The sequence below is a fragment of the Carex rostrata genome, chromosome 3 (genome assembly GCF_964058835.1).
Source record: "Carex rostrata chromosome 3, lpCarRost1.2, whole genome shotgun sequence".
NCBI lineage: Eukaryota > Viridiplantae > Streptophyta > Magnoliopsida > Poales > Cyperaceae > Carex > Carex rostrata.
Genome location: NC_135920.1, coordinates 9,345,246 through 9,417,334, shown reverse-complemented (window position 1 = coordinate 9,417,334; position 72,089 = coordinate 9,345,246). Strand labels below are relative to the sequence as shown.

Below are 72,089 nucleotides of genomic sequence, written 5' to 3'. Positions count from 1 at the left end.
CGCTGCTTCCAATTCCCCATAGCACGCTCATAAATCGAGTTGTTCATATCCTCCTACTTTCTTGCGAGTAGAGTCTGTATTGAAACCAAGACCTATCCTAAGTTGCCAACATCGTATCAGACTTGGTAATGAGCTGTCCCATTCAATCTCAAACTTGACTCGCATACTGACATCGATCGGATGAAAACATGAAAGATTGTCTCCAATAAGCACTCAGAATAGCACACTCAGTTTCAACATGCATACTCCTTCTGAGCATATTGTCATGTGTTAGCACTCAGTGGTGAAGCCACCTTGAAGCAAGGGTAGGCAACTGCCTACCCTTGAATTTTGAGTACGTAGTTGTGATCCATAGTAAATTTGTAAATAGATAATAAAATAATGGTAATTGATAAAGTTGTGGGGTTTGATGATTGATAAAGTTGTAAATAGATAAATAATGACCGACATGTGTCTCACATATATTTTTCACTAAATTCCTGTCACTTTTGAAATACAACTTTTCACTTTTTATAAAATAATAAGTTTGTAATTAACAAATTTTACAATTCATTTACAATAAAGAACGATGTCAACTTGTGAAGTTTATCAATGCTAATCTATATCATAAATTCATAACCATCCTTATTCTATTTTTCAAAATCATTCTATAATTGCTAAGGTTTTGAATTTTGAAAATCATTCTATAATTAGAGTGGGTACAAAGACATTTCGATAAATTAGTTTGTTCGTACTATCAGAAACATGTCTTAGAAATTGTAAATGAAATTTTGCCTCATTTAAGTCTCAATTAGGTCCAAAACATATCTCCAAGCATCAAATTATTTTTGTTGCATAATTAACTTTTAATTATGTATTAGCCCTTAACTAGCACATTTTTAGTAGTTAATGTTTTATTTCTTTTCTTTAAATTTTGTCTACCGCTGATGAAAATTCTAACTTCACCACTGTTAGCACTCGTTTATGAAGTAAATAAATATTAAAACCTTGATCTTTAGAGGAGGAAAACTATGCCACAAGTCACTGACTGCAATATTAAAAACTTATCAACCACCGACTGCAATTTATGAAACTAAGCAGCTAAGTAAATTCCATCGGTACTCCCTACTCCCGTCGCGGATAATACTGTCACTAAAAGAAAATACCGATGGAATTTACTCATATTTCTGATTTGTATTTTCTTTCAGCTTTAGTTGGAACTTATTTGGAAATTTGCAAACTTGAAGGGAGATTTTAGTTGAAATGCATGTTCGCACTTATTAATTATATCTCAGTTACATGCAACTAATTAATTTTTTATATGTAAGAACATCCTTATCAGCATCAGAGCAACACCTGTTGTGTTTCTGTCCTGGCCACATAAAAACAAGCTACAGCCTACAAAAGAGATTTCTAAAAGACAAACCAAAGCATAGTCAATTCTGGCAATTCATAGTTGACTGTCACGTCAATATTTATCCACCTATTATTCAATTTAGACATCTCTAAATACTAATAATGTATAATTATCTATATATTATGAACAAATAACTAATTATTAATTAGGCAAGGATATTTAATAATAATATAAAATTCTAAATTTATGAAACTTTGTAACTGAACATTCTTGGTTATTATTATTCCTAGATAATTGTGATGAAAAAAGAATTTAAATATATTATCTAAAAGATTTGTCAAAATTATATTTTTTTTCCCAATGTTAACAAATATGATGATTTGTTTATTAACATATATTTTGTCTGATTAACAAATATGTACTATCTATAAATTTTGTTTAACAATACAATTTTATAACTTCATATTGTTATAAATTTTGCTATATTATTGACAAATTCGTTGATCTATGTAATAATTATAATCTTAGGACGTGTTCGGGAAGAGAGAAATAGAGGAATATATTGGAATAGAGACACTATTTATGTCGAACGGGAAAATAATTGATTGGAATTGGTGAAATGAGAGAAGTGGAATTGAGTATAAGTTTTTGTAGTTAGACCCTTGTCTTTTAAAACTATGTTCTCATCTAGCCAATTTTCTATTCCATGAAGATGGTGTAATTTGGCTCAATGATCTAATAGCAAATTTGGCTCTGTTAGATGTACCTCTTAAAAATAGGTCCTTTACTCGGTCAAATCGCAGACCGGTACCAACCTTTTCCAGAATCGACAGAATACTGGTATCAGTCCAGTGGGAGGCGCGTTTTCCGACAATTCTACTCACAGCCCTTGAAGCTACGGTTTCAGATCATGCGCCCATACTGTTGTCATGCAAGCAACCGCCAACACAACCTAGGCAGTACAGAATTGAACGATTCTGGTTCGAATATGATGAAGTGGTGCAAATAGTACAAGACGCATGGGAAAGGCAGAATGAGCAGGGACTTGATGCAGTACAAATTTTTGATAAGAGAATGTGGGAGATGCATAAGACACTTAGGTCATGGCATTGCTCAAAACATAGCCAAATGTCGATGCAATTGGAGAATGCAAAAAAGGTGATTGGTGGACTAGATCAGATTGAGGAAAAAAGAATACTAAGTCACACAGAATTTCAATTAAGATTGAAGTTGAGGCAGAGGGTGTTTTTTCTAGCTAAATTGAGTGAAATCAAATGGAGTCAAAGAGCGCGGTGTAGATGGCTCAAAGAGGGGGACAATAACACGCACTTTTTTCATGCATTTGCCTCATCAAGAAGACGGCATAACATGATTCTGTCACTGGAACATGAAGGCTCAAAAATTACCCAAACCTATAAAATAAAAGAAACCTTCTTTCAACACATGAAAACCCTTCTTGGAACCGAAATGACTGTGCAGAGCTACAACCCAACCCACCTCTACCCAACACCCCTCCCTCTAACAAGTTTACAATTTTCTTTCTCTTTACAGGAAATTGAAGCAGCAGTCACTCAAATGGCGAAAAACAAAGCAGCTGGTCCCGATGGCCTCCCTAATGAATTTGCTCAACGATATTGGAAAGTGATTAAAGATGCAACGACCACTATAATTCAAGAATTTCATGCAGAAACCATCAGCCTACAACAACTAAACCGAGCCAACATAATTCTGGTTCCTAAAAAAGATGCAGCCACCAAGGTTGGAGATTTTCGCCCTATCAGCACCATAAATTTTGTCCCCAAACTGATATCCAAAATTCTAGCAACTCGACTATCCCAATACCTTCCAAGCCTCATCTCCATTCACCAATCCGCTTTCATAAAAGGAAGACAAATATCAGAAAACTTCTTGGCAACCCGAGAAATCCTACACCATATCTCACATGTCAAATGCCCAGCGGTCTTCCTAAAACTTGACTTCACCAAAGCCTTTGACTCCATTAGCTGGGCTTTTTTGCTAAACACTCTGGCATCAAGAGGATTCCCTGGTAAGTTTTGCAGATGGATACAACACCTATTGCAATCCTCTTCATCTCGTCTGGTGATCAATGGTGAAAACACATCCTTTTTTCAGCATAAGCGCGGTCTTCGTCAAGGAGACCCACTCTCCCCGCTTCTATTTAATTTGGCTGTAGATGTGCTACAGAAGTTGATTGAAGCTGTCAATAGCATTCTCACACAACCTCTATCCCCAAGGCTAGTGAATCCAATCATGGCTCTCCAATACGCTGACGATACGGCCATAGTTGTTAGGGCTGACATAACCTCTATGATTACCCTAAAACTGGTGTTAAGGCTCTTCTCAAACATCTCAGGACTACAAATTAATTATGCCAAGAGTGTTTTCTTACCTCTAAATCTGACCCCTGAACAACAGATACATGTCGGGCAAATTTTTGGTTGTGCTCAGACCGACTTGCCGATAACTTATTTGGGGATGCCGTTGACCATCAATCGACCTAAGCGTTGTGATTACCTACCTCTAATTGAAAAGGTTGAAAGAAGACTAGAGGGCTGGCAAGGAAGACTTCTATCAAGAGGAGGTAGGCTACTGTTACAAAATTCAGTGCTGGCAGCAATACCAGTCTACATAATGACCTGTTTTGTGCTGCCAAAATGGGTGGTGAAGAGGATTGATTCAGTTAGAAGACGATTCCTATGGGCTAAACAGAAAACGCAGCAGAGAGGGGTTTCTCTGCTCAATTGGCAGCTGGTGTGTACTCCTACACGATTGGGAGGACTAGGAGCGGTCAATTTAGAATTGAGGAACATCTCTTTAATTTTGAGATGGTGGTGGAAACTTCAATCAGACCCGACTTGCTTATGGTCTATAGTGATCAAGGCAATAAGAGGGCTAAATCCGCAGGAAAATGGCACGAGAATTTGGATGGTTCAGGGGTCGTACTTTTGGCAAAATATTATCAAGCTGCAAGACCTTTACCACTGGAGTACTGAAGTGATAATTGGGAATGGCTTAACCATCTCCTTTTGGTATGACAAATGGGACCATGAGCCGTTAAGGAAATTGAAGGATGGCATGCAAAGGCCTGTACTCCAAACTGCCTCTTTAAGAGAGGCTTGGGAACTCCTACAAAGCATTGAGCCTAACCAGTTTGAAACCATCTTTCAAAACAACACAGTGCAGTTCCGAGGCAGAGAAGATGAATTTAGATGGCGCTGGACAAAGGAGGGAATCTATACAGCTTCTTCCTTCTACAGAGTAATGCAAACAGGAGGTGCAGTGGGATGGCGATTTCATTACACTTGGAAAACCAACACACCATATAAAGTCAAAGTATTCACAGCACTAATGTTGATGGATCGAGTACTCACCCATGAATCTATGGCTAGGAGAGGCATGCAATGTGAGCTTAGATGTGTAATGTGTGATTCTTGCAATCTAGAAACAGGATATCATCTTTTCTTTCAATGTAGATATGCAGGAGAGGTGTGGGAAAGAATAGCAACAAACACAGGTGCAAGGATTATGAGACTGGGAGACTCAGTACAACATACATGGGATATATCCTGGGATGAGATTAGGAGAAATGGTACAAGGACAAGAAAGAATTGGGCAACAATTTTCATGGGTGTTATATGGAATCTGTGGAAACAAAGAAATGAGATGATCTTTCGAGGGAAAAAACAGTCCACTTTTCGATTAGTGCAGATGATAGTGCAAGAAGTAGACCTGTGGATGGCATATTGCAAGGGCTCTGTAACTAGAGAAGGAATAGGTTAATCAAAATAGAGGGTAGCTTGGTTGTATTATATGAAGTTTTATAGTCTTTGAATAGGCTGAGCTGTAAACCTTGGTAGCCTCTACCAATATTTCAAAAAAAAGAAGATGGTGTAATTAATAAAGAAATTGACCTTTTCTAATAGATTAAAATAGTTCATTTACTAATACTTTTCTACTATTCCACTCTTCTAACAATTTCATCTTTAACATAATGCGAACAAAATAGTAAAGAATTTGAGTCTATTCCAAATTTTATTTTTTCTCTATTCCAATATATAATTTGCCAAACATACCCTAAGCCCTTGATTCTAGTCCCACTTTAACTATTCATGATTTACTTGAAATTGACGCTTAAAGTTCTCCTTTTCAATTATTGTCCCACTTTATTCTGTTCTTACTTTCAAAATATAAATTTGTTCATTTCATTTTTCTTATCACAAGCCCTTGGCCCCTGATTCTACGACTCTTTGTTCCCTGGATATCTGAGGTGCAATTTTAAAAATAGATGGTCCAGATTAATTTTAGCTGGACTTATTTCAATCCAGTGCAAATTGTGACGGTAGAGAAGTCTGCTTTGAAATTTGTGCCAAGTTAAAACAATGATCCGGATTTATCACTTCCACCTCAGTACGAGTCTGTATCCCCCAAGGTACCTGAGGTGCAATTTATAAAAATGGACGGTCCAGATTAATTCCATTCAGACTAAACTCAATCCGATAACTGTTGAGACTATAGGGGGTCTGGTTTGAGATTCGTGCCAAGTGACATGAATGGTCCAGATTCACCACTTGCACCTCAGGTACCTGGGGTGATGCGGATTCCCTCCGTACTTGGGGTGATACGGATTCTGATTCCATCCTCATGTATGAACACAAATATAGTATCAGTTGCTTACGATCATTTCAAAAAAAAAGAAAAAAAATATATATATAGTATGTACACGGGCCTGAATAAAAAGGTAAATTGTAATTCGGTTTTAATTTTATCAGACTCAATCTTCGCTGATTTTTTTTTTATGTTTTTTTTATTATATTGTTTTATTAATCTCAATTAATAAAATTTGTAAGTTAAAAATTTGACATTTTTTTGTTTAAAAAAATTATAGAAGCAAATAACTGTCCTACAGAATTTAATTTGTTTAGTAGACCGCATTATGTTTTAGAATAAAGATTTCTTTTCCCCAGTTTATTTCCTCATCCATCCCCCAATCATTAATTATATGAGGGTACCACAACTTCCAGCACAAAAAGACAAAAGAAAACGTGTATCAGTCATTAATAATGTGGAGAACCGCTAATTAACTGGGGGACCACTTATACTTCAAAAACTTTACAACTGCTGCGCGTAAATATGTATAAACTTATACACGCAAGTATTAACACCTAATATAGTAAGTATTCATATGTAAGATATCAAGTATTTCTTATCACATCCTCATTTTTTACACATTTTTAAAGATGTTTTTTTTTCTTACTTCAATATCGCCCATATTTCTGATAATCTGTGAATTTTTTTGCGAATCTAAAGTCACAGACGTTTTCTACGTAATTTTCTCTTTCAAATGAGATCCATAATGAAGTACTTTTGAGTTGTCTGCCGCGCAAGTATTCATACCTCGTAGTGCAAGTATTCATACCTCGTTATGCAAATATTTATAACTCGTCGCGATCTCGATCCAGACTGCATCATCTTCGACTTCCTATCCATCAGCTCTTATCGATCCGCCGGAAACAAGACAGGTTGTCACAGGCAATTTATGAATACTTTCCCAACGAGGTATGAATACTTGCACAAAGATGTATGAATACTTGCTCGATGAAGTATAATACTTGCACAAAGATGTATGAATACGTGGTAAACTACATGACAAGATATGAATACTTATGCGACGGACGACTTGAAAGTATGTCATCATGGATCTCATTTGAAAGAGAAAATTACGTAAAAGACGTTCGTGATATTATATTCACAAATTTCATCACAGATCGTCAAAAATATTGGCGAGATTGAACGGAGAAAAAAAAACCCACCTCTAAAAATGTGTAAAAGATAGATGTGATGTGTCTAGTTTTTTTTTTTAAATACTTGATATCTTAGATATGAATACTTGATCTATTATATATTAACATTTGCGTGCATATGTATCCATATTTGCGTGCGCCAGTTGTAAAATCTATCAAATATTAAGCGGTCCCTCAAGTAGTTAGTGGCCCACCCAGTAAATGAGCGGTCTCTCAACTTAATAATCGATAATGACGCATTTTGTTTTGTCTTTTAGTGTTAGAAGTTATGGTTTCCCTCTTAATTAGTGATCAACAAAGACAGTTATTGACTAGGGGATAAATGGAGAAAATGAATTGGAGGATAGTTAGTTGATCCCTATATTTTATTGCTAGCTCAATGATATATATTATCTGTAAGTTAAGTGTATGCCTTTTTTTGGCGTATTGCATTTATAATTATTTTATTTATGTATACCGAGGTCGAGAATTTCGGATCATCTTCTTTATACATTTCTTTTTTTGCAAAAATAAGTATACCAAAAAGCGAAATGCCTTTCTTCAAGACAGATTTTATCTGAAGGCATTTGAGTATCCATCAGTTTATGGCACACATTTGAGCATCTGCAGCGAAGTTAATTATCTATATCAAAATTCCTTAAAAGGAACACCGTATATAGAAAACTGTTGAAAATAAAAAAGAAAATCAAGAGGAATGATCTCAGCCGCACATCATAGATCAAAGGGTCAAAATAGGAAATAAACCTTTAGAGCAAAATAATAAACGGTAACTGTACACCGTATCCATTTACGGTAAAAAAGACTCCAACGGTAACTTGGAGAAAAGTTGTATAAATAGATTTAGGACTTGTAATAAATATGCAGAAAAAAGTTTAATAAAAAAAAGACTCTCCTCAGAAATCATAAAAATCAACATGGTATCAGAGCCTCAGGCTTGATTCTGATAATATCCGATAATCCCCAATATTCTGATAATAATCCAATAATCCCTCAATCATACTCATTAGCAGAAAATTCTTCACAAGCAGTGCAAAATGGATCAATGGGGGCAGCAATCCTACGAGGCTACCAACCCATCGAAACTCACTTCGCAATTGCTAAATGGTACGAATTATATATCATGGGCCAAATCAGTCTCTATTACCCTTAGTGGTAGGGACAAAATTGATTTCATCACAGGAGATAAGGCAAAACCAAAACCGTTAGACCCAAATAAACCAACTGAGGCTGAAAAACTAATAATCCGAAAATGGCAAAAAGAAGATCATACAGTTATGTCTCTGTTATATGGGTCCATGGAACAACAAGTCATTGACTTGTTTCTCCAAGATTGTGACACATCTCAAGAACTGTGGGAAGAAATTCGAGCCTTTTACGGGCAACAAAAAAATCACTCCCATGTTTACCGACTCCATCTGGAAATCCAACAAGAAAAGAAGGGAATCAGAACCCATATGGAATACCTAGCCTCTCTCAAAAAGAAATACGATGAACTCAATGTTTATCGACCATTCACAACAAACGCAAAAGAACTCAAAAAACGAAAAGAAGAGGATCAAATCTTCTCATACCTTACCGGCCTTGATTCAAGCTACGAGGTCATTCGGTCACAGATTATTCGAGCACCCGAGCTCCCTACCTTCTCCGAGGTAGTCAACCAGATACAACGCGAAGATTCACTTCGGGAGGCTATGGGAGGTCCACAAGTCAGCCACGACGAGGGACACGAATCCCATGGCCATGCCGTAAAGTTTCCCCAAAATCACCGAAACCCTAGCTCTCAAAATCACCAAAATTGGCCACAGTCGAGAGGGGAGAAGTGCTCTCATTGCAAGAAAGAGGGTCACAAGGCCGAGAGGTGTTACTTTCTTCATCCAAACCTCCGGCCGAAGTGGTGGATTGAGGCCGATTCAAAGAGAGGCGGAGGAGGAAGCTGGAACGAAGAGAAAAAGAAAGGAAAAGAAGGGCTCATGCGTGGAGGCTTCTCTGTCTCAACCAAAGAGACTCTTTTAACTCAACCAACTGAGTCAAGTGAACCGGGTTCAATCAACCAAGGAGCTGGTGGGTCAAGCGGGTCAGGGGATCAAATGCAACAGATCCTTCAGCAATTATCCGTGTTGCTCGCTCAAAAATCTGATAGCTCATGTGGTATTGTATCTCACTCAAATAATTTTAATTTATTTAACCAAATAATTGTTGATAGCGGTGCAACCGATCACATGTTTGGAAATGAAAATTTCCTTGAAAATTTGACAATACCAAAGAATGACCAATATGTAACCGTAGCAAACGGTATGAAAGAAAAAATCAATTGCTTAGGTGAAATTATTTTGAGCAATAAAAAAATTAGTAACGTATTATATTTAAAAACTTTTCCTATAAATTTACTTTCGGTTAAAAAATTAACACAAGATTTTAATTGTAATGTAATATTCTCATATGAAAATGTAATATTTCAGGACCGGGTAACCGGGGACAAGATTGGTGAAGGGGTTCTTAAAAATGGACATTATCTTTTGGATTTAGAAAAATTAAATTTTTGTGCCTTGGCAAGCTCAATTAATTATGATAGATGGCACAAGAGACTCGGGCATCCCTCCAACAAGATTCTAAATAGTGTTTTAAATTTTCCAAACTCAAGTTGTATTAATTGTGATATATGTAAGTTGGCAAAACAAACGAGACTTCCCTTTTCACTGTCCACTAGTAGAAGTGAAGCCTCGTTTGATTTAGTCCACTCCAATGTATGGGGTCCGGCCCCAATTAATTCGTATAATGGATTTAGGTATTTTGTGATATTTATTGATGATTTTTCAAAGGCTATTTGGTTGTATTTACTTAAATCAAAAGATGAGGTATTTATGTGTTTTAAAGAATTTCTATGTCTTGTAGAAACTCAATTCAACGCTAAACTTAAAATTTTTAGGTCGGATAATGGAACGGAATTTGTAAATAAAAATTTTACTAATTTTTTTAAAGAAAAAGGAATTATACACCAAACAACTTGTGTCAACACTCCCGAACAAAATGGAGTGTCGGAAAGAAAAAATAGACATTTATTAGAAATAACACGTGCATTGTTGTTTCAAAATAATGTTCCAAAAATATATTGGTCGGATGCCATCCTTTGTGCTACACATCTAATTAATAGGTTACCTAGTGTTATTTTAAAAAATAAAATTCCAACCGAAATTCTTTATAAACAAAAAAAGAATCTAGATCACTTGAGAGTTTTCGGGTGTGTATGCTTTGTTCACATTAAAAGAAAAGACAAGTTTGATTTTATGTCAACAAAAGCTATATTTTTAGGATATTCACCATATAAAAAAGGCTACAAATGCTATGACCCAATAAATAAAAAGGTATTAATATCTAGAGATGTGATATTTTGTGAAGATGAACCATATTTTAAAAAAGGTGAGATTAATAATAAATCACTTGAGAATAACCAAGTTAGACCAATAGCACCTCTCTTAGATGATTTAGATTTCATACCTAATGAGGAATATGAAAGTGAATCAAATAATCATGAAGAAGAAATAAATAATGAAAATAGTGAGAGAGAAGAAAATGATAACAATAATAGGGAGGAAGAAGAAAATACAATAGTTAGAAGGTCCTCAAGAGTAACCAAACCATCTACTAGACTTAGAGATTTTGTAACCTATACGATACAATATCCAATACAAGAATTTGTATCATACAAAAATATTTCATCCGAATATAATGCATTTCTTGCTTCTATTGAAAAAGAATTTGAGCCGAATAGTTACTTAGAGGCAATAACCAACCCGGTATGGTGCAAGGCCATGGAAGAAGAATTAAAAGCCCTTGAAAAAAATGAAACTTGGAAAATTGTTTCATTACCCAAAAATAAAAAACCCGTTGGATGTAAATGGGTATATAAGACCAAGTTCAATAGTGATGGTTCCATAGAACGGTATAAAGCGAGATTAGTGGCCAAAGGATATACTCAAACCTATGGTATAGATTATAACGAAACATTTGCACCGGTGGCAAAAATGAATACAGTTAGAATTTTATTTTCTATTGCGGTAAATAATGGTTGGAACCTATACCAAATGGATGTAAAAAATGCTTTTCTTCAAGGAACACTTGAAGAGGAGGTGTACATGACACTACCACCCGGCCATAAAATGAAAAATTATTCTAATATAGTTTGTAGGTTAAATAAGTCAATCTATGGATTGAAGCAATCTCCTCGGGCATGGTATGACAAACTTAGCTCATATTTAATTTCGTGCAATTTTAAGATTAGTAGTGCCGACCACTCCTTGTTTACCAAAACCGAAGAAAAAAATATAACCCTTGTATTGGTATATGTAGATGACTTGATAATCACCAGAAATAATTTTGAGGAAATTAAAAAAATCCAATCCCAATTAAAAGACAAATTTGACATTAAAGATCTAGGATATTTAAAATATTTTTTAGGAATAGAAGTGGCTTTTTCGGATAAAGGTCTCTTCATTTCACAACGAAAATATACTTTAGACTTGCTAAAGGAAACCGGTAAACTAGGTTGCAAACCGGTCTCTACACCAATTGATACCAAATACAAATTAAATACCGAGGATGGTGAACCATTAGAAGACATAAACCAATTTCAAAGACTTGTAGGAAAATTAATTTATCTCACGGTAACACGTCCGGATATTTCATTTTCCTTAAGTCAAATTAGCAAATTTATGCATTCACCAAGAACGCCTCATTTGGAGGCCGTACATAGAATATTAAGATATTTAAAAGGAAATCCCGGAAAAGGAATAAAAATGGAAAATAATAATTCTAACGAAATATGTGGCTATTCCGATGCAGATTGGGCCGGTAGCTTTGATAGAAAATCCACCACCGGCTTTTGCACATTTGTAGGCGGGAATCTAGTCACATGGAAAAGCAAGAAACAAAATGTTGTGGCTCGATCTAGCGCAGAGGCAGAGTATCGAGCCATGGCATCCACCGCAAGCGAATTAATATGGATCAAACAACTACTTAGAGACATGAGTATTGAATTTGATCAACCTATGAAGATGTATTGCGACAATAATTCCGCTCGACATATTGCATCAAATCCGGTATTTCATGAAAGAACGAAGCACATAGAAGTGGATTGTCATTTCATTAGAGAAAAGGTCCAAGCCAAAGAAATCGAAACACCGTTTGTGAGAAGCAAAGATCAATTAGCGGATGTTTTTACCAAAGGGTTGGATCCAACACATTTTGAAGATATCACTAGCAAGCTAGGATTGTATGATATATACACTTCTAGCTTGAGGGGGAGTGTTGAAAATAAAAAAGAAAATCAAGAGGAATGATCTCAGCCGCACATCATAGATCAAAGGGTCAAAATAGGAAATAAACCTTTAGAGCAAAATAATAAACGGTAACTGTACACCGTATCCATTTACGGTAAAAAAGACTCCAACGGTAACTTGGAGAAAAGTTGTATAAATAGATTTAGGACTTGTAATAAATATGCAGAAAAAAATTTAATAAAAAAAAGACTCTCCTCAGAAATCATAAAAATCAACAAAAACTCTACCCAAAAAAAGCTAATATCCATTATCCATACTTTTAAGTTCACACACTTTATAAGACCATGATCATAACTTTCGGCGGAAATGCATATTATATATTGAATATGACATTGTAATGAGTTTGAACAAGACCTGAAATAGAGTGCTACAAAAATCAAAGAAAAGATTGGTACATGGTCATAAAAGCACAATTTTAAAGAGTATTCAAAAGCAATATTCTTGAACTAATTTTATGCAATAATTAATAACTTAGCTAGTTAGGTGTGAGTAATTAATTAGATGACATTGTAATGAGTTTGAACAAGACCTGAAATAGAGTGCTACAAAAATCAAAGAAAAGATTGGTACATGGTCATAAAAGCACAATTTTAAAGAGTATTCAAAAGCGATATTCTTGAACTAATTTTATGCAATAATTAATAACTTAGCTAGTTAGGTGTGAGTAATTAATTAGATGGCTGCCAAAACATAAATTGCAAGTTGCCACTATCTAATGAACTATTTAATTAAAATGATTTTCTTTGTAGTGGCAATTATTAATTAAGATTGTTAAAGCGACCTAAGCTTATATTATAACTTGAAAATGAATCCTCTTAAAAGAAGGGATTTAGGAATATATATGTATTCATGCATAAAAACTAATTAACAATTTTTGAACATGCCTTCAATGATGTCTCTAATACACTTTTTTTGTACAATAATATTTTTCAAATATAAAAGTAGAACTACCTCCTTTTAACACATGATGCATCTTTACTCTTTAACCTTTTTCTTATTAATTTTAATTAAGAGGAATTTTCATGTTCAACACATTTTTGTGACAAAATTACAATCAGACTAATATTTTGTTTTTTTTTGGTCTAAAGTCCAGAGGATCAAAGCTCGCTAGCTGGAAAATGCTTAGCAACTTTAATTCTTATACTCTGGCATCTGTCAAATCCAAATTCTCTGTTAGAAGTTCTCTATGGTGGTCTGTGACACAATTGATTGACATGTGGTCCCAATTATGTCTTAGGATAAAGTGCATGAAATATGAGGCAAAGGTCCCACTTGTCAGTGACCTGTCAAAAATCATTACATGCTATAATTTAGATTTCAGGACAGCCAATTCCTTGCTTAAAAAAAAAAGGGACAGACAATTCCATGCTATGTGCTATTATGTTATTTTTATTAATTTGTTCCTTTCAGTAAGCAAAAGTTTTTATTTGTTAGGCTCCACATAATCATAATATCATTTATTACTATTATATCATAATGGATTTCAGCTCAGACAGTCTGGGAAAATAAAACAAGGTCAGCTTGGCAAATATTTTTCTCAAAAGGGAAATTTATCTTTTCACTTGTTTGAAGCTTTGACAAAATAACTTTGGCAAATGCAAATAGGTATCACCATACTGCGACAAAAATTAAGCTGATATTCTCTGGCATATTTTTTTAAAATTTTTTCAGGAAAACTATTTTGGAAATTAATTTTCTAATTAAATAGACTAATAAGAACATTGTTAATATCAAATTCTCAAATGCGGAGATGAATAAAAACGACTTGAGATGAACAAAGAACATTGTTAAAATTTCTTTTCTTCACATTATTAATTAGGAAAGTTAACTAATCACAGGTTTAACACAGATAATGACAAATCTTGTCTCTACGGTTTAATATAGGTTAAATTCATGTCAAAGAAATTTAAAAACATGAAAGCTCTTATTTTGAAAAAAAGAAGTTACCAATACGATTTTGTTAACCCTTGGATGCTACCTTTTAACTTTTTTTTTTTTTTTTTTAGTTTGGTAAAATAAAAAAATATTTTTAAGTTGGTGTTTTCTTAAAGAGATAATATTGTGCACATGTGTCATATATATATTTGAGATCGACTAACAGTCCCCCTACTTCAATCCCCTATCTGTCCCCCGCACTAAAAAACAAAAAAAATAGTTAAAACGTGCTAACTACCACCAAAGAGCAAAATTAATGCTATTTTATTAATAGTCAAAATGTATAGTATTCATACCTACGAATTTATAGTATTCATACTTATTATAAGAACCATTCGTCATATGTAAACACAAGATGGAGGGGACCAGTAACGACCAAGGGGACCGCTGACGTCTTGTGACAGCTTGGATTGGGGACCGCAATCGTCTGAAAGCGACATTTGCCAAGATTGGGGACCACTACAGCGAATCTATATATTATTCATATCTAAATAAAGAAGTATTCATATCTAAACAAATGAAGTATTCATACTGACGATTACAAAGTATTGATAGATGTTTGAAATAATTTATACAATTCAAAATTCAAAGTCAGATTCATCTCTCTCACCCCACCTCTTCCAAGAAATATTCATATGGACGATTACAAAGTATTCATACATGTTCGAAATAATTTATACAATTCAAAATTCATTGTCAAATTCATCTCTCTCACCCACCTCTTCCAAGAAGTATTCATATCTAACATGAAGTATGCATATCTAACAAATGAAGTATTCATATCTAACTAATGAAGTATTCACACATGACACTAACAATATTCACATCTGACACTAATAATATTCACACCTGCCCAGATTGGGACCAAGAAATATTCTCAACAGACTAGTATGCATATCTAAAACAATGAAGTATTCATATCTAACTAAAGAAGTATTCATATCTAACTAAAGAAGTATTCATACATGTTCGAAATAATTTATACAATTCAAAATTCAAAGTCAGATTCATCTCTCTCATCCCACATCTTCCAAGAAGTATTCATATGTAACATGAAGTATGCATATCTAACAACTGAAGTATTCATATCTAACTAATAAAGTATTCATATGTTGCACTGTGACAACCTTTGCCGGGCTAGCATGGACCCCCTCCAATGGTGCACCACGCTCTCCCCGCCGAATCTCGATGGTGCACCACTCTCTCCTCGCCGGATCTCGACCGTGCACCACGCTCTCCTTGTCGGATCTCGACGGTGCACCACGCTCTCCTTGCCGGATCTCGACGGTGCACCACGCTCTACTCATCGGATCTCGACGGTGCACCATGCTCCCCTCGTCGGATCTCGACCGCCATCACAACCATCGGCGTGGGTAACTGGTGGCGAGCAGTAGAGGAGAAGAACAGAGTGGGTTTTGAGTTGTGTTGAATTTTTTTTTTTTTTTTTTAAGAGAAGATTGAAGAGGGTGAATTTTGACCACATGGGGGAACAAAAAAGGAAGGTTGTTAGGGAGACAGATAGGGAACAGATTCAAGGGGACAACATCTTTACTCTATATATTTACTGTATTATGATGTATTTATGAGCTTTCACTTCTGAAGTACATTTTTGTTAAGTTGCCAAATGAGGACAGAGGAGCCCCTTAATTCTCACGCCAACAAAAAGTTAAAGCAAAAGCAAAGAAATTGTCAAAAACAAAATAAAATTAGAAATAAATTGCAGGAAAAAAAGAAAAAGATGACACAATCAATCAATTGGATTCCTCTTTAGTGGCCCAGTGGACCCTACAAACACCTATTTTCTCCTCTCTCTCTCTCTTTTCAGTTTTCACCAAAACTTCACCTTCCATTTCCTTCTCTTCTCTTATTCTCATTCTCTTTCTTTCTCTTCTAAATTGTACCACTTAAATATAGTTCTCTCCTTTTCGCCATTAAATCCTTCCTTAAATCCCCTCTGTAAATAATTTTCCCATATTTCCTTTCTTCTCTCTCGTTTTTCTTTCGGAGCCAAGGCAATCTGTATTTGTCCCTCTATTCCATCTCATTTGAAAATTCACCCAACATTCGGGAATCATCACCAAACACCACCATGGCTGCCAACAATTTGAAAGCTTCATTTTACAAAAAAAATCCCAGAATTACGCGGGTTCTCGTATACGCCCTTCTCGAATGGATCCTCATAGTGCTTCTCCTTCTAAACGGTCTCTTCTCCTACTTCATCTCAAAGTTCGCATCCTTCTTCGGCTTAAAGCCTCCTTGTATACTCTGTTCTAGAGTCGACCATCTCTTTGAACCCGATCCTCCTCGCAAGTCATATCGCCGCTATTTGTGCGATTCACACAAAGTTGAGGTGTCTCAGCTAGGATTTTGCTCCCTGCACAAGAGACTCGCCGATGCCGGTGACATGTGTGAGGACTGCGGCTCTTCCAGGCCAGTGCCAGGTGGCGGCGGTGCGGTTCTATCGTGGATGAGAAGGAGTGAGATGGGAGAGAAGGATTTGAAGTGCTCTTGCTGTGGAATTGCATTGGAGAGCGGCTTCTACTCCCCGTACTTCCTTTCTAAGCCTAATTGGGGTATTTTGGACTATACTAACAAAGAAGATTTGGGTAAGGATGCATTTTTTGAGGTTGAGGAAGGGAAAATCGTGGGTTTTGATGTGTTAGATAGGGTTTGTGAGAGAGAAAGAGACATGATGAAGGCGATCTTAGATGGAGAAGAGAAATGTACAAATGATAACCATGGGGATGCAATAGCAATATCAGAACCAAAAGAGCTCAGAAGGATGCTGCCACCGGATTTGGAGAAGGATAAATTGACTGACAAAGAGTTCCAAGATGAAAATACAAATAAAAATGCAAATTCTGAGGTTGAAAAGAAAAATAATTGGTTCCCTAACTTTGAAGAGGAACCCCTAATTCAGTTACCTGATTCACTTCCAGTTCAATTAGCTGATTCTTCAGCTATGACAGCACGGCATTTAGATCAAAATGCTGTTGAAAGTGCAAGTATGATTGTGTTGGAATTGCTTGATTCAATTACCATGACCAAGGAGTGTGATTTGAATCAGTTCTGTGGTGAAAAAGAAATCGGGTCTGATAACGGGTCAATCATTCATGTTGCGGACCCGCTAGATGTAGATGTTGCTTTAGAAGAAGAGAAGAACATAGTGTCTATTTCTGAGGAAGAAACGGCTGGTCTTGTAGAACAGAGATCCTCAAATGCAATAGAAGAGGAAGGTAAATGTACAATTCAGTCTTTTGAGTTTCACATGATTGTATAATTGTCCTGTAAACTTCAATCAAGCATTTACACTCATGTTGTTGTTTGATGTTGATTTTTCATTGATGATTTCATTGAAATGTAGGCATTGAAGAGGACAATAAAGACGATTTGGATATATCAATTGGAAGTGAGATAGGAGAGCCAGTACTGCCTACTAACAATGACCTGATATCTCTCAGTGTTAATCAAACAAGTGGTACTGATCAAGGTTAGTTAAGTGATAATTCTTTCTTCTAGCTTTACAAATTGGGATCAGCTGCTTCATTTTATTTCCTTTTCTAAAATCTTGTGATTTTTCTCCCATCCAAAAATAGAGATTATGGTAAAGGAACAACTGGCAAATAGTTTACTGAGCCACCTAGCAGAGCTATCTTCTTCTCAGCTGGATGAATCCAGCAAAGGTACTGTCTTCCTCTCTATCTCTCTTAGCTGGCTTAAACACTTAATGGTATAAAAGATGACTTGACTTGTATTTATTTCCATATCCTTTGTTTGATAGGATGTGGGCCAATCGATACTGTGATAATGGATTCCACGATACCAATACTAGACCATTTGCTTCATATTGAGGATTCTGATGGTAATGGTAACATCTTTAATTTTTAGTCCATCTTTTCAATCTCTAGGTTTACTAAAAGAACACTAAAACCTAAATTAATGGAAATTTTTTCCAACTGTTACTTATTTTTTATATTTTCAATATCTTCTTTGTTTGCTACCCGATGTACCTCATTCGTCTTTGTTTCTGTATACAACAAATGAGGGAGGGTACTTTTGCCATTTTGTATATCTTGATGAAAATAGGAACAGGGTGCATAGGTAGTAATTATACAAATGACTATTTGAGAATTTGTAAGGTCACTGATGAAAACCTTCTTTCTAATTTCTTTTTCTAACAAATAGGGCACCCAGAGCATAATGGTAACCAGTCTGAGGGTGAAAGCTTGACCGAATCTCCAATCCATATAACAACCGAAGAAGACATACACTTAATGCAAAGGCGGCTAATTTTCCATAAAAATGAACATGGACCAGAATCTGTGGACGGACTAAGTTTAAACAGTGAAACCGACCCTGCTGAGCCATTGAGCACTGACCAGCTTAAGTCTGCCCTAGAATCTGAGAGAAATGCACTGCGTGCAATTTATCTTGAATTGGAGGAGGAGAGGAGTGCTTCGGCAATAGCCACGAATCAAACCATGGCCAAGATTAATCGACTACAAGAGGAGAAAGCTGCAATGCAAATGGAGGCACTGCAATACCAGCGAATGATGGAGGAACAGTCGGAGTATGACCAAGAAGCTTTGCAAATGTTGAATGAGCTCGTTGTGAAGAGGGAGAAAGAGAAAGAGGAAGTAGAGAAAGAACTAGAGTCGTATAAGCACAAGGTCATGATTTTGGAGGGAAATATTGGGAGAGCAAGAGATCGTAGTTTGGGAAAGAAAAATGTGTCGGAGACTTCTTCCTCATCATCATCAGATTCATTAGAGTATGGTGTTGTGCTTGAGAATGGGAATGACGAATATGAGCCTGTTGAGGGGCACTTGATTTCCCTTGAGTCTTCATTGGATGAGTTTGAGGAGGAGAGAAAGTCGATTCTGGAACAGCTCAAAGGATTGGAAGAGAAGCTAATTTCATTGGAGGAAGGTAGTGAAGAAGAGAAAAGAAGTATTGATGAATCTCAGGAAAATGAAAATCATTTTCAAGATTATGAACCAATAGTCGATGTGTTGCATATGCCAGAAAATGGTAGTATTAAGCACAATTGCCAAGGTAAGAACTCAGGATTTAGAGGCAAAATGCTCTTGCCTTTGTTTGATGCAGTGAGCCTTGAGAATGGAGAAGAGACTGGAGAGGAAAATGGAGATGACAGAACAAATGGGAGAGAAAGACTGTCTGTACAAGAAGAAGTTAATGAGGTGTATGAAAGGTTACAGGCCTTGGAGGCTGATAGAGAATTCATAAGACACTGTGTTAAGTCTCTGAAGAAAGGTGATGTTGGGCTGGACTTACTGAATGAGATTTTACAGCATTTGAGAGATCTAAGAAGGGTGGAATTACAAGAGAGAAATTCTGGGGAGATTGCATCAATAATCATGTAACTCAGACTGACCCTAAGGTACTATCATTTTTTATCCCACACATGGTTTGGGTTTGATAATGTTCTAACAAGCATGAAATAGTACTGAGATAATACTATGTTCTTCCAACCATAGTAACTACTTTGTCATTTGGGATTAGTTCGGCAAAGGTCTAGACTTTGTGGTTTGGGCATAATTCAGGAACTATTTTTTTGTTTGTTTGTAGTGCAAATAATCTAGGACAATGCTGACATTTGAATAGAACTAGGGTGTTCTTAAGCTCACCAATTCTTTGGTGAGCTTAACTCCAAAATCTATCGGAAAGACTCCAAATGACAAATCCAAACCGTTGAAACCGGTCTACTTCACGAGTGATGCGCTTACATTTATTTTGCATCAATTTTTGACCGCTTTACTATATACTAATTAAATTAAAAAATTTATAAATTTGACATGCAAATGCATCACTTGTGAAATAGATTGGTTTTAACAGTTTGGATTCATTGATTGAAGTCCAATAGGTTTTGGAGTTGTGCTCACCAACGGGCTTGGTGAGCTTAAGAACACCCTAGTTGCACTCGTCAAATTTGGAAAAAATGGGGGGAATACAATATTAGACTATTAGTAGAGAACCTTGTTATTATGTAGTTGGCAAATGGCAGTAGCCAATTTGTATCTTATGGTTATAATAGTAAGATTGTGTTTCTTGGTTTTAGATACATTTGCTTATACAATTTGATCTTTCTAGGTTAAGTTGGCTTGACGGAAGATGTAATCAATATATTGGTTTGGAGTCGAGTTTTGATAAAATCTAAATGGTTGGGTAAGATATTCAACTGTTAGATCGAACTTATAAGGAAATGAAGAAATGAAGACATAAGATATGTAAGGTTAATAGCTTGCCATTGCAAAACTGAGTTTGGTTGATAGCTTTATCTTTTGTTTTTGGGAGCAGAACATGGGATCAATGCTGCTTTCCGAAAAGCCTAGGTTTTTGTCAGGCTTTTGTGTTTCTTCCTCTCTTTTTGTGGGGCAAAAGAGGGGGCGCAGGTCACCCACTGAGGTGTGTATTGAGTGTGGTAGAATTTTTTTTTTCTTTGTTTTGGTAGTAAAAAAAAATGAAAAGAAAAAAACATCATGGCTTTGGAAAGCTGGATCTAAGTCACATGCTCCGAGGCCATGTACATATAATTGTCCTTGAAGAAAAAAAAAAGAAAAAAAAAAAGTAGGGTAAAGTTGGTGGTGCTTTTTATTTTTGTTAACTGCTTTTCTTTTTCTTTACTTTTTTTTTTAGGAAACTTTTTATTTACTTTTTTTGGGGATAAAGAGGGTGTAAAGTACCAGTGATAATGATGCCTTCCCAGCATGAGGTTTTGGAGTGTATAGTGAAGTTTGTTTTTATGATGTGAAATTTAGGTGAAACCGCATATGGTCTCATTTTGGAAGTGAAATCAAGTTTGTTTGTAGCTGTACATATTAACATATATGTTGATTATTAGTTGAGATACGATATTTTTCTGTTTTTTTTATTTGTATTTAATCGTTAGAAATTTAAGATATTGCTATTGATGTGAGAGGGGCTTGATACCAACTATATTTAAATTGAATCTTTGATTGGTTGGTGGGGATACATCTAAGTTGGTTGTTAAACTAGTTTATAAAATTCTTGGTGGACCCGGTCTATTGTTTATAATAGAGTTTCTTAATATTGGTTGTCCGGGAAAAGAGCTGGTTCGTAACTTCATGGTTGCCATGATTCATGAATGCCAGGAAAGCACCAACTGCATATGGTGGGGCCACAAAATGCCAGGCATGGTTGTACGTAAATTATTGTATAGGCCTGCCTCCCTCTTTTGGTGCAACCTACATAGATTCCATTCTTAATTTGTGGCAAGTGGTGATTATGATCGGAATTATTAATATAAATTCAAGAAGAGACGGTTCAAATGCCTCCATGTTTTTGTGCCTCCATCATGCCTCCATCTTTTTTCATTATTTTCAAAGTTCAAACAGTCGATCCAAACTGTTCAACCTAACCTCCATACTAAAATATGTTTGGAGACCAAATTTTATATTTTTAGAAATTTTTTTACTATTTTTTTAGATAGGTACAAAAATACTGTTTTTAGATGGTTCAGATTTACTGATTTTGTACCTATCTAAAAAAATAGTAAAAAAATTCCTAAAAATATAAAATTTGGTCTCCAAACATATTTTAGTATGGAGGTTAGGTTGAGCGATTCGGATCGACTGTTTGAACTTTGAAAATGATAGAGAGAGATGAAAGCATGATAGAGGCACAAAAACATGGAGGCATTTGAACCCTCCTCATTCAAGAAAAGGGCAAAAGGCTCTAGTAGTCCGGTATTTAATAAGAGTTTGCAAAATAATAGAGGGATAACAGAAAAGCGAAAACATAGTTTCGGTCCAGCATTCTTAGTCCTGAAGTGTTTCTAGGATGTTTTAATATACCAAACAGATATGCATTAAGGTGTTTAAGATGGAACAAAATGAAAGCATATCTACATGTGAAGTAAAGTTAAAGGATTAAATTTCTCAACTTAATTTTATTTTTACTCTTAGTATTCTACTAACTAACACAGTATAAGAGGACAATTTAGTCTTTTTACTCAAGACTACACCTTCTTACTTCATTTTAATCAACTAATAATTTAGTATATATTTTGATTTTGCTGTAATTTACTTTGTTTGACAAACACACGTTATAGTTCTCCAAATTGTTTTACCAATTTTAGGAGATTTGTACCGCCTCTAAATGCCTTCCTGCTTCTCCTTGTCCAATGGTAAAAGATCAGGGCATGTTCGATGGACGGAGAGGGGAAAGGAAATGAGAATGAGATTGCAAAATTTTTGAACTGATTTTTACTAGAGTGCTCTAATCACCTTCAATTGGAGTGTTGTATTAGTAGGGCTGCTAATGAGTCGAGCCGGCTCGCGAATCAATGAGTTGAGAGGTTCAATATTTCATAACGAATCGGACTCGAAACTGAAAAAAGTCCAAACTCGACCCGGCTCGATTTTGAAAGAAAAAACTCAACTCAGCTCGACTCATGTAAATACTTGGCTCAACTTGATTCGGCTCATGAGCTCGTGAGCCGGCTCGCGAGTCGGCTCATATTTTTAAACTATTAACTAAATTTTGTCAAATCGGCTCATATTTACAAGTTCCCTGTCATCCAAAATGGTTTTCCTGATGCTTCTACTTTGCAGTATTCGTGTATTGCAAGTTATTTGCTCTTCCTTTTGCCTGCTCCGATAGAACACTACATAGATGGCTCTACAGAAATAGCACAGAGAACTATTGGTCCAAGCTGTTACAACCGTAAACCAACTTTCTTTTCGAATTCATTCATACTCAATGACTCATTGCAAACTGCAGGAGATTGAGACAACTACAGTACTACGCATCGTCTAGTGTTTCGCCAGATTAAATAATCGGACCGACGATCTGGTTTATTTGAGTATTTTTTTTGAGTGACTCTATGGTACTATGCATATTACGATTTGGCACCGTGCTACGGCTCTATATTTGAGTTTTTAAATTTTAATGGTCGATCCGAACCGTTTATCTTGTTCTCCATATTAATATGTGTTTGGAGACCAAATTTTACATTTTTTGAAATTTTTTTTTACTATTTTTTAGATTTATTGGAAATCACTATTTTTGGATGGTCCAGAATTTTCAGATCAAGTGATTTTCTAAATATCTAAAAAAATAGTAAAAAAATTTCAAAAAATTTAAAATTTGGTCTCCAAACACATTAATATGGAGAACAAGATGAACGGTTCGGATCGACCGTTAGGATTTGAAAACTCAAATATAAAGCCGTAGCACGGTAACAACCCGTGATATGCATAGTACCATAGACTCACTCTTTTTTTTTGTTTCTTTTGTACTGAATTATTTTCGTTTGTTACAATTTTTTTTCTTCGACCGCCTTTTAAATAAATAATTCTTACAAGACTTAATTGGAAAGGAGCAAAATTCACAAAAAATATGATGTGCCAGTGGATAAAAAAATAACTAAAGAAAATATGTTTATACTCTATTTGATGTTTTGTATATGTAAACATGCTAAAAATATAAGATATAGTCATATAAAAATATGCCTTGCTACTTGATTTAAAGTAAATATGAAGTACACTATTTAATTTAAAGTAAATATGAAGTACACTATTTAAGTAGGTGAACGGCTCGCGAGCCGGCTCACGAGTTTGTGAGCTGAGCTGAGTCGAGCTGAGCTTTTTCTTTCAAAATCAAGCCGAGTTAAGAGTCGAATCATTTTGCTTCTCTCATTGAGCCGAACCTTAATCATTAGCAGTTCTATGTATTAGAGTTGTAAATGCTCTATTATCTTGTTATCTGGAGACGCTACTAGAGTGCTCCAAACACTTTCAATTTGAGTGTTTTATTAGGGTTACAACTGTTATTCTTAAGGGGCACCGCTAATTAGCTCGAAAACTGAAAATTAATTGCAATTGAAAGTAAAAGAGATGAGTTTAGAGAAATTGACACGCGGGATGATAACGGAGTTCGGCAAAACAATGGCCTACGTCTCCGGGGCGTCGCAACCTCTTTCTAGGTGCGCCTTTCTATTACCCAATATGAAAGGATTACAATTGTGAACCGTGAGCCCTTACAAAACGGGAAGTCACGGCCAACGAGAGATGAGCGCCGGCGAGCCCTTACAACCAAGGGATGTCACACGAGCAACTCGAGAACAAGAGAAACACTCAATAGATCACTCTAACCTAATCTAACTAGAGATTAGTGAAGTGGATTTGAGGTTGTTTGAGATTGATTGAGAGATATTGAAGTTTTAAGCTCAATCAACAATGGTGGAACCAAGCTCTCAGAAAATCGCCTCTTTTGAAGTTTAGGGACGGCTAGGTTAGATTTGAAAGTGATCCCTTCGGTCTATTTATAGTGGCAGCTCAAAAATGAGCTGATTGAGCTAAAACGTTACAACGTTTTCCAGAAACGTTGGTAACGTTTTATGAGCCTTCAAAAGTCCGAGAGCTGCACCAAAACGTTACACAAACGTTTCAAAAACGTTACAACGTTTATAAAACGTTACAACGTTTATAAAACGTTACAACGTTTATAAAACGTTACATAACGTTTTGCACTGTAAAAAACTTGATCAAAATCAGGAATTTCTGAAGTTTGGAAATTAATTAAAACGTTACCAACGTTTTAAAACGTTCAGAAAACGTTACCAACGTTTTAAAACGTTACAGCACCGTTTTTGACTTTTTTTTACTTTTTTTGACTTTGATCGAGTTGTTTCACAGCGTTTTCTTAAGGTATAATCGTTATAACGTTTTACAAACGTTACCAACGTTTTTATCCTGTTGAAACAACATCAAAAACACTTTACCAAGTTTAGATTTTACAATTTACATTCTTGATAAGTCTTCATGATTTCTTCAGTTCAAGTATTCCATATTGCAATTCCATTTGACTTGAACCTGCATAATTCTAAAATAGAAGAAATCGTAAAATTCAATAATTGTATGTTTTTGCAAATTAGTCAAATAGACTAAAAGGATTATTGCTAGAACAACAACAACTACCCTTTTATGTTACCATCTAGAAACACTACTAGAGTGCTGCAAAGACTTTCAATTGGAGTGTTGTATTAGAGTTGCAACTACCATCTTCTTTTGCCATATAAAGACTTTACTAGAGTACTCCAAACACCTTCAATTGAAATGTTGTATTAGGGTTATAAATGTCCTATTATCTTACCATATAGAGACACTACTAGAGTGCTCCAAACACCTTCAATTGGAGAGTTGTATTAGGGTTGTAAATGCCCTAGTATCTTGCAATCTCAAGACACTACAAGAGTGCTCTAAACACCTTCAATTGGAGTGTTGTATTAGGGTGGTAAATGCCATATTATCTTGCAATATGGAAACACTACTAGAGTGCTCCAAACACCTTCAATTCGAGTGTTGTATTAGGGTTGTAAATTCCCTATTATCTTGCCATAAAGAGACACTACTAGAGTGCTCCAAACACAGTCAATTGGAGTGTTGTATTAAGGTTGTAAATGCCTCATTATCTTGCCATATAGAGACACTACTAAAGTGCTCCAAACACCATCAATTAGAGTGTTGTATTAGGATTGTAAATGCATTATTATCTTGCCATATAGAGACACTACTAGAGTGTACCAAACATCATCAATTGGAGTGTTGTATTAGGGTTGTTAATGCCCTGCTCTCTTGCCATCTTGAGACACTACTAGAGTGCTTGAAACACCTTCAATTGGAGTGTTTTATTAGGGTTACAACAACCATATTATCTTGTCATATAGAGACACTATTACACCAACAATTGGAGTGTTGTATTAGGGTTGTAAATGCCCTGTTATCTTATCATCTGAAAACGCTACTAGAGTGCTCCAAACACCTTCAATTGGAGTGTTTTATTTGGGTTATAACAACCCTCTTATCTTGCGATATAGAGACACTACTAGAGTGCTCCAAACACCTTCAATTGGAGTGTTGTATTAGGGTTATAAATGTCTTATTATCTTGCCATCTGGAGACACTACAAGAGTGCTCCAAACACCTTCAATTGGAGTGTTGCATTAGAGTTGTAAATGCCCTATTATCTTGCAATCTGGAGACACTACAAGTGTGCTCCAAACATCTTCAATTGGAGTGTTGCATTAGGGTTGTAAATGCATTATCTTGCCATATAGAGACACTACTAGAGCGCTCCAAACACCATCAATTCGAGTGTTGTATTTGAGTTGTAAATGCCCTATTATCTTGCCATATAGAGACACTACTACAGTGCTCCAAACACCTTCAATTGGAGAGTTGTATTAGGGTTGTAAATGCCATATTATCTTGCAATATGGAGACACTACTAGAGTGCTCCAAACACCTTCAATTTGAGTATTGTATTTGGGTTGTAAATGCCTTATTATCTTGCCATATAGGGACACTACTAGAGTGCTCCAAACACCTTCAATTGGAGTGGTTTATTAGGGTTGTAAATGCCATATTATCTTGCAATTTGGAGACAATACTAGAGTGCTCCAAACACCTTCAATTCGAGAGTTGTATTAGGGTTGTAAATGCTCTATTATCTTGTAATCTGGAGACACTACTAGAGTGCTCTAAACACCTTCAATTGGAGTGTTGTATTAATATTGTAAACGCCCTATTATCTTGCTATATAGGGACACTCCTAGAGTGCTTCAAACACCTTCAATTTGAGTTTGTATTAGGGTTGTAAATGCCTTATTATCTTGTCATATAGGGACACTACTAGAGTGCTCCAAACACCTTCAATTGGAGTGTTGTATTTGGGTTGTAAATGCCATATTATCTTGCCATCTGAAAAAACTACTAGATTGCTCGAAACACCTTCAATTGGGGTATTATATTATTGTTGTTAATGTCCTATTATCTTGCCATCTGGTGACACTACTAGAGTACTCCAAAAACCTTTTATTGGAGTGTTGTATTAGAATTGTAAATGTCATATTTTCTTGCCATCTAGAGATAGTACTAGAGTGCTCCAAACACCTTTAATTTGAGTGTTTTATAGGGTGACAACTACATTTTTGTGTTGTCATCTGGAAATACTACTAGAGTGTTACAAAGATTTTCAATTGGAGTGTTGTCTTAGGGTTGCAACTACTCTCTTCTCTTACCATATAGATTCTTTGCTAGAGTGCTCCAAACACTTTCAATTGGAGTGTTGTATTATGGTAATAAATGCCTTATTACCGTGCTATATAGAGACACTATTATCTTGCAATTTGGCGACACTACTAGAGTGCTCCAAACACCTTCAATTGGAGTGTTGTATTAGGGTTATAAATGTGCTATTATCTTGCCATATAGAGACACTACTAGAGTGCTCCAAAAATCTTCAATTGAAATGTTGTATTAGGGTTGTAAATGCAGTATTATCTTGCGATATAGAGACACTACTAGAGTGCTCCAAACACATTCAATTGGAGTGTTGTATTACGGTTGTAAATGCCCTATTATTTTGCCATATAAAGACACTACTAGAGTGCTACAAACACCATCAATTTGAGTGTTGTATTTGGGTTATAAATGCCCTATTATCTTGCCATATATGGACACTACTAAAGTGCTCCAAACACCTTCAATTGGAGTGTTGTATTATGGTTGTAAATGCCATATTATTTTGCCATATAGAGACACTGCTAGAGTGCTCGAAACACCTTCAATTGGAGTATTGTATTAGGGTTGTAAATGCTCAATTATCTTGCCACCTGGAGACACTACCAGATTGCTCTAAACACCTTCAATTTGAGTATTATATTAGGGTTATAAATGTCCTGTTATCTTGTCATCTGGAGATACTACTAAAGTGCTTCAAATACATTCAATTGGAGTGTAGTATTAGGATTATAAATGTCATATTATTTTGTCATATAGAGACACTACTAGGGTGGAGTGAATTTTTTTTTTTCTTGTGAACAATAAAATTTTTACTGCAGTCGAATATGACCTAAAAAGACGAAAGGATGTGGGTGGGGCCGTGTCTTTTTATTTTTTTAGATCCCTAGTTCCAATGGAACTAGTTACAACTCATCAATCATTTCCTTCGTAAAAATGGCTCATCATGACAAATGGCAACTTATATATTCTGATTGAAATCTGCCCGAAGTTCTGCAATTCTAACACAACAATAATATGCTTTCGGATCGCCACAGAAGAACCGAGCCTTCTCATGCAATGCGTCGAGGACAAGATGTACGATTTTGCAATTCTAGAACAATAAATATGCTTTCACTAACAAAAGAACCTATCCCTTCTAAAAGCAATGCACCAATGGCCAAACTTATTGTATGATGCGCAAGTGTAATGCCATGATTTTAGGGTTTAATGTCCCCCGCAATAGATGCTTCCTTGTTTTTGCATACTTTTCTTTAAGATTTATAGATAAAGGTAAAACAATATTTCTTGGTAAGAACTGGTGCCATGCATCCAGCTTATAATATTTTTACCTGAACACTAATTTTTTACAAATTTATAACTTTATGAACTAAATGAAAATATTTAATTTTTAAGCATCAAATACATTAAACCTATTCTTGCAATTTTCTCAAATTATTAAGTGCGACGCTGGTCGTTGTCTCAACTTAATAAGCATTATATATATCTTAATTATAAATTTATTGACAAAAACTAAAAGAATAACATCTGAAGTTTGTGAAGCGAATATCAGGCGGTATAGTTAAAGATACTTGGTGGATTAGAAACCAAACAACTATTTTACAAAATAAAAGAATTTTTTTTTCTAAATCGATTAGTTAATATTTATTAGCTAACATTGTATATTTATGTATATTGGAATTAGTAAAAAAAAACCCAAATAACGTAAATAATGACTTTTCCCTTCTATATATGCTGTGTGCTTTATATTGGAATATATGACAAAATAGTTTATTTTTAGTAGAAGACCTACAAATAGAACAAATGAAAATATTTAAATAAATTTTTTTCTCATTTGATTTTTCATTAATATCAAATAAGCTATGTATTGATAAATTTGTTACTATCCAATAAGCACAAACAAACATATCTCTTCAAAAATGTTATGTAGGCAAAATAATATGGAGGAAAAAATTGCCCTGAACTGTAGAATGCCACAAAAATCCTGAACTGAAAAATCATAGGAAACCAGAGAAATTGGAGAGAAGAAGATCAGGAAAGAGTAAAAAAGAAGGATCGTAGAATATCAGAAAAGATCAGAGGATTTTTGTGTTGGCTGATCGAGACTGGGAGAAACAAAAAGATAAAAAGCGTCCCTAAGGCATTTATTCAAACACCATCAGTGCAATAATAGATACCTGGCTTCAACTTTTTGACCAAACTTTATCTTTTTAACTTTCAATGTTGCCACATGTGACTCTTTACGCTCCCACAATTCGCACTATATATATTTTTTATGTTTTTTTTTTTATGTGGCACATAATTAAACAAGAGGTCTATCAAAAGCAGAAGAAACAGCAATTAAGGTCTATCAAAATCTTACACAATAAAAAATAATTAAGGTATACGCATAGTTACAAAAAAGAAATTTATGGCTACTTGATTTGGAAACTTAAATTTTTTTTTTTTTTTTTTTTTGAGGTTTAGTGGGAAAGTTTGATTAAAAAATATATTGTTAAGAAAAATTATATACAAAAGTCCGACAGCCCACGCGATGGGCCTTTTCCTTTTATAATATATTATTACAATTCACTTACTAAATAGGCCCGCTATAAAAATTAGAAATGCCGAAAAAAGTTATATATCCAAGTCCGATCCTCTCTTCTCAACCCTAGACGGGGAGACTACTGCCCTCTATAAATACTTAAATAGCGTTCAATTGTTTACATTCATTGTCGCCGCATTTCTTAAGATTTGCTCTGGCTATCGTTGTTGAAAACTTAGCTATTACTTAACTTAGGATTTTATCGACGCACATGGATGTCTAGGTACTAGCAAATTAGCACCTTGGCATTGCTGTGAAGGTGACTTCTGCAATCGAAATCGTTTTCCTCTAAAAAAAAAAAAAAAAAAAAAAAATCATTTTACAAAATGTGAACTATCTTCTAATTAGTATGAGGAAACATATATAAACTGAATATATAGGATCCGCACAAATGTTCAGCTTTTTCTTTTTGGGACGGACGACCGTCATAAAAGTGTTTTTTTCTTTGCAAAAAGTGTCTACTTTATTGTAGTGGAAGCTCGGGAACTGCTGTTTTAATACAATAGAAATCATCAATTGTTCATTACGGAACTACATAGTTTCTTTATTATCAATTACAAGAAAAAGAGAAAAAATAAAGCTGGCTTTACAAAGTTAATTCTAATAGTTCTCATGTCTCAACGGTAATTATTTGTCACTATGGATGAGCTCCATTAGAACAAACGCACAAACTACTTTAACGACATATTTCTTCACCACTTTATGATATCCATCCGCACTATATCATAATATCAACTGAAGTCTGCTTAGATTAGAAAAACACAAAAAATATTATCAGAAAAGCTCATGTTTGCCTAATAAATTTTTTTTACCTTATCAGAAAAGTTTATACTATCTTAACTAACAGATCAGGACATGCAAAAGGTATTTCTGGGGTCATGAAAAGTGAAAAGATTTTTTTTTTTTTTTTTGCTAAATTAGGGGTAACTCGATAATACTATAAATTACTAATGGTCTGAGATTAGACTGAAGCCTTCTAAAAAAATTAAAAAATCAGAATAGGCCGAATTAATATACAATTGTGGTTTGATCCTTTTGGTCTGAATTCAAACCTGACCTTAGTTTCAGTCAAATTGGGTATAAGCCTGTTTGAAGCCCAATGTTAATTTGGATTGCGTGGGCTATAGATAGTACCGACCCCATTTTAATAACTTTGAAAATAATAATTAGTCGCCCAATTTTGCACCCGGGAGTTGAGATTTGCAGTTCAAATTAGAGAGTTCCAAGAAAACAAATGTTCTTATTAATTGAACGAATTCAATTATGAATCTGCAAAACATTTATAGTATATATTGTGGTGCTTAATCCTGCAAAATGTTGACCTGCTATGGTGTTTGCCTAAGGAAAAAAAATTACAAAACCAGTGTCATTTTCCGAATGAAAAACAAGAATAGATTCCTTAGTAGCATATGTCCTCTTTAGAAATAAGTGGTTTTCAGCATTTATAGAGAAGGAACAGTAACCTTTAATTGTACAGGTTATATACTTAAGTTCTAAATTGATATTTTCTTATGAAATTAAATATGATATATATATGAAGCATTCAATCTTTCACCCCTAAACAACATTTAATTGCTTTTGGTCAAGTTTTTGAAAGAACTAAATAGCATCTGCGTACTAACCAAGTATGCACTAGTATAATATTCAAGTGTGCATTTTGTGGAATTCATAATACAAATTTTGAAGATCAAGACATCTGTTATAACACATTTTGACTTGGTTAAAGCAGTGTGATAACTGTCAATTGATCAGTCAACAAGTGTATATCGAACATGCATGTATGTAATGTGTAAGTTTCAATGTCTTTAAAAAGTTTATAAAGGATGTTTAAAGAAGTGAGTTCACATATATAGTCAGTTATATTTTTTTTCCATATATATATTGTACACAATATATAATGTTGGCTAGTGCAGATTTATAGCTAATTATTGGCACTTACCCAAGGCTTGCTGAATTGATCCGTGCATGCACATTCGGCTTTTTGTTGATCTGAGATTAGTCAGAATTGCGATGTCCATGCTCCTCGTAATTGGATATAACAAATGCATATGGCACTGCAGTATTCGGTCTCTTGCTAAAACCATTTGGTTCATCTCCTGCATGTAGCTGAATATATACAAGATATGAAATATTGAATTTGGAGATACTAACATTTCTAGATACACACACATATACAAAACACTATAGTATAATCGTTGTACTGATTTTACTTTGCTTGTTCATACTGATAAATGCTGGTCTGTAAACAGTACCATCCTTGAAGTCATGGTCTATCATTTTCTTTTGATGAAAGAAAGACGGTACTTACATTCTTTTGTAACTCCATCTTTTCCTGATGAGCATGATTCATCTTCTTAGAAAGCTCAACGTTCTCATGGCGGATCAGTTGAACCTACGGATATATAATCAATTAATTGTACAATACTATATACCAATGACCAATGTTGCTTTACCATAAATTGAAGTACAATATTGGATATCAATTTTTATTTACAATGAATTTTGTATGTTCCGTAAAAAAACTCAAATTATTAGACATGACCCCATAAATTATTAAAATGTGTATTATGGATAAATCTGCAATGACAGCCAAAATATCAAGGATTCCTGGTAGCACTATTTGCTTTAGAATCAAATTTTTTGTATATGCAAAATTATTTCGGTTGGTTTAATGTACCCCTTTACATCTCTCTCCCTTCTTTCCTGTCCCAAATGAAGTTTCCCAAGCAGATTCACATAGTAATATTATGATTATATGAATGATATTTATTAGTCCTGTAGACAATTTGTGATAGTATTTTGTATTTGTTACGAACACGTATTTTGAGGTTGTCCAGTGTTAAACATTAAATTTTATATTATATATGTGTGTGTGTGTGATAATTCCATCCTAGCTAGAAGCCTAGAAAAGTATTTTCCTAAAATTTTAAGCAATTCTTTATTCTTCCACACACCAAACATGCTTATTGAAAATTTCAATTTAAATATAGAATTAAAGAAGAGTAAAACAAAATAACGAATTCCATATCGTTTGTTTTCTTTCTAGGAAAAAGAACTCATATGTGTTAAAACTCAGCGGTTTGCTTGTATGTGATCTGCTGGTGTTTTATGTGTGACAACCGAGTGCATATAGTACCTTGCGATTAAGCTCTTGAATTTCTTCAGTAAAAAGTTGCTCCTGTCAAATCGAATTAAAACAAAAAATATCAATCTGGCTCTAGACATGCTGTAAATCATCTCATTATTTTTTAAATTGACCTTTCTCTTCCTAACAGAATTCAGGCTAAACTCCAATTGCTTTTCTATATGTTGTATATCCTTGATGCTTAATCCCGATAAATCTTCTCCCAGCAGCTGCCTGAAATTAAATATTAGAGAGGTTAGCAATCTATATCATTATGGTTTTATTATCTGCAAATTGGTTTTTGTTATACATCGGCACCAACAACAATTAATTCACACAATTATTATTTTTAGCATGAGATGAGGGCCGGACACCTTAATCATCTCGAGTGGCCAGCACTTTGTTTCAAATCTTCGAACTCATACACAGAGGGCAATACCTAATTAGTAAATTGTATTAGGTGTGGTTCAACAGAATTGCTTAATTATTTCTGTTGATATTGTCTTTTTTTAATTATTTTTTTTATTGTGAATTGATATCATAACCTTTGGAATGATACTTCCCCACAAAATTAATTATGGCAAGTGAATGGACCGTACAGTTGTTTGTGAAAACAAAAAGTAACAGGGCCATATATAACTTTGTATATACATGAACATACAGTTTCCACTTGTTTCTTCTTTATTGCTAAATGAGCACGACAGAGGTTTAGGTTCTTGGTATATACCGTTGAATTTCTTGTAAATTATGCAGCTGCTGCCTCAAGGTTTCTGCTTCCCTTTGCCAAAACTGATTAGAAAACAGTACATATTGCACATATATAATTAACTATATATGAAGTTAACATCTTAATTAAGATGATCAGACATTATTGATTATATATCTACAAATGAAGAATTATACATCAAAATTAAGGAATATGTACCTTCACGTACCTGTGAATTTGGATTCAGTAATGGATGGTGTTCCTGATCCTTTGACTTCGCATAGCGATCGAGTATTGCTTTCGTACTATAACAGATATTAAAGAGTGTAATATAGTGCTACACCTTAATGAATTATTGCAGAATTATATAGACATCTCAGAAAAAAAATTCTTTAGAATAAAATTGTTTGGTCAGACGAGAAATTAATAAATACGAGTCCTGAGTACGTGATCTCTATCAAATCACATAGACCTAACTTATACTAGAATTGATCCTGTTTTTGAAAAAAGACTATTTGCTGTTTCAAATTATAAAAAAAAAATCATTTTGCATGCACATGCATACTCTCTAGCTAGATCCTAAATCTTAACCATACACAAAAGTTATGTCATTTCTGTTAGCTTATGCTTATGCATGAAACCATATATATTCACCGGACACAAATAAATACTACAGTTGTAATTATCTCTTCAATAGTTAAGTTATTTCTTATTATCAACTACTCTTTTTTGCCTCATCATGTCTTAAAAAAAGTATATGAGTTTATGGAAATATTATACATTGTGCAACTCACATGCAAATATTGTATTAAATTGATCATCTTTGCATTGTAATATGTGAAAAAAATTAATAGCTCTCCTATCATGATTAATTATAATGCCCTAAGCTCTTTGATTGACCTTCTAATGATATTCATTCAAATAAATTTTATACTAAATATGCATATTTAATGCAAGGAAGATCACTTAACTTTTCCCAGAACCAAAAGAAAATTAAAAGATAAATTAACCTCACATACCTTGAGCTTGAAAATTCATATAGGTGACCAGTGCTTGAAAAGACAATAAGGGAGACATCGGCATCACATAATATTGAGAGTTCACGAGCCTTCTTAAGTAAACCTTTGCGCCTTTTCGAAAATGTCACTTGCCGGCTTGTAATGCTCTCAATCCTCTTTATGGCTACTTTTCCTCTTCCCATTGTTCTTTACCTCCAAAAGCTTTACAAGATCAATTTTCGTTTGGAAAAAAATAACCTAATTACACACGTGATTTGGTCTTCATCTGTTAATTTGTTAACAAGTTACTTTCGAATTCAATATTTCATCTGTTAGACTGTTACTGTAACATAAAATTTTCTATAGCAATTGATCCTTACACACACAGACGCTCTCTTTCTCTCTCTACTAATAGCTAGCAAGGTTAATTTGTGAGAGACTGAGAGCATTGAACTAGCTTCCCAAAATTTATTACGAACAATTGAAGTTTCAATAGATCCCAGCGTAGGAACTAACACCACACTGGTAGTTTCACAAAAGAAAGTGGAAAAGAAGAGTATCTTTAGCTATTTATAACAAATAACGGGGAAAATATTCATGGTCTCCGATATACTGTGTTACATTGGTAGGAATTACCATATACAAAGATGCAAATTATAAAAATTGAAGTTAACAGATCGATCAATGTTTCTTTTCAGAAGTAAAATTTAATCAATATTTTGAGTGATGGTTAAATATTTTTTTTTAAAAAAGGATGCAATGTTACTGCAAAAACAACTTGAAATGTTATATATGCTAGTTAAATTAAAGAACGAAATATGAAGTCTGTGCAATATATCATAACAATCAAAAGATTGAAGTTTTGACATGTCAAGTTTTCTGATTGGTGTTATATCAGGCTAGAGAAAAAATTGAAATCCAAAAAAGGTCAAAATGTACTAATCAATTATGGAAATAATTAAGAAAATTTAAGCTAATTGCCAATGTCCTTTCCCAAAAAGTTAGTAGGTTACCTTTCGTGCAATTTGCTGTGGGGAACCTTGTTTCTCCTGATACAGTAATATCAAGTACTTAGAAATGATCTAATAATTGAAAAGTAGTGAACGGGGGAGTCAAGGAAGAAAGGCTAAACTTTTCACTAAATGGGAATTGAAAGGTTAAATTAGAGAATATGAGAGAACTCAGTGGGAGAAGAAAACCAGTTTCTTCACTTAAGAATATATGTGCAGTACAATTACAAACCAAAAGGAAATAATATACATATGAGTAGATCTGTTGTAGTTCAACCCAGGTAAATGATGGCAAGGATGTGGATCTTGACTTTTGTGATTATTTGTTCGAAAGACAATCAAACTATCAGAAGTTTCTCTTTATAGAACTTTAGAAAAGAAAAAGACTCGATATTGCATAATTAGGAATTGTTTCAGGATAATTAAATATTGGTCCCTCAACTAGATCCTCCTTGCAAAATTTGCAATAATTTATCCAACATTGAAGTTCGATTCAAAGAACTGTATATATAATTATCTGAAGTCGATGAATGTTGTTTTAATTTAATTAGAAATCAAATGTAGGTTGTCTTAAACAATTTTGATGCTCAAGAAACATTATAGGAAATGTCCAAATATTAAAAAAGACAAAGGAAAAGAAACATACCTCAAGCAGAGAAATAGTTATTTAAAAAAGAAAATTTTATTTGTTTTACTAAAAATCAAAGAAACATCCAAGGCCTAAAATAGAAGCAAACACAACGTAAGGAAAAGCTGGAAAACTCAACATACCAAAATGGAGAGAGGAGAGACTGAAATGAAATGCTTGCGCAGCTTTGCCTAATTTCTCCTTCTGAAATTTAGAAGCCTATACCAGTAACAGTACCAACTACATATGATTTGATATATTATATAGAGTAGCTGGTTGGTATAACTTTCTTATCTCTCATGTCTACAAAGAGCATTTGGATCATCTAGGGCATACGCCGACTCATGCTGCACTCTCTCGCCCTACTTAGATGTTAACACATTGGCTTTCGAGTCTATCGTGCGGCTTGAATGTTCTGCAGAACATTTAACGTGACAACCACTTGTGGATCCACCAGGATGTCTCCAGAAGCAATGCAGTACTGGAGAGAAGCCGGTTTGGCGTATAGCCCAATGTCTTGTTAAGGAAGTGATAAAAAATTATAGGAAATTATTTATAGTTAAGTACTAGAGATAACATGCCAAATGTTTGTCATCTATTGGGCTTTAAACTGTGCAAGATTCTTTGCAATTCAAGGCTCTGTACATATATATGTGTGTGTGTATATTGCTCTATGTGATATATATTAGATGGAACAGTGGTCCAACTTTTTATGTACTGGACATATAATGGTTGAATAGTTTCTTCAAAACTGTAAACTTCATCACACTTGATAGATGTGAATCATCTAATAATTAAGACTGATTTGGTGTATTAGGTTGCTTCGATATATAAGTATGCCTATCTAGTCTAGATCACTTGTACATCAGAATAAAATTGTCAGTCAAAATAATAATTAAGGGTACGTAACAAGGTCTAAAAGGGAAAAGTCCAATGTCTTTATTTAACAAAAGATGAAAGCTTAATTTGCTACATGGACTAGTAAATCAGATAGGGTGTCAACGGGTATGGTAAGGGATTGTTGTTTATAATGGTCCATAATTTTCTGAAAAATAGCGATTTTTAAAAATTCTAAAAAATTAGTAGAAAATTTTCAAAAAATGTAAAATTTTGTCTCAAAGTACATTTTATCAGTGAGATCATGTTGAAAAGTTTAATTGGATTGACTTTTTGAATTTTATAAGCAAAGATGTGAACATGAAGTAAAATATGTATTTTATTTTGTGAAATACAATAGGCCAACTATACACACACTTATTTACTAAATACTTTTTTTTTGCATCATTATAATATGTGATAATTAATGCATGGCTTCTAAAATATATGACCAATCAAATTAATACAGGCGACACCATGTGGTATTTGTTCACTAACCACAAGATATCAGGTTTCGACGCTGCTGTCTGGTTCCGAGGTGGAACTAATGATCGGGTTAGGTTGCAACTTGCAACTCGGATATTAAAAGAAAAAAAAGGCAAAAAAAAGATATTCCGTTGAATGGCCAAAAATATAAAAGAAAGAGGAAGTGATAAGCGAATATCAATTGTTTATTATGGGATATGATTGTTAATTGAATATTTGAATGTGTCACCAAATGTGGTACGATGTCATGGCAGAAATATAAATTTGACCGCCCGACTTATCGACGGCTAACACGTGTTGATGATTGGCTTGCTAAAAGGTCTCTCTCCAACAAACTACTCTTCCTCTCGTCTTCAGGTCAAGTCTTCTGTGGCACTATTTTTGAGGCAAAATATACCGCAACAGCTTATTAATTAATTATATATTGGGTACGGGTGTCAATGGCACCCTTTTATCCGTTTATCCGATCCATACCGTATTCGATAAGATGAGTGGGATAAAGATTTTTCGTAAACATTTTTTTAGAGGTATTTGGCCAAGTAATAAAGTTTATTTATTCACATAAACATTTTTAGGTACTTCAAGGCTGTTAATTTTTGTGCTATATAATAAATTACATCCCAAATGAATTCCCGTGCTGAAGTTAACAATGTAATCTGAATTGTACTAACTCGATTAAATTAAGTTATCCCAGATTTGGTGGATCTGGAGATGTTCATCGCTTGTGTTTAATTAATAAACCTCAAATGATTCCGATATATATTTTGTTGATCACAGTACTCCTCTCTGCTTCTGTCCACACACCTACTAAAAACATAATTTCTTATTAATTTGAAAAGATCGATAATACATATATACATATAATATTTTTAATTAATTTTAGTTGACCAAGATTAAGTAATAGATAAAAGAAATTCAAATCAACAAAATTTATGGGCTAAATAACGTTAATCAAGGGTGATTTAGTACAAGAGAATAAGGCCAATTAATGTCCTCCATTTTTTTATCTGATCATATATGTATCTGTAGCATATTTTTGTGATATTCATAAAAAAAAAAAATTTCATACTTGGTCCCTGATGTAAATATGAAAATCGGTTCACATTCATCTCTATGATTAGAAATTTAAAATTTTGTTTTTATTATGATGATTGCATTTATCGATCCGAATATATATACGATGATTTGGGGTACTCGATCGAATTCCGTTGAAAAAATTTCTGGCTCCGCCCATTTCGTTAATAATTAATACTAATGATATTATATTAGAGTTTAGAGTCATTGTGATTTTTTTGATACTTTTTTAGGGATAACTATGTTTATCATATTTACATGGACGCACGATATAATTTTTTTTAAAAGGAATTCCACAATTTCCCTATTCAACTAAGAAAGTAAGAATGAACTCCCGCCTCGAAGAAATAAACGTAGCTTATATATATATTTTTTAGTGTTGGATCAATAATTATGTTGTAATTTAATCAGCAAAGATATCTATTATGTGTATAATTTATAGTACAAAACGTTGATCAGATTGTGCATATAATTTGTAGTAATTTGCATACTAATTTAGTACAAAATGTGCTACTCATTGTGCATGTAATTTGTTATAGTAATTTTTAGTGCAAACTTAATTAGTACATAATTTTATTTGTTAAACAAGTGTGTTTTATTTTCTACAATTACTCTGTCAAATTTGATGCATACATATAATTCTAAAAACAATAGAACAAAATATTTAGAACAGGAAAAAGAATAGTCCAAAAATTTAAAACACAACAGAACTATAACATCTTGTAATTTTTATGAATTCTCACTAGTACAAAAAACACGACCATACACGGTCAGAAAAGCTAATGACACACGGTTACACGACCATATCAGGGAGCATCATATATGAATAGGGGGTTACACGGTTAGTCAGTTACCCTCCAGCTTATTAATTCTGATTAATAAAAAAGACATTATAAGCACATCCTTATATAATTAAAAAAAATTGGCGCTACCAACTATATATCAAATGATGAGAGTGTAGACTAACTAAATCCCGTTCATCAAACTAGACAATGAATAATTAGACATAAATTACAAATTTTCGAAACCAAATGATAATATTTATAATCTTTAATTAGCACTATTGATATCGCGCTCATATTTAGCTTTCTTAAACTACATCCCTTTTCTAGAAAGTGTACAAACCTCTCTAAATATTTAATATTACACCAACCTCATTCTCTCCGAAAAGATGCGCTCCAAGTGGAGAATAAGCATCGGTTATGCATGTCTGGCACGTTTTGGCAGACAACCTCTAGTTGGGAACCAATTGAAATTATAGATAATAAAGTAACATTAAAATATATATGGCTCCTGGTAATTCGTGAAGTTCGATACTGACGCCAATAAGGGAGTCAACTTGTATTTATTTAATGCTCTGCAATCCCGCATGTACTTGTCGTCTTCTATAGATGCCAAGATTATTTGTGCAAGGATCAAATGTGGTCTCTGGTAACCTACATTTTGCCTTACTGTGTATTTAAATACTAAAAGAGTAATCAAATGAGATCCCACTAATCTCAGATACCGTGATTTTTTTTCTTATCTATATATGTATTTTAACTTAACTATTTTGTAATAAAAAAATGAAAATAATGTACGAGGCACTATCCCTGGCAAAGGTTATCCACTCGAGAACAGGGAAGGGGGGACCCAATCTGTGCGATGTGTGGACAAGCGGAGGAGGATTTGTCTCACATGTTGTGGCACTGCAATTTCTCAAGGTCTTGTTGGTTTAACGGTCCATGCCGTTCAGATCCGATATGCTACCTGATTCCATTGTTCTTACTGTTCAATTCAGATGAATTGAGGGAGTGGTGGCTGCGATTTCTCAACTCAATTTGGAGATGTCGTAATGATCAGACCTATGGGGGATCGCAGCCAACCTTTGAGAAGTTTCAGAAATTCAAGGTACTGATAGATAGAGAAACGGTATATGCAGCTACTCGTGTAGCAAAAAAAGGAAAGAGAAGGTTAGTTGCATGGTTCTGAAACTCGGAATCGGTATCGGAATCGGGTTCTTGACTGTGAAATCAGAATCGAATGAATCGGAAGAATCGGATCGGTAACTCGGATTTTTTTGACTGAAACTTGTTTTGTAGCCAAAAAGTAGAAAAAATTTAATAAAAATAATTTGTAAAAAAAACTATGTTAAGACAAAATATTGCACTCAAATAATCCACTAATTATATAATGTAATAGAAACATTACAAATAGAATACACTTTTTATTGCCAGAAACTATACCGAGCTGGCTGAATCATCTTGTCCTCTGTATTAAAATACGAATGAGCATATTGTCGTATAGAGTCAAAAAATAAAAACATTAATATGGTGTGGGAATATAAATATTTCAACTTTTTTTTAAATATTGTTAAAGTAGAGTCAAGCACTGTTCATCTGAGTTTAACTTGACTTGACTCAGCTGGAAAATCGGATAATTTGGCCGAGTCAAGCACTGTTCATCCGAGTTTTGCCGAAAAACTTGCATAGGCGTGAGACTCGGGTGAAACTCGGATCGGACACGGCCGATTCCGAGTTGACTAGAAATCGGCCGATTTCCGGAACCATGGTTAGTTGTGCAGCAAACCGGTCCAGAAATCCAATTATTGTCACATACATGTTTTACAGATAAATCTTGGAAAGGGAACTGGGCGGGCGGGTGGTACCGGACTACCGTGTTCGTTCTAGAATTCAATGGTGAGTTAGTCGCATATGGTTCACATTAATTGTGTGTCAGCAGGTTCCCCACTACAGGCTGACGCAATGGCTTTGCTCCAAGGGTGTGAATATGTAGAGCACAAGGAATCACATCTTGCTCCTTTTTCTCTGATTGTTATGTTCTGGTAAATGCGGTAACACAGTTCCAACCTCCAACTGAAGTTGAATGGATGGCCTTTAAAGAGGCATTGCAAGCTTGGGAAATTTTGAAGGTAAACAGTGGATATACCTGCTCATTTGTCAAACAATACGGTTGATTTTCTGGCAAGGAAGGGTAGAGAAGAAGGCTTCAACACATTGGGTTTTACTTACCCAACCCTCAGGTTATAAGTTTTTTTCTTTACTTGTAGCTTTTGGGGGACTTCTGGTAATAGGCAATGTAGTAGGGAATATGGAGAATGTGCAAGTTTTTGGCACCAGCTTACGGGCTTTGTAACACACAAAAAAAATATATAAAAAATAATAATAATAAATGAAAATATCCTCCTTGTAGAAAAATTGCTTGCGTGGCATGTTATTATTGACTACAAAACACAGTGGGGCAATAAGTGTTGGAAATCCTGGGAATCCAGCTCTAAGAGAGTACTTATGTTAATCTGTATGCGGTACTAAACATCTATGTTATACAAATTATTATTCAAAAATTCAGTCATACATGTTCAACAGCTAACACGAAATATTAAAGTAAAAAAAGAAAGAGCCAAACAAAAAAAGCCAAGGAAAAAAAATTACATGCATGCTATGTTCCCTGGTCTTCTTTTCTGACGTTGTACTTTCCCTGGAAAAATATATTGTACTCTTGATCTTGCCTTTTTTTTTTAATTGCAATTATTGATCATACTGATCACTAGGGAAAATACCAAATTAAGATCTACTACAATAGTTATGATAACTGTGATAATTAGGTCAATATGCACCAAAGATAATAGCTACGTTACTCACAATCACTACTCCATTCAAACCTTTTTTTTTTTTTTGTAACTTACCATTGAAACCTCAAATCACCTACTAAGATGCAGAATCTTGTTCTAGCCCTTGATATCTCACTACATCAGCTGAAGACTGCTGAAATTAAAAATAATTAGATAAATACGTAGGAGACAATGGAAAATTATCACAGGATAGGAAAAACAGTTTGAAGATGTATTGATTAAAAATTTAAAATAGGATTAATTTTGTCAGAAGTCACTAAATAGGATAAATTTTAATTTGTGTAAAAAATAAAACAAGCGGGGATTGTTGTGCAGGGAAAACAGTTTGTCAAGTAATTGCTAGTGAGGAAAAACTTAATGAGCTAGTATTGTTCAAATTAGGCTCTGAACATTTGTGGGTTCAAACCTGATTTAAGCCCATGAAAAGTGTGCTCTGAGTTTTCTGGTAATTATAAACCCATTTTTAAAACCTAGCTTTGCAAGTATGTTTCTCCCTTCACAAATCGCAAATCAACAGATTTTGATGGGTAAATTTGCATTTATATTCTCAAAAAAAAAAAAAAAAGATTTAGAATAACTAGGCTCAAAGGAGAAACTAAATAGCCTGCTAAGTCTGCTAACTGCTACTCTGGTTAAGTTTTTAGTGTCACTTAATTGGATATATGGGATGTCAATTAATCCAAACCTGATAGATGAATTATTCAGACAAATAACCTACCAGCAACTAAAATGCTACTCATATGAAATTATAATTCATTGTATAGATATGTTGATATGATATGTCGGCAAATCTCGGGTGATTTTTATCTATGCATTAATCCAAAACCTTTGCCGGCCTTTCATATCTTAAAATACAGGAAATATGCTAATCTACCTCTGATTATTGTACAAAATGTAGAGAGGTGTACTGTGAAAGGAGTTGTATGTGTGGTTTTGGCATTTTGTATATATTTCAAATATTCTAAGAGGCCACTACAAAGCTCATCATATACATATATCGATCTGCACATTTATATAGGATTAATTTAGAGGAAACTTTCCAAATTCATTTAAGATAAAAAAAAAATGTCTGGCTGCTCAAACGATCAAACATATAATAACCATAACATGTAAGTAATGAAATTTACGCACTTACCCCAGGCCTGGTGCCTCCATTTGCATTGCAGTCTGCCTCTCGGTAGGCTGAGATAATTCAAGATAAGTAGCCTCCTGCACGTTGGAAATAGCAAATGCATATGGAAGCTGGGAACTATTGGGTACATTGGTCACGTAATGGAGTCCATTTCCTTCATATAGCTGAATCCAACATTTGAAACATTTAGTATATGGACATTCTTTTAAAATAAAGTAATTGTCATGCACATCATCTATTTTTCAATTTTTCATGATATCATTTGATGCGTCTCAGAAAGCTACTTAATAAAACTGATGAGAATTTAAATCATTTGTTAAATGATGCCAGCAATTTTAATACACTATATACAAAAATGCAAGTTAATTTATTCCAATTAAAATTATTCTTTCAAAGATGCATGATGCAATGTATTTATTCTATGTTAATTATGATAAGTTGATAACTTCTAACAAGTTTTATTAGATGATGGTACAGACATGCATTACCATCTTTCTGTCATATCTTTTAGTAGCTTTTTTTTTTAAAGGACAAGTAGCCGGCTATCAATATATGAATTAAGAAAAGTTATTTACACTCTCCCAAAGGGAGCTCTATTACACATACATAATCTGGTAAATAAAACACAAAGTAATACAACGAAGGAGCGGGTATGGTCAAAGGTGCCCATTCTACTCCTAAGTAATATCTTTTAGTATTTTATTGAGACGAAAAAACTTACTTTCTTTTGTAACTCCATGTTTTCTTGACGAGACAGATTGATCTTCTCGTAGAGCTCCGCATTCTCATTTCGTACCATCTGTCCCTATATGTACATAAATTTCAGGATATTGATTTCCAGTTTGTCGCGTAGGATTAAAAGTTTTTTTTGAGATGAATTTCCTTTTCTCCTAATAATACCAGAAAACAAATAACTTCCCTTCTTTTTCAAGTTTTAGCCATCAAAATTAACAATTTAAAATGTTATGGGGACAAAAGAGGGAATTTTCATGAAACATTTTTCCTTTCCCTTCTTTATTTCCAAAACTTTTTTGAATTACCTCCAATGTCTGTTAGTATTACCACTCTCCATTGGAAGTGATTGAAAACAAATTCTATTGCTTACAAATATATTACTACTAACTAAAAGGTGTATCTTATTTATTTAAAATGTTATGAATTGACTTAAAATTAATTTGTTTTCCATTTTTCTCAAGTAAATAAAAATTCTAAAAATTAATTTTCACATTGCTTCTACATCAAATAGAGAGAGAGAGAAAAAAATGGAAATCTAACATTACTTTGTCAATTAAGTTAACATATATATTTTGCAATTTTATGATATCCATGTAAAAATAGGGAAGAGTAAAACAAATAAATAAAGATATTACTCCGTTACGTCTTCTTTTTTTCATAGCCATTGGCTTGTACTTTATATACATTAGTCATTAATTAATTAGTATCAACATTAGGGATAATTTTGTAGAGAGAATGAGCATGTAATGTACATGTGGGGGTTTGGGAGGTGCAGTACCTTTTTATTGAGGTCCTGAATTTCTTCTGTAAAAATTTGCTCCTAAAACATTGTGTAAATCAGAAAGACTTAGATGTTAACAGCCATATGCTTATTGGGAAAACGGGTAACCTAGCAAATAGTCTTAACCTCACCTTTGTCTTTCTAACAGAGTTCAAGCTCAGCTCGAGTTGGTTTTCAATGAGTTGAAGGTCTTTAGCACTTAATCCCGACAAATCTTCACCCATCAGCTGCCTGAACTTTGACATTTGGAAAGCTTAGTAAACTAAGTTCGCGAGTTGTACTTTTGGAGGGTTTAAATAGAATAATAATAACTACAATTAATTCTGTAATTTTTAAGCATTCAATTATTTGTTATTTCTGATATACCAGAAGATCCGCAACAATTAGTATATATAATCGTATATATGTAAGATATTAGTAACATTTAATGTTGTAGAACTAAAACATAGCTTTTAGCCACATTGAAACTTTCGGTGTGTATTCATTTCTAGGCCCTTTGATTGATTTACTTTCCTAACTTTTTGGGACAATATGTTTCCACCTCACATATGAGTATGAAACATATTAAGCCCTTGTCAATTTCCTAATTATATTAAAAAAAATAGATCTAAGTTTCTGCCATAATCTTTGATAATATTTCTCTGTAAAAAAACTTCTTCATTTTCTGGTAAAAATTGATAGATATGATCATATGAAAGAAAGATTGCAAATTTATGTACCTTTGAGCTTTCTGTAAACTGAGCAGTTGTTGTCTCAAGGTTTCTGCCTCCCTTTTCCAGAACTAATAAAAGAAAACAGAAATAATGAATGATCTCAAAATTAATATCTTAGCTAATATATCAAGAATATTAACAACTATGTTAAACTAATGCATTTTGTTAAATTATTGAAGATATATGTACCTTTAGTTGTGAATTCGAGTCCTGCAATGGATGGTGTTCTTCCTTTGACTTCAAATAGCGATCAATTATTGCTTTCATGCTAAAAAAGACACCAAGCAGAACATATTATTCTTTTTCACACTAATCAGGATAGCAAACTAAAAAGAATCATGATAAGAAAAATCTGTGCCAAGGTTTTGCTTGTGAGGAAATGAACAAGTGCATGGCAATCCGCTACATGTCATGCTCAAGCCGTATAAAACATTGAAATGATTATAGTTCTTGTTGCTAGTTTTGGAAAGGTGGTTTTATATATGTAGGTCCATAGACACTATGTCCTCACTAAATCCTAACAATATACATATATATACGATCGAAACATGCATGTTGAATCAATCTAAATACGTCATGCATATATATAATCAAATCAGCATAAATATTTTACACCAAATATATACCACATTATGAACATGTATGTTCCTTTGCTACGAAAACTGTAAGAAGTTTGAAGAAATTGTATTACTATTGGATGAAGCAAATTAAATTCACTAAAGAGAATTATAGCCGTTAATTATCACTGAAGTAAAAAGTTGACTAGCTACCACAGCTCTCAGTAGGCTAAAGAAGATCGTACAGTTTGTGAAATAAGAATACCATGATTTTTTATACTAATTAATTATAGCTTAATCCATCTTACCAAAATGAAAAGCCCTAAGAAGCACTGTGGTCATTTTTACAAAAGTTCTATTAGGGTTTTGAGGGAAGAGAGCAATAGAGATACAAGAGAAGCAAAATTAATTTCCCTAGAATGATATTATCTCTCGTACAAAGAATCTTGACATATCCAACAAAATAAACATACATAGCCTAATGGCCCCAAATAGCAATTTGGGTTAAAAATATAACAAGTTCAAATCACTACTACTTTTTTAAAATGCCAGAAATAAGAACTAAAAGAAATTAAATTAAGTAACAGCTAGAGGGGGTGAATTAAGGAAGGATTTCTACCTTGTGTTAGAAAATTCATATAGGCGACCTGTGCACGAAAAAACAATGAGACCAACCACCGCATCACATAAGATCGAGAGCTCACGGGCCTTTTTGAGTAATCCACTGCGTCTTTTCGAAAAAGTCACTTGCCGGCTTGTTGTGTTGTCAATCCTTTTAATCAATATTTTTCCTCTTCCCATCTGATATCTTGTATCTAACAAATGAAAACTTTTTAAAATCACTAATTATTTTTAAACCCAATTTTGCAGCATCCATTACGGTAGAGAGGGTCGGTGGTAGAGAAATTAATGAAGCATCTTTGATTAACTGAGAGATGCATCCAGTCTAGTGAGAAATCTGACAGAAGAAGGATCTATTGCAATTATAGATTCCCCAGTTGGGCTGGGATGTGGGTTTTCTCCCATTTTAAAGATGATTTTTTTTTTCTAATTAATCCATCTAGAAAAAATTGCTAATTATGATTGTTTCACAATGAACCGTGCAAAATTATTTAATTAATTTTGCAGTGTCAAAATTACAAAAGAATCAATTTGTTGCTCTGTGAACTTAAAGGAAAACCCTAAACATACAAAAAGCCAAAGGAAAAGGAGAGAGAGAAAATTTAAGGAAAAGAAGTTTTATTCTTGAAAGGAAAATTATATTTTTCTCAAGTTAGAAAAAAAACGACATAGGTCAAAAATAAGCAACAAAATAAATAAAGAATTGGAAAACATAACATACCAACTGAATAGGCTGAAATAGGATGTTTGCACAGCCTTGCCTTTCTCTTCTTTCTGAATGAAGGCAATACCACTATATGACAATTAATACCAGGTATATACTTTTATATATATAGGTAGATTAGTATACCTTTCTCTTGCTTATTGGTCAATGCTACAAAATTGTCTGTCTCTCTCTTTATATCTCTCTCTTCAAGTGCAATCAATCCCTAAACCGATTGAGCATTTGGATAGTCTTTGCCCTAACCGATTCCCCTTAGGCCCACAGATGTTACCACGTCAGTTATCGAGTCTATCAGATGGTTCGCATTGGCTTGCATTGACTTGGCGACAAATTACGAGATCTGTATGATGTCTCCAGCAGCAAGGCAGACTGGAGAGGAGCCGACCGGCAAATCGTCTATGCCTTGTTAAGTAAGCGTAACAAAAATAAAAAATTCTTTAGGATTGAGTAATACATAGAGATAATGCTGGCTCTTTTAATGGGGATTCTTTGTTCGTTGCGACCCAGGATCTTCTGCAATTCATGACTATATGTAGCTTTATGCAATGTTAAAAATCGACAGTTGTTTTTCACATGTCAGTGGTCATTTTTGTTCTGTGAACAACATGGCTACATGTAGGATATGCGCATTTTCCTTCAGAAAACTGATCATGTCCTAAAAATCCTACCTGAACTGGTACAATCAAATGTTTTTATCTTTCTCATATTCATCCTTGCTCATTAAAGATTGATGTAGCATAATTCAAACCTTTATATTTCTGGGAGATGAAAAGTATTAGCTTTGATTTGATCACTGCTTAATTAACTAAATAGTTTTTTTTTCATTGTAGTTTCAGTTTTTGCGGTTGTTCTTATATACTTGATTTATTTTCTGGATTCGGATTCCCCTCCATAAACATACCGCCACTGTTCTGTATAGAGAATCCGAGTTCCATTTATTCTGTCTAGTACCAAATTATAGTCATGGGTAGGGTAGGTTCCAAAGGCCCAAAATGAAAAGGCAAGACAAAGTGATAAAGTGATTATGATTTATTTAATAGAAAGGTTCCTAATTTCTGTACGTTACCGAATAAGGTATATATAAGGAGACCGCCAAATCAATACAAAATTGACAGTGCTGCTTACGGCCTACCTATGGATTGCTAACACGTGTTTGTGAATTTGCACGCACAAAGGCATCTATCGGATTTTTCCCAAAAGAAAGAAAACGATGCTGCAGTGGTTTCGCCGTTTCGGACAACTATTATTCTGATAATTTTGATAACTATAAGAAATAAAGCTTAAAATTAAGAATCAATATTATAGTATTGTATAATGCATTACATGTACATAAAACTTTTTTTAGCGTATATAGAAAACTTATTTGTCCTATCAATATTTTTTTTTTTAAAGAAGTGGAGAATTCCACCAATTTCATATAGAAACAAAAAATATCTGATATGATACCTAATATAGATACCAAAACAAATATCACAAGTCTTACAAAATAGCATCTAATTGCATGCAAATAAACCTCCAATATATAACAACAAAATAGAAGACACCACTAAGTATCATAATAACAACAAACTAACAAAAATCAACTTAAGATATTCTTCACACCACTTTATCCCAATTCAACTCCGCTCGTCATTATGTTCTTCTTCAGACATTAGATTTGGAGGATTGTCAACTCCAGAATTCAGAGTACTAATTTTCTCAGTTGAATCTACCTATGAACAAAAGAAGATCCACTAACTGTGTTGTATCTAGACTTAGACTATTTTCCTCCTTCAGAATGAGATCTGGTAAATCATTAACATCAGAGGGAAGTATAAGACTTAATTTAAAAAAAAAAGAATAATCATTCCTTAAGAAAAGAGTTATCATTCCATTTGTCCTATCAATATATTTAATTCATTAATTAAGATCTGGATTTGCAGCATTAAACTAATTTCTTTTGAAGTCCTGCTACTAACATCTGGATTGGCATTTTCAGCCTGACTGCCAATAACCTTCAAAATCTATGAATAGACGTCACGATCCCGCCGCCGGGCCAGGCATCGCGACAAGAGAGGCATCCTCGCATCCATCCATTGTCCCGTCAATCTACGTCGCAACAAAAATAACAAACATAAAGAATACGAGGTCAGCTACAAAGCTCAGTAACCGGTTATTTAATGACGCGCTTATCTATAACTGACTAATTAAACAACCATTCAAACAGATTGGATTAATCCACACAAATTCAAATCAAATTATGAATACATATTTAATCGGTGATAGCACCTGTGTCTAGGTTATTAATAAAACAAGTCACACAATATCCACATCATTTCCTTTCACATAATCATATCATTTCACGAATTCTCAGAACACACGATTATATCATTTCACAAATCAAATTCGAACCACATACTCGTTATCCCATTAAATATGCATCATAATTCAATACCCAATTCAATCATCCAATTTAAAATGCAATTCAACTAGACAAAATGAAAACACAAATTATAGAGAAGTCTAGTTACCTGATAGCGATCAATTCATAATCCCAATCGAACTGCAATCACTGTTCAGAATCAATACGACGTAGTTGAAATTCCAATCAGACATATAATCGATAATAATCAATTTCAAAATCTCTTATCAAAATATTTTTTTTTCTCTCTTTTTCCTTTCTTTTCAATTTTCCTCTTTTAATTTCACTTTTTTTTTCGATCAATTAAAGGAGAAGGGGAGCTTTTGAGTCATTTACGGCGGTCAAAATTTTCCATGCATGGGCACGTGGCAATGGCTGCCACGTTGGTCGTTTTTTTTTTACCAAAGTTTGTATTTTTACATTTGAAACCTTTAAATTTACAATATTATAATAAAGTCCAAAATATATTTTAGAAAAATTATTAAAATTACCGAGTGTTACAATAAACTTCAATCAAACGATGAATCCAAACCATTTATATAAAGATGAAAAGAGGATCAAGTCTTCCAACTTTATTTATATCCACAAGAAATTCTAGATCGCCAACTAGACATTTTCCCTTGAGAAAGGTGTTACTTTAGTTACTAGATTAATGGTTGGTTTTTGAAACTCAAATTAGAAGAAAAAAGACATTTTTAATGAATCATTGCCCATGGATTCTTGGAATCAAACTCGCAAATTCTCTCAATAAGTTTAAGATATAATTTCTGTATGTCATCCAAAATATTCTCTTTAATTATATTATAATTAACTTGCTGATCATCGAATGCAAGCATTATCCTAAAAAAGTAAAGCCAACTTTGTCCATTCTAAGTTAACGTACTATATTGGAATTGATATCAAACCCTGTTTGTTATTGTCTGATAATAGAATATTAATTTAATGAAGGTCACAATGTTTAAACTAATACTCAATGGCCAGCTAAGTTGTACTGTTTTAGTTATATTATATGCATATCCAAGATTCGGTGGATCTCCCCTATTTTTTATAATATAAGGACTAATAACAACGCCAACCCTGTCCCCAAAATATCACTTAGTTTAAATTGGCATATATTCAGACATTTTATACAGTACACCAAAGTGAAAAAGAACAAACAAACTCAATCTTTCTATATATCTTGCATTCTTTGTTTCTAAGCATCCAATTCTTCATAAGCAAATTTAAAAATTATCGTTTGTAAGATGATCATGCTTATCATACAGACAAGCTCTTAGAATAAGTTGAGAATTACATTTTTCATTTAGGAAACTTAATTTAATCTTTCACAACCTTCAGTGTCAATACTTAATTAATCATCTAACTTCAAATTGCAAAACATAACTATAAATTCTTTTATTCTTTATTAATCCAAAGTAAACTCATTTCAACTGGGTGGCAAGTTTTGTGGTCAACATATAACTTTATGTCAACAAAAAATAATTTAATTCAACAAAAGCTTTTTAAATATTCCAGTAAGTACAAAGTACTCTTTATTTACAAAAATAAATTAAAGAAAATGGAAAAAATAGAAAACCAGAATTGGAAAAACCAGCGAAGGAAACCAGCGGAAGAAACCGGAGAGAAAAATCGGCCAAAAGCTCGATTATATATGGATTATATAATTGATAACTTCTCTAAAAAAATAATCGGTGATCCCTATTACGAACGACGAATGGCAGATCGAGAGACTGCCATCAAAAATTTATAGTCAAATTAAGAAGCCGAATATATCTATTCGACCGTCAATTCGACCAGTGCTCTACACGTTTCAACAAAAGCCCGAAAACTATAAATTCAATCTCAAGCAATGATTAATTTTTAAATTAAGCCATTAATCCCCTTGACAGGCTTTGGTGGTCTCACAGCCCTTCCTATGCATTTGATAGTTTCTATACAAGCTATTTGATAACAGGCAAATTTGGTAACAAAATTAGCATTGTTGTGGTGATCAATTTGGGTAATTTTTTTTTGCAAGTTTAACATTAAGTGCTAATATATACCCAACCAGTAAGCTGAAACCTTATTCTTTCCGAAATAGTCATTTGTACATACAAAAAGGAAGTTGGAATCAATAAAGTGATGCACATGAACTCTTCCAATTGGCAGACAAATTTTAGTTGGAGATCGGAGAATATTTTGGAATAGGAGAAACGTTCAGTTATTGTGGCTTCTAGTCACCCGTGGTGTATATATAATTAATATTGTTGCATCGGAAAAGCTCAGAAGGCAAATTAATTCTTGGAGTCTGATGCAGCCCACATGTACCTGTACACTGGCATATAATTAATAAATTGAGTCTTTAAATTTGAGGAGCAATTGATCTTATGTGGCCGTAGGGGTCATGCTTCTTGTATATCTATAAGATGTTCAATTTTATTGAAATTATATTTAAGAAACATCATAGCAGTGAATTATGTACACTTGTTCTTGAAAGCTATTGATCACAATATGTATCATATAAAGTGTCCTAACCACATAAAGAATGGATTTTCCAACTAAATTATCCAATTCAAATTACAAAAATCAAATCACATGCTTAAAATTTAGATGGAGAATTCCTTGTGAATATTAAACGGTTTGATAGATTGATCTCCAACCTTTATTCAAAAAAAAGAAAAAAGGTCACATGCATAACAAAAAAAATTCATATTAAATACAATGCCAACTAAAATAAATTCATGGTTTAGAAATTACTATACCATAGAGGTCAGAGGATGCTACTAAATATCTATGTTTTTTATAGTTGTTTTTTTTTTTTTTTTTTAAAAGATAGAAAGATGAAGGTAGCCTTTCAACTTCCATTTAGTTGTTCATATATAATGAACCTCCCATCGGAGTACTTGCGTTAGCTTCTTTCATTTGCACTTTTTTACAGATAATTTATTATATTTCGGTTACAATAAATTATTAATTTACTAAAAAGTAATTGCAGATCAAATATAGTACAATGATCCTTCTAATTTTTTTGTTAATTATGGCGCTATGTATATATATCTTTTTGCCTGGTTGTAAATAATGCCAAGTGCTCTATCATTTTTGCCTTGTTGTTAACGTCAAGTCGTTTAAGTTGATAGATGAATGTTGCTTTGTAATACAGAGTACATATTCTGCCTTTTTGTACAAGATCCATGAAAAAGAGACCATGTACACAAATCACCACAAAATTAATGAATGCTACTCTGACGTGCAAAAGCCAAGTGTCAAATGATCTCAGCATCATTAGTTCCAATACCCAAAAGGAAAGGCAGTGTCTGCATAAAAATTTGAATTATTTTCATAAACCATAATTAATAAAATAAATTTTACGGAACAATATGATTATTTTTTTTTTCAAAAACTATAAGGACCATATGGTTCCTACAGTCACTAAATTTTTTTTTTCCAGACCGTGGAAACTACACGGTCTTACCACAATTTTTTTTTTTAAAAAAAAACCAGAATTTTTTTTAATTTTTTAATTTTTTGTATTAAAATATTAGAAATATTGAATATATTTCTTTGAAAATATATGAAATATAATATAATTTGATTTATTAGAAAGACTGCAACAAATAACCCGGATCAATATTTTTCAGATCGGATTTTTCACGGCTATAAGAAAAATTAATATATTTCTTTATGTGTTATTGGAAAAAAATAAAAAAGCTTAGATTCTGAGTTATTGATCGTATTAGACGGAATTTTCTATGGCATGGGGCAAAGCAAGATCAAAGAAAAATTCATCTAGCAAATTGGGAGATGATTTGCATTCCAAGAAAATTGGGTGGTTTAGGAATCATTAATCTCAGATTTTTCAACACGGCACTTTTGACGAAATGGTTATGGCAATGGCATAAACCGAAACAAAAAATTTGGAAAACGATATTTGCTGCCATATACTGCCAACAGGGACCAATGGCACTATATGAATCAGCTTTTTTCTCAAGGCATTTGAAAGAGGCACAATCTTTGAGTGAAAGCACATTTCTGAGAATACCAGTACAGGGCACAAACATCCGATTTTGGAAAGAGGATTGGGGGCACGGGATCATCAGAGATATGCTTCATATACTGTTTACCTTCGCGCTAAACCAAGATTGCACAGTTAGGGAAGTTATTGGCACAAGGGATATGACCACGTTATTCAAACCAATAACTTCAGATGAAGGAAACCAACAACTGTCACAATTGCAACAATTGAAGCAGCTGTTGTGCCAGCAAATTGCCTCAACACAGGAGGTAATAGATGAAATAGCTTGGAAACCTCAAATCCAAGGTATTTTTTCTGTTAAAACAGCCTACTTTAGATTAAGTGACAGCCCTAGGATTGGTTCAAATGTGAGAAAAATATGGAAACTTAGAGTCCCACCTCGCTTCAAAATCTTTGCATGGTTACTCTATCATAATAAAATCCTCACAGCCAACAACCTTCAAGCAAGAGGATTCATACTAGTGGGAATGTGTTACTTGTGTAGAAATAGTGGGGAGTCAACAAGGCATCTCTTCAATGAATGCCAGAGGGGAACATCAATAACCAGAGGAGCAATGCAAATTATGGAGGTTAATCAAAGAGATAGAAATTGGGATTTTATTGAAGATATGGTAGATGCCGCAATATCAAGGAAAACCAGGGAAATAATCATAATTTCAAACTTCATGATATGGCGCGAGAGATGCAATCGGATTTTCAACGATAAAATCAAAACGGAGGAACAACTGATACAAGACATATTGCAACAGTGGAAAATATCACAAGCACCAAGAGATGATGGTAGAAGATTCAGAGATAATGGCTAATTAGAATTACTGTAACTTGCTTAATTTGGCTTAATGCTTGCATTACACTTTTATTCCTCCTTTTTTCTCATCATTTAGTCATCCTGTTTAGGCATTTCCTTTTCCTTTTTATGTTTTTATTTTATTTTTCCATCTTTACCCCTGTACGCAGCACAAGGTTTCCAATCCCGGAAACCTAAAATCTTTGTAACCGATTATGGTTAATTTAAATGAGGGCGTGACCCTTATTGTTTCTCAAAAAAAAAAACTTTAGATTTTTTAGATAAACAAAATCTAATTTATGTCCTCAAATTTACAGTCGAGCTCCAACTCTTCGCTATGTTTTCTTGTTCATCCAGCTACTTTTATCATAAAAAAAGGAATAAATGGAAGACAAAATATCTACCTTTTATTTTTTTACTATTTATTAAGCCACTTTGAAAATCGCTAATCCAACGGTTTTACTGTTTTGTGCAGCCACCGTTGGATCAACAATTTTGTAAAATACTTAATAAATAGTAAACAAATTCAGAAAAATGTAAAATTTGGTCTCCAAGCAAATATTAATATGGAGAAGAAGATGAACGGTTCGGATTGACCATTTGGATTTTGAAATTTCAAATTTGGACCGTGTGTATTTCGGCCCATATGCTACCGAAAGCATATTAGCCTATCTCTATATACATATATACAATTTTTTTTTATAATATATGTATAAATATGTACATATACATATACATATACATATATATACATGTACATATATATACATGTAGAGTAAGGCTATGCTACTTCATGAATTAAACGGGGCATTTTAATTCGTGCTCATATCTCTAGTTTCGAAGTCCAAATATCCGATCTAAACCGTTAGATGTTTAATCTATATTAAAATATGCTTGGAGAGAAAATTTTACATTTTTTTTGAATTTTTTTACTATATTATTAAGATGGTTTGAAAATCGCTGTTTTTTAATACCTACCGTCGAACGAAACTTAAACGGGATTTTTGAGGCACTAAACGACATTTTTTTGAAATTCTGATGCTTCCGATACGACGATGCTTGGTGTACCACTGAGAAAAAATCGGATCTGTCTCGTCCTCCCCTTTCCGAAAAGTGCTCATACGCGTAAATCCGACTTTCCTAGCCAAAGTCATGGCTGTTTAAAGTTTTTTCAAAAATTAAACTTTGAAAATTCATAACTAACTGTAGAAAAATCCAAATAAGTTGAAATTTATATCAATTCTGTGTATTTTTTAATGCTCTACATGTTGGTGCAATCACTTTTGCATTTTAGTCCCTGTATCAATCCCCACTACTTCATTAGAGGAATATTGACGAGGAGACTATTGGAGGACTGAAAAGAGAGGATCATCATATCAAGTTACGCATGAAAATATTAATATCTTTCTTTGCAAGTATTAATCTCTTATTTCTCAAGTATTTATACCTATGAAAGTTGACGCATAAACTAATACAGTGACTGAAAAAGAAGGCCATAAAATTAGTGGAAACCATAATATAACCTTCTTCTAATTGATTCAATCCTTTTGAGTTTATATTGCATATCAACTATTGTCTATGGTTAATGATTTTGGTATGCATATAAATTTTAAGGAATCAAATCAATAATTTAGTTCTTTAAAATATACTTCAAATCAACTATTGTCTTATTTTTTGGCATACACACTAAACAAGAAAAAATTTTCTTCACAAAATTATTTAAATCAAAATACTAAGATCTCTAAAAAAAAAAAAGAACCGTGGGGTGCCCGGGGGGCTGGCGCCTCACTAGCCTTATGGGGCGCCCCAGGGTCTGGCGGTCAGGACAGAAATAAAAAAAAATGATACACATGGTTATTTTTAAAATTTTCATTTTTTTAGGGATATTAATAAAAATGGCCGCCGTATCCGTCTCCGGATCTTTTATCCATATTAAATAAATATCCGTATCCAAATTCGGTATTATCTGAATCCATTTCATTCGAATTCAGATTTGAGTTGGATACGAAGCGGATTCGGAACGGATTCTGTTTTCAGCCCATTGGGAGGCCTTTTTTAGGATTTAGTTTTTCAGATAGGGTTTTCATTTGAAACATTTTAGTAGCCCATTATTATGAGCTCTGTTTTGCTTTGCTGATATTTGTTACAAACCTTGCACGCAACTCCTTTACGTACCATCAATGAAATCAGAACTAGATGCTTGTTTTCCTCAATAAGAAAAAAAAAAAAATGGGGGGCATTGTTGTATTTCTCTCCATATACGCAGCTCTTTTAAGTTTTAACGAAGTTAAAAATCAATGTTGGAAAGAAACGAAATTATTATAAACGATAAAATATTTAATATATTTTTTTGAGGAGAGTTCAAATATCTTTATTTTTTGTACTTCTATCATACCCCTATTTATAAAAATTTAAAACTTAAAATAAATCTATGTTATTTTCTCTCTGTGCTCATAAAAAATTACCACATTTCAATTTTATTTTTATGTAAATCAATAAGTTGAAAAATTAATGTCTCTAAATTATCTACATTAATACATTTTTTATTTTATATAAATCGATAAGTTGAAAAATCAATGTCTCTAAATTATCCACATTAATACATTTTTTTACAAGCACTTGATGACAATCAAAATAAAATTGAAATATCATAATTTTTTACACGTGCATAGATAAAATAATGTAAATTTTATTTCAACTCTTAAGTTTTAAATTTTGAATTATTAAATTTTTTAAAAATGACGATATAATGAAGGCACAAAAAACAGAAACATTTGAACCCTTCTCTATCTTTTTATATATAACTACTAAAATATATTATTATTTTATTAGCATTAAATTTGATAAAAGACTGCGCCTATATAAATACGATCAAGAATATTCCTGCGATCTGAATTGACGGAGCTAACAGTACTCATTGAACAAAATTATGAATTTCATAGTTAAATGATTCCACCAAAAATCATCTCTTCTCTATTGTCAGTTGACTTGCTCTCCTCTCTCACCTTCAGATTGAACTGCATATTTTTTTTTCTTTCTCATAATTCTCATCAAAATCAATAAATGGACCCATAAATATCAATCAGTCTCCCCATCGAGAATAAAGAGGTTCACTAATTAATACATATTAGATCAAGAAGATACACCAGCAAAAATATATTCGGCTCTTGATAAAAAAGCTACTACGTACAACCCTTACAAGTACGAGGATCTTAGCCCCTAATTTCACTAAACAGAATAATCACAACATTGTGATCAGGTGAAACAGTACTTAGGGGTGTCAATGACACCCGTTTACTCTATTCGTATCGTATTCAATAAGATGGGTATGGATAAGATTTTTTTTTCGTTAATATATTGAGTATGGATATAGGTAAAGATTTTATTTCGTTAGATAAACGAGTATAGGTACGGATAAAAGTTATTTCGTATCTGTTGGGTAACGGATAATTTTATAAAATAAATTATATCATAAGAAAAATACTATACTAAACATTTTAACTTTTTATTTAAATGTTTTATTATTTAGTTAAGAAATTGAATTTGTTAGAAGAGATATTTATAATTTTGATTTTTTGTTTAATAAAAAATTATTACTTAGAATTAATTGCATATTTATTTTTTAATTTTGCATATTTATATTTTAATTTTATAAAATTATGATTGCATATGGATGGCATGATAAGATTTATATTTTAATTTTGCATATTTATATTTATATTTTATATTAGTAATTATGATTGCATATAGATGGCATGATAAGATTTGATGATTTATTTGTAAAAAATATTAAAATTATTATATTTATATTGTTCGTTATTCGTCCACTACCATTTCATTATCCATTAATTTTAACAGGTATGGATAAAATAGAGTAAGACAAATTCTTAATAGGTATGGATAGAATATGAGTAAAGTCAATTCTTAGTAAGTATGGGTATGAAAATAGTTCACCCTACCCGTATCGTACCCATTGACACTCCTAACAGTACTAATTAAGTAATTTGTTTACTATATAAGCACACAAGGACACAGTCGTTAGATTAATACCTAACACATGCTGAGTATATATCGCAACGCTAACACTAGTGCTTTATATATAGAGAGAGAGAAATACTAATATATTGCATAGAGAGCCTCCGTGCAATGACTCAATATTTGAGTTTTGAAAATACGGTCGATCAAAACCGTTCAACATGATCTTCATATGAATATGTACTTGCAAATCAAATTTCATATTTTTTTTAAAATTCTTTTATTATTTTTTAGATAGGTGAAAAATCACTTGATCTAAAAATACCATTCAAATCAAGTGATTTTCTACCTATCTAAAAAATAATAAAAAAATTCTAAAAAAATATAAAATTTGATTTACAAGTACATATTCATATGAATATCATGTTAAACGGTTCGGATCAACCATTAGTATTTTCAAAACTCAAATAGGGCCGTAACCAACTCCTATATATATAACTTAAATAGTTTCGGAAATTTACATCAAAAAAAAAAAACGCAAGAAAACAACAGAAAAGAAAATAGACAGAACTTTGTGCGCTGCAAATACAGCCGACCTTTAAAAACCATCAAAAGAGATAACATTGTATCCTTCCATCCACTGAGGGTTGTGCTTTAGCGCTTGGTGTTTTCTTCTTTAATTATACATCGATCAATTAAATTGGGCCAGGAAAAATCCCCAGTTCCCTCTGCCTATTCCACTCCACAATCTGCAAATCAAGCACTAGTCAATTATAACTAGAAAGCTCATGCATACTCACAACATTGCTATTTTATTTATAGCTGCAGAATGTAATTGCCATTTCAATTTTAAGTTAAGTTAGAACTGCCATAACCAAAGCAAGTATTTGCAAAGAATAATATTTATGTTACGAAACCTTTACAGCATCATGATGAATGTTAATCACTTAGAATTTTCATAATAGAATTATGGTGTCCAATGAAACTTACCCAATCTGTCAGACAAAGAGAACGGTAATAGCGTGCAAATTTCTCGCATTCTGCCAACTCTCCACCTGTTGCTTTAATACACCTGGAAAATTGAATTTATTTAACCAAACCAGGGCTTAATTAGAACATCCAAAATCGGGAAAATGGTAATTGAACGTATATATGCAATCATACACCCTAACAACTAACTGTACCGGTGGTACTCGAGATATCGTGAGTAGCAGTGATGGGTCTGGTTAGCGAATGGAAAACGTGCATCTAGCGGCGCAGTTTTCAACTCGACAACCCTTCCTGACTCATCAGTCAATTCAGGTGTCAGTGGAGGAGCATCAGTTATTGTGCCGAGTTCATGAGGTGGCCTCGGGACCTGCTATCCAGTTGCAACCCGGTTAACACTTCTCCCTCGCATCTTGTCATGCGGGTTCAGCACATTTTCTGTGCCTTCCATGAAATCAACCAGTTTGGTCAATCAGTTCAATATCCTTGTTAATTTGTTTCTAAATCGTTGTCCACGGGTATAAAAATTAACAAGGTGGTTTCAGGTGATCTAATTTAAACTTTTGGATTCTGGCACCGAGCAAGGATGTAGGTTACTCGGTGCTCTCTTGTTGAATTGACAGATGCCCCTTGACGTGGCTATGGATTATGGAATGAATTGAACCGCGTTAAAATATGTTCTCTCAAATCTAGGGTGTCATGGGCTTTACATAACATTATATAGGTTAGTAACCCAAAAAAAAAAACGCTTTCAATTGGTCACTCGTGATAATTTTCAGGCCCAACAAGAAAGATAAATCCTTGAATTTTTTATATAGTGGGCTTTGTAAATTATATTCTGTTCGGTTGTTTCCCACAAAAGTTTATGTACTCGTTCATATGGTAGAGCAACGAGAACTTATTAACTACTGGGGCGAACAAAGAGGATTTGTTGGAAGTCGATTCTTACAAAACGCTATTTGCTGGTGGTTGAAACACAGGAATTCGTTCGTTTCTACAACAAAATTTCAGGAACTTGGAAGCTTCATTCCGTGTTAGACAGAAATTTCTAGATACTTTTTTAGAGTTTCAAGTGTACACTGAATTGAAAACAGGAGAGCAGAACTCTGTTATTCAAACTTCAACCATTGATTTTTCTCGAGCAATTCTACTTCTTGGATGGCGATAGAATAGCAAAAATATGGGTTAGTGAAAAAGTAGATTGTTGGGCTGACGCTTGGAGAGATGGGAGAAAAGCCATGGGCGAATGGAGAGGCGACAAAGAAGGCGATTTCACAGCAACCTACCGGAGATCGAACTCTACTCAGCTGGTTCGAAGAGGCAATGAAACAGAAACCTAGACCAATAGAAGACATATTCTTAACAACAAAAGGGCCTAAGATCAACCATTGTCTCATCAATGAAACACCAACCAACCAAAACTTCTCCAAGAACCAACTCCACCCTCCTCAAGCTACGAAACCCACCTATGCCACTGTCATAGCTAGACTCAATACACTTCAGAGAGACCTGCAAGCTCAGAAAAAAGCTCAACTGCCAACGAGCACACTGCTCCAGAAGAATAGAACAGCTCACACAGACAGAAATCTCAACCACACCTCATTTACTCCCATTAATGGTTCCACCAACAAAAATGAGAAGGTACATCAAAACGTTGCAAACAGCTATGATAAAGTTCAAAGAGAGGATGAGCACGGATGGACAAGGGTGACAAGAAAGCACAAAACCAAAAACAAGCAACCAAAGGACACAAAACCCCTCAACCCTTACCTCAAGAAGAGACAACTGCAGCTGATAGCACAGGACAGATGTTTCAAGTGCCTGGAAAAGGGACACAACAAGGCTCAATGCAGAAATGCATTCAAATGTCATAAATGCCAAGGTTTAGGGCATCAGGCCAGGTACTGCACACAAGCAATCAGAACTACCACTACAAATAGAGCTGCCCAACAGGAGGTAAAACACAAAATTCACACCAACACCATACGAAAAGCAGAGATAATACACAACAACAACAAAATGGAACTCCAAAACTGGGAGACCATGGAAATGCTCAGTCCAGAGTACATCAACAGTGCCAGGGAAGATGACGTTAGAGTCTTCATGCCCTCAACTGATGAGCTGCGTCCCTCAAATGGGGCATTATCTAGAGCAGCAGTGGTAATGACAGGCCCTCACGTTGAACAGAGAACCTTACCCCAACGTTTGGCAGCAAACCTAGGGATGTACTTTAACCGTCATCCCCGCGACTTCTCCATCCGCACGGTTGAACCAACAACAGGGGATTTCATAGCAATCTTCCCAACGGTGAGTATGCGTAATGAGGCAGTGCAAGTGGGAATCTTTGTCATAGACCAAACCACTGATGTGCAACTGGCAAAGTGGACTCCGGCGAGAGGAATGACTAGAGTGCCGGTTTCACATAGAGCCCGGATCAAAATGATCAATGTCCCACTTGGGTTTTGGAACTTCGAGGACCTCAATCACATTATCTCGGGGTTTGGATACATGTTACGTATGAACAAAGTTCAAGAAGAAAATGGCAACTATGATGATCTCAAAATTTTCATAGCATGCCACAACCCAAGCACGATACCAAGAACCATGCTCCTCTCAAAATCAATAAGAGGAGTAACACACACAACATGGATCACTCTCGAGTTGGAGGGTTGGCTACACATGACCACTAATCCAAACCCACCGGAGGTAAATGAAGAAGAAGTAGACGAGGCACTAAGGCACAACCGTAACCGAATAGCCGAGAGGAGAAGGCAGAGAGGCCAAGCTTCACCTAGGCGGGCAAGAAGACAGAGAAACGACTACCAAACGGATGGGTCCAGTTCAGGTTATTCCTGGAGAGCAATACATCAGGTAAAGGGGGCCCCACAAGTGAAAGAACAAACCATACCTGTTATTTTGCAGAGAAAGGACGCACGAAAACCGTTTACAACTGTGCAAGTACAAGAATGTCAAACCACTATTCAAACGGCTATTGTGTCAGACAAGGACAGCATTAAAAACCCACTCAGCGGCGTGCCTGTCCTCACAAAGTACCGGACAAAAGGTAACACTCAAGGTAGCTATCAAAAAGTGAAGTTATTTGATTTTTTACACGCCACAGTCACTCTGCCACACGTGACCATCAAAGTGCTTTTGTTCAACCCAACCATCACACTTACAGAAAACAAGGCACTGCCATTCCAGTTTGAGAAACTGGAAATGGATGGGTTTAAATCAACAAGCCCAGCAATACAACAGCCCATTAACTTTGAGGAACTATACTACCAACCAAGCATAGGCCCGAAATCACCCAGGTTGAGCTTAGACCAACAGCCCATTAACTTTGAGGAACTATACTACCAACAGCTCAATAAAGAGCCTACTCAACTGGTCCAGTCACAAATTGAGTTCGACTTGGGCCTAGCGCCAATGGAATCCCAACAGAACACCACTCCCCTTAGCGGATTCAATAAACACCAACCCGAAATAGAAATGGAAAGGGAGGAAGCTCCTCCAGGCTTTCCACTCAAGGTACACTCCTCCAATACAATTGAGAAGAATCAAAAATCCACAACAACACAGTCCGAAATCACCCTGAGGCGCAGCAACCGCCTCTTTGAGAAGAACACCGGGATCTACATCTCAACAATAGAGAAAGCTCAAATCACACAAGGATACACCATGGCACAGCCACTGCCAACCGGCGCAAAAACCAGGGCAAAGGCAACACCGGTCAAACTCACTTACCAGGAAACTCAAGACCCCCTGAGTGCGACACAGGCAGAAGCAGTGGTTTACACGGCGGGCATTGAATTGAGCACAGAACTGGCAGCCAAGATTCTGACTCTCACTGAACCGGGTCAGTTCGTACCCATCAATGAGGAGATCTAGAAAGACTTGAGCATAAGGGAAACAAGATGGTAACTCAAGTTTTTTTAATGTATCACAACTTACTGCTTTCTTTAATTTCTTGCAATTTGGGGATTTTTTGTTTTTGGGGACAGAGGCAAAGCAAAAATAGGTTAGAAGTTGGATGGTGTTCGATCCCCCCCTCAGTCAAGATGACTGTATTGTATCAACTGTATCGGGTTCCCGGACCCATTGTTTTAATGAATTTCGAAGTTTTTATTGGTTATCAATGACACACACAATCAAACTAAACTTCTTATCATGGAATGTACGTGGTCTAAATGAGAAAGACAAGAGGATAGCGGTGAGACAAACAGTCTTATTGGAGAGACCTCACATTATTTGTTTTCAAGAAACAAAAATGAGTCTCATGAGTGATAAAATTATTAAGGAAACATGTGGTAGAAGATTGAATCAATTCACCATCTTACCGGCAATAGGCACTAGAGGAGGGATTCTTCTAGCATGGTCTTCCACAAATTTCACAAAGTTACAGGAAAACAGCGGCACTTTCTGTATTTCTGTTCTACTAAAAAATATACTAGACAATTCACAATTTTGGCTAACAGGAACATATGGCCCCTCAACAAGAGATGGCAGAGAGCAATACTATGAGGAACTCTCATCAATCAAACCAACAGATGGAACACCATGGATAATCTGCGGTGATTTTAACATCACCATTCAACCAGAAGATAGAACCAATAATCAAAGAACTTGGAGGGAATCAATTCACTTTGCATCTCTGATTTCGGACTTGGGTTTGTTGAACCTATCTATGCAGGGTAGAAGATTTACATGGTCAAGTGAAAGAGAAAATCCACACATGGCCCGATTGGATAGATTTCTCATCTCGGGAGAATGGAATACAATCTTTCCTAATTCAAAACAACAAGCACTTCCAAACACTTCATCGGACCACTGTCCGATTCTCTTCACAGCCCGCACATCCTATAAGGTATCAAAATTATTTCGCTTTGAGAACTTTTGGTTGAGCTTTGATGATTTCAAAGAAATGGTGAGAGAAGAATGGCAAACTCTACCACATGCACAGAACCCGATTGAACTGCATGAGAAGTTGACTAAAATACAAAGCAAAATCAAAGAGTGGTCTAATAATAAGATTGGAAATATAAAAAAACAAATAACCACTTGTAGAGATTTTCTTGGCTGGCTAGACAAAGTCAAAGAAACTAGAAAGGCAACAGCACTTGAAAAGATGATTGCTTGCCTTATCAAGCAGAGATATACAAACTTAGCCAATTTGGAAGAGCAAATTTGGAGACAGAGAGCAAAAATAAAATGGGAACTAGAAGGAGATAAGGGCACCAGGTACTTCCACGCGATAGCAACTAACAACAAAAGGAGAAATGCTATTCCACAAATAGAATATCAGGGGGTACAACACTCGGATCACAGAACCAAATCTGAGGCATTCTTTAACTTCTACAAGGATTTAATGGGTACGGCTTCTAAAGAAATGCCACCGATTTTTTGGGAAAATCTGTACCCGGCAAGTCATGATTTAAATGAGATGGGATCACCAATTCTGGAAAAAGAAATACAGGAAGCAATAAAAAGCTGGCCTAACAATAAAAGTCCGAGTCCGGACGGATTCACCGGGGAATTTTACAAAACTTTCCTTCCTCTAATTTTACCTGATCTCCTCAATACTTTCAAAAGTATTACAACACACCAAAATTCATTGGCACCACTAAACAGATCCTACATAATCCTCCTGCCTAAACAAGAAGCACCATCCACTCCTTCAGATTTTCGCCCTATCAGTCTCCTACAAGGGGTTCAGAAGATATTTTCAAAAATTTTGGCAACTCGTCTCCAGGGCCGACTACAAAACCTGATACAAGAAACACAAACAGGTTTTCTCAAAAACCGAACAATCACAGAAAACTTCATCTATGCACAGCACATACTGCACCATGCGAAGAAGGTCAAAACACCAATTGCATTTTTCAAAGCAGACATACGAAAAGCATTTGACACGGTTAGTTGGGAATTCATTTTGAAAGTTCTACAAAAAATCGGTTTCCCTACTCAATGGCTATCATGGATCAAGAATACCATTCTGACAGGGTCTTCTCAGATCATGATTAATGGTTTGTTGGGCAAAAAGATTATCTTGAAAAGGGGGGTCCGTCAAGGAGACCCCCTCTCACCGCTCCTATTTATAGTGGCGATGGACTTCCTAGCAAGGTATTTTCAAAAATTGACCTTAACGGGAGCGATAAGATTGCCATTTGAAGGAATGAAACCTTGCTTGTTATATGCAGACGATGTGCTATTCTTTATAAAACCAGAAATTCAACAAATACAAGCGTTAACAGTGGCTTTGATGGCCTTTCAACAAGTCTCGGGATTGCAATTAAATGCCCAAAAATCTGAATTGATCCTGACAAAGGATGACCGGGGAGAAGGATTGACACTGGCTAACATAATTGGATGCAAGCTGGGATCACTGCCTTTCACTTATCTTGGTCTGCCATTGTCGAATAAGACACTCCAAAAATCAACATTCCTCCCTTTAATTCAAAGATTCAATAATCGATTGGCCGGCTGGGCAGCAAACCATCTTTCCATCGCAGGGAGACTCATTTTGCTCAATGCGGTACTCTCTTCATTACCTACCTACTACATGACAGTGATGAGATTGCCACAATGGGTAATAAAAGCGATAGACAAAATCAGAAGGCAATTCTTGTGGCATGGAGTCACAGAACAATCTAGCAAAATTCACCTTGCAAATTGGGAATTGGTAACAACACCAAAACACCTTGGTGGCCTGGGGGTACCAGATTTGAGAACATTCAACTCGGCATTGCTCATGAAATGGCAATGGAACTGGCAGAAACCAACTCAGGCACTATGGAAACCCATCATACATAGCACAGTAACAACCATCAATTTGATACCACAGGCAATGCTATTTACCAATTCCTTAGCACACATACAGGACTTCTACAACCACTCAACAGAGCACAAATTAGGCGCAGGTAATAACATAGCCTTCTGGAAACATGATTGGGGATGGGGATTTTTAGAAGAAAAATTCCCAAACTTATACACACACACAGTAAATGGATATGCCACAGTGCAACAGATGCTCACATCCGATCCACTGTCAGCCATGTTCAAACCAATACTCACAGTAGAAGCAACACAGGAACTCACATCTTTGCAAGACCGGTTAAGTCAAGTGGTACTGCTACCGAACCAACAAGATGACGTGCGGTGGAGATGGTCACAAACAGGACAGTTCACGGTTAAATCAGCTTACAGGGCAATGAAATTTGCACCAAGAATCATGTCAGAAACACATGCGATTTGGAAAATATTGGCACCACCGAGAATAAGAGTTTTCGGTTGGCTAATGACCAACAACAGGATACTGACTATTGATAACTTGGCACGAAGGGGTTGGCAACTGGTAAACCGCTGCATAATGTGCAAGAGCAACATGGAAACAGTGGAGCACATGTTCTGTCAATGCCCCTTCACAGTGGCGATATACTCAACAGCGGTACCGGACTGGTACAGGGTACATAATTCAAATTCGTTGCAGTTACTCTTAGAAGAAAAGGTTAAACAAGAAACCAGATCGTCACTTCTAATAGCACAGTTCATTATATGGCGAGAAAGATGCTCTCGGACTTTCAGGGATACTTGCAAGGAGATGGAGGAATTAATTGGCGAAATACAACAACAGAAGCAATACTTGGTCGGAAAATAGCAGCCAAATACAACCAATGTCAGAATAAATTAGATTTTATTTTCAAGATTTATCTTCTTTTTTCACATTTCTTCATTTCTTATTTTCTTTAGATTTCAGCTCAAATGTTTTGAGCACATTTCCTTTACTTTCACGGTTACAAACTATTTTGTAACAAAAACTATCAATCAAATATGGGCATAGACCCCTATTTTTCCTCAAAAAAAAAATTTCAGGAACTTTTTTTTTATAAACCATAATTAAAAAAATTATTTTTACTAAATGATTACTTTTTTTTTAGAAAAACCATAAAGACCGAATAGGCTATTCGGTCTGAAAATTTTATTTTTTTTTAGACCCAATAGCCTATTCGGTCCCATGCTATTTCACAACTTTTCACACCAAATCCTGCGGCCATTGGAGTGGTTGGTGTGATGATGTATTTTAATGCTGTTTTTTATTGGGACCGAATTATGTCCGTTGGTATGAGGTATCAGGCTGACAAAATTACCAAAGAAATACTTTTAATCTCTCATTTCATAATATGGCGTGAAAGGTGCACAAGGATGTTTCAAGGAAAGGAGGCTAATCTCTCTCAATTGCTTAGTCAAATTCAAGTGCTTCAATCCCATCGTACAAGATGCAGAAGAGTTTTACCTTTCCATACCGAGAAGCTTCACTGCACTGACAAGACCACAGTACCGCTGGAATCTATGGTACTTGTGGTACCAGGGCAGCCAATTGTACCGCTGGTACCGATGGTACTGCTGGTACAGAAATGGATGTGACAGGAGGAATATCAGGGAGAAGTATCAACATTGCTGGTACAATTGCTGGTACCGTTGAAGCCGATCGCACTGCTGGTAATTCTGGTATGGTTTCTGGTAAGCAAATATACCACTGGATGGACAAGAAGAGAGGCAACAGCATTGTGCTGCTGAGCCAAGCAATTCCGAACTGCTGAGATGGTTGAAGAGGTCAAGTTGGAATGAATGATGCTGCGAAATGGATCAATTTGAAGTGATTGAAGTTTGGAGCTCCAGATCGCTGCTTAATCCTCAAAAGTCGATGCATAGTTACTGGTTTACTGCTGGTTTTTACTGGTTTTATTCAGTTTTTCTTTTCTGGCTTTTACTGGGTTTTTTTTTCTGGTTCTTTTCTGGTTTTTTGGCTGGTATTGAATTTTGCTGGTTACTCTTCAGTTTTCTTTGTTTTTGTTTATAATGTTTCTTTGGCCCAAATGTATTGAGCAATTATTTCCATGATTTGTATAAAGGTTTTGTTTTGAAACCTGATTTAATGAATTAAGCAAATAGGAACTTAGATCCCTGTTTTTACTCAAAAAAAAAAACTTTAATGCTCCTCTTCAATTTTCAAAGGAGGTATATATTAGTTGAAGCAACTTATATAAGTAATAGCAAACTCAATAACGCCATGAACATAGAAATTGTGTCTACAGTTTCAATAGCTTATCTTTAGCTGAGCTTTTTTAATTGAATTTCCTCTATACCTATTGAGTCCGCTCCATTTTTCTTTTCTGTTCATATAAACGTTCCTAAAACCTCTATCTTTACATGATTTTTTCTTTGAAATTCCAATGTCAAATAGCAGGTATAAATAGCCCAAGATAATTTCTCGTTGTTTCTGTACAATATTCAGTATTAACTAAAGAAAATAGGTTTTAAAGCAAATTTACAAGGAACTCAGACATTCACTTAATTTCTAACTAGATTTGTATAACGCAGAACCGTGTGCATAGGAGAACATTCACACTACGCAAAAATTGAAGTTTGTAGATTATAGATGGGAATTAGACCTGATCTCCTAGACGAAATGAATATTTTCTTTTTCTTAATCATAAAGTAGCAAGTAATATACCAGAGAAGGGCCCTTATGTGTTCTAAAATATCAAAGGATGAAAGAGAAAAAAAATCTAAATAGCCATTCTCAATTAAAACACTCCATAATTTGCAGAGTAGCATTTCAAGGAAGAAACTGTTTCGTATAACACTGCCTAACAAAAGCAGTGACAAATTAACAATAAACTAAGATCAACCAAAAATTCACCATTCAAAAATAGTGATTTTGTACCTCTCTAAATAAAAGAATTCTAAAAAATCTAAAATTTGTTATCCAAACACATTTTAGTATGAAGATCATGTTGAACAGCTCGGATCCATTATTCAGATTTTGAAAATAGAGATAATGATGTTGATACATGATAGAGCACAAAACCAATGAAACATTTTAACCGTACCCTTATAATAAACCAGTAAAACCCGTGAAGCCATATACTACATATGGGGGGGTACAATCCATTCTCCAGGACATTCTCCGGGTAGTAAACTACCAATTGTGTTGTGTTGTGTTGGGATTTCCTCGATGTCAAATCGTCCAAGTATTAGGGTTACCATAGGATCCGAAAAAACATGGAAGCTGCGGAAGAGGATCTACCAAGCACCGCTGCTTACACACGGGCACGAAAACGAATGAAATTGGAGATATCACCCAACTTATTGAATATGAGGAGAAGATCTGGATTTAGTTCTTCCCAATCCATCACTAATTTTTTTTCTGCTTTAAGCAATGCATTCTACAACTTGTGAAAACCGGCTGGAAACTAAGAGATGCCTGAACACATATATAAATAAGATAATTAATTAAGAAACGCATATTAGCATGTCTCATCAGCATCTCCAAAGGGTAAGTTCTTTTGAAAATTTATACTGTATAGTGCGCACTCTTTTAATATGAAAGCGAAAATGAAAGAATAAATTAGAGAAGGGAAAATTGGTTACTCTTCTCTTCTTCCCGTAATCTCTCAATCGAAGCAAAAAGAGCAATTGATACATGAAATAGTTACAAAATTGGTTCAAGCAAAATCACACCAAAATAGCCCTAATACACATCAAATCAAGTTAGTTTTTTTTGTATCGTTCGGTATTACTATCTATAACGTTTTGACCAAGAAATCAGACACCAAGCTAGTTTTTTATGTAGTTTTGAATTACCAAGCTTTTTAATGTTACAGATAAAAATTTTGTCTAAAACAAAAATAATGCAAATTCAAACTGGGTCTCCATATTTTTCCTCATCATTAGCTTATGCCCTCATCATGAGTTATATGCATAGTGACAATAAAAGTTTAAACTGCAGATCAATTTCTTATTCTTTTCTTCATTTAATTACTTCACCTTATTTCTTCAATACGGAATATTCATGTCACTCTACAGGTGTACAACAACACTTCATACAATTACATCAAACATAATAAATCATACAATAATAGAATAAAAAGTAAATATCAAGTCCACTACATTGATATCATGTAAAATTAACATATATCATCAAAATAAATCAACTCCTCACATGATTTCTTACAGCGGCTCAAACTTAAAAAAGGTCTAGATAAAATGAAGCCAACTAATCATAATCTTGCAAACCTACCTCCATTTTCTCCTATTCATGTGTAAAAATAGTGTCATTCCGCCTAGGTGGCCGATCTGGTACAGTACCAGGTTTGAACTTGGAAGCCTCATGCCGTGCCAGCTCAGGCGGAACTGGACTATTACTCTGTATGAGCATCTATTTTAAATCATAAAAGACGTCACTATCATGCAAGGTGAGAAAAGTCGTGGCTATACCGGTCTTTCCAGCACGGCCAGTTCGACCAATCCTATGTGTATACATGTCAATTGAAGAAGGCATCTCATCATTTATCACATGCGGGTATGTCAATTATTTAAATTAAAATATTAAGATATTTTTTAAAATAAAAAATAAATAAAAGGAGACCGCCCGGATCACAGGCGGTCTGATTTCTAGTGGACGTCTACTAGGGAGGGTGGGCTGCCCGTGGACTCAGCGGTCGGGGCAATTTTTAAAAAAAAAAAAAAAAACCAATGCAGAGTCCGTTTTACAATTTTCTTTTTTTTTAGGATATTAATAAAATTGGCCGTTGATGTTTAATCAAACAACCAAGCATATATCAAATAATAATCATTAACAAACAACTATAAAAATATTTTTTAAAATAAGCATAATTGGGTGTATCAAATCAAATTTTCGGTACACCCTACCTATACAGTGTGTCCACCTATGTATGTTGTTGCAGGAGTTGTACTGAAAATTATTTTTGGTATACTCAAGGGGTGACGAAGAAAATTTTCGGTACTTTATTTTTCGGAAAAAAATAAAATAAAATAATCAACTCCTTTATTAGAAGTATTTCGAAAGATAAGTAGAATGAGCTGGTGTCACTGACAGGTGGGACCCACCTGTCAGAGACTGTAGACGGAACTGTTCATCTCTGGATTCAAAATTAAGATATAAGATAGATTGATTTATCAAATCAAATTTTCAATACATCATGCCCCTGTCATGTGTGACCTCCTATGTCCTGTTGTGGCAAGCGGCAT

The 72,089-nt window shown here is 34.5% G+C and overlaps 3 protein-coding genes and 1 pseudogene across 6 annotated transcripts; 1 reads left to right on the top strand and 3 right to left on the bottom strand.

Moving 5' to 3' along the window:
* The first annotated feature begins 16,237 nt into the window (after positions 1-16,237).
* LOC144551333 (myosin-binding protein 3-like) lies at positions 16,238-21,315 on the top strand. 2 transcript variants are annotated; one of them, XM_078299270.1, is made up of 6 exons: positions 16,238-17,665; positions 17,794-17,919; positions 18,026-18,112; positions 18,211-18,291; positions 18,615-19,830; positions 20,541-21,315. In XM_078299270.1, the coding sequence occupies exons 1-5, from the start codon at positions 16,519-16,521 to the stop codon at positions 19,811-19,813; spliced, it is 2,640 nt and encodes an 879-aa protein (XP_078155396.1). In that variant the 5' UTR covers positions 16,238-16,518; the 3' UTR covers positions 19,814-19,830; positions 20,541-21,315. The 2 variants fall into 2 exon arrangements, with proteins under 2 accessions (XP_078155396.1, XP_078155394.1); XM_078299268.1 differs by having other exon boundaries at positions 16,289-17,665; positions 18,211-18,297.
* Positions 21,316-30,572: 9,257 nt separating this feature from the next.
* On the bottom strand, positions 30,573-36,740 carry LOC144551841 (MADS-box transcription factor 23-like). Its single transcript, XM_078299940.1, has 10 exons — positions 36,687-36,740; positions 35,919-35,954; positions 34,927-35,118; positions 34,089-34,212; positions 33,929-34,029; positions 33,336-33,435; positions 33,214-33,255; positions 32,386-32,469; positions 32,017-32,183; positions 30,573-30,819 (listed from the first exon to the last, which is right to left on the bottom strand). The coding sequence occupies exons 3-9, from the start codon at positions 35,106-35,108 to the stop codon at positions 32,073-32,075; spliced, it is 744 nt and encodes a 247-aa protein (XP_078156066.1). The 5' UTR covers positions 35,109-35,118; positions 35,919-35,954; positions 36,687-36,740; the 3' UTR covers positions 30,573-30,819; positions 32,017-32,072.
* A 5,937-nt stretch (positions 36,741-42,677) lies between these two features.
* On the bottom strand, positions 42,678-48,007 carry LOC144551943 (MADS-box transcription factor 23-like). Of its 2 annotated transcripts, XM_078300050.1 has the most exons (9): positions 47,871-48,007; positions 47,148-47,343; positions 46,161-46,239; positions 45,978-46,039; positions 45,390-45,489; positions 45,256-45,297; positions 44,464-44,547; positions 43,746-43,906; positions 42,678-42,740 (listed from the first exon to the last, which is right to left on the bottom strand). In XM_078300050.1, exons 2-9 carry the CDS (start codon positions 47,327-47,329, stop codon positions 42,725-42,727), a joined length of 726 nt encoding a protein of 241 aa, XP_078156176.1. In that variant the 5' UTR covers positions 47,330-47,343; positions 47,871-48,007; the 3' UTR covers positions 42,678-42,724. The 2 variants fall into 2 exon arrangements, with proteins under 2 accessions (XP_078156176.1, XP_078156178.1); XM_078300052.1 differs by lacking the exon at positions 47,871-48,007 and having other exon boundaries at positions 47,148-47,365.
* An 11,402-nt stretch (positions 48,008-59,409) lies between these two features.
* Positions 59,410-60,486, bottom strand: LOC144551840 (cytochrome c oxidase subunit 6b-3 pseudogene; annotated as a pseudogene). The gene is made up of 3 exons (XR_013510887.1): positions 60,233-60,486; positions 60,039-60,120; positions 59,410-59,797 (listed from the first exon to the last, which is right to left on the bottom strand). The product of XR_013510887.1 is annotated as a cytochrome c oxidase subunit 6b-3 pseudogene (transcript).
* Between the last annotated feature and the right edge of the window lie 11,603 nt (positions 60,487-72,089).

What these genes read in the sequence shown, in the direction of transcription:
- LOC144551333 (XM_078299268.1), top strand. Translation starts at nt 16,519, where the DNA reads ATGGCTGCCAACAATTTGAAAGCTTCATTTTACAAAAAAAATCCCAGA. An exon ending in GCTGGATGAATCCAGCAAAG is followed by an intron (nt 18,113 to 18,210) that starts GTACTGTCTTCC and finishes TTTGTTTGATAG; the next exon opens with GATGTGGGCCAATCGATACT. An exon ending in TGAGGATTCTGATGGTAATG is followed by an intron (nt 18,298 to 18,614) that starts GTAACATCTTTA and finishes TCTAACAAATAG; the next exon opens with GGCACCCAGAGCATAATGGT.
- LOC144551841 (XM_078299940.1), bottom strand. Translation starts at nt 35,108, where the DNA reads ATGGGAAGAGGAAAAGTAGCCATAAAGAGGATTGAGAGCATTACAAGC. An exon ending in TATGAATTTTCAAGCTCAAG is followed by an intron (nt 34,213 to 34,926) that starts GTATGTGAGGTT and finishes TATCTGTTATAG; the next exon opens with TACGAAAGCAATACTCGATC. An exon ending in AATTTACAAGAAATTCAACG is followed by an intron (nt 33,436 to 33,928) that starts GTATATACCAAG and finishes ATTTAATTTCAG; the next exon opens with GCAGCTGCTGGGAGAAGATT.
- LOC144551943 (XM_078300050.1), bottom strand. Translation starts at nt 47,329, where the DNA reads ATGGGAAGAGGAAAAATATTGATTAAAAGGATTGACAACACAACAAGC. An exon ending in ACTCGAATTCACAACTAAAG is followed by an intron (nt 46,040 to 46,160) that starts GTACATATATCT and finishes TTCTTTTATTAG; the next exon opens with TTCTGGAAAAGGGAGGCAGA. An exon ending in TTCAGGACCTCAATAAAAAG is followed by an intron (nt 44,548 to 45,255) that starts GTACTGCACCTC and finishes ATGTACATATAG; the next exon opens with GGACAGATGGTACGAAATGA.